The sequence below is a fragment of the Stegostoma tigrinum genome, chromosome 4, assembly GCF_030684315.1.
Source record: "Stegostoma tigrinum isolate sSteTig4 chromosome 4, sSteTig4.hap1, whole genome shotgun sequence".
Taxonomy (NCBI): Eukaryota; Metazoa; Chordata; class Chondrichthyes; order Orectolobiformes; family Stegostomatidae; genus Stegostoma; species Stegostoma tigrinum.
This window is the reverse complement of record NC_081357.1, coordinates 82,304,361-82,375,831: the sequence shown is the minus strand read 5'-3', so window position 1 is coordinate 82,375,831 and position 71,471 is coordinate 82,304,361.

The window sequence follows — 71,471 nt, the reverse complement described above, 5'->3', positions numbered from 1 at the left end:
CATTTCAGTGAAACCAGCGTCAAAAGTTGCCTCGTTTGGTGAAGTCGATATTTTTGTCTTCTGATGTGCTAGTCTCATTGAAATAAGCATTTGAGTGAAACGAGCATTAAAAATTGAGCCGTTTGGTGAAGTTGAGATTATGATATTATGAAGTGCTTATCTCACTGAAATAAGCATTTCAGTGAAACCAGCATGAAATGTTGAGTCAGTTGGTGAAGTTGAGATTTTGATATTCTGAGGTGCTTATCTGAGTGAAACAAGCTTTCCAGTGAAACTAGCATGAAATGTTGAGTCAGTTGCTGAAGTTCACATTTTGCTCTTCTGAAGTGCTTATCTCACTGAAGTAAGCTATTCAGTGTAACCAGAATGAAGAGTTGAGTCGTTTGGTGAAGTTGAGATTTTGCTCTTCTGAAGTGCTTATCTCACTGAAATAAGCAGTTCAATGAAACCACCATCAAAAGTTGAGTCGATTGATGAAGTTGAGATTTTGCTCTTCTGAAGTGTGTATCTCACTGAAAGAAGCATTTCAGTGAAACCAACATTAAAAGTTGCCACGTTTTGACAATTTGAGATATCAGTCTTCCGTAGTGCTTATCTCACTGTAATAAGCATTTCAGTGAAACCAGCATGAAATGTTGAGTCAGTTGGTGAAGTTGAGATTTTGCTCTTCTGAAGTGCTTATCTCACTGAAGTAAGCTTTTCAGTGAAAGCAGAATCAAGAGTTGAGTCGTTTGGTGAAGTTGAGATTTTGCTCTTCTGAAGTGTGCATCGCACTGAAATAAGCAGTTCAATGAAACCACCATCAAAAGTTGAGTCGATTGATGAAGTTGAGACTTAGCTCTTCTGAAGTGCTTATCTCACTGAAATAAGCATTTCAGTGAAACCAGAATCAAAAGTTGAGTCGTTTGGTGAAGATGAGATTTTGATACTCTGAAGTGCTTATCTCCTTGAAATAGCATTTCAGTGAATGCAGAATCAAGAGTTCAGTCGTTTGGTGAAGTTGAGATTTTGCTCTTCTGAAGTGTGTATCTCACTGAAAGAAGCATTTCAGTGAAACCAACATAAAAGTTGCCACGCTTTGACAATTTGAGATATCAGTCTTCTGAAGTGCTTATCTCACTCAAATAAGCATTTCAGTGAAACCAGCGTCAAAAGTTGCCTCGTTTGGTGAAGTCGAGATTTTTGTCTTCTGAAGTGCCAGTAGAATTGAAATAACCATTTGAGTGAAACGAGCATTAAAAATTGAGTCGTTTGGTGAAGGTGAGATTATGATATTATGAAGTGCTTATCTCACTGTAATAAGCATTTCAGTGAAACCAGCATGAAATGTTGAGTCAGTTGGTGAAGTTGAGATTTTGATATTCTAAAGTGCTTATCTGAGTGAAACAAGCTTTCCAGTGTTACCAGGAACAAGATTTGAGTCGTTTGGAGAGGTTGAGATTTTGGTCTTCTGAAGTGCTTATCTCACTGTAATAAGCATTTCAGTGAAACCAGCATGAAATGTTGAGTCAGTTGCTGAAATGCAGATTTTGATATTCTGAAGTGCTTATCTCACTGAAATAAGCATTTCAGTGAAACCATGCATGAAATGTTGAGCCAGTTGGTGAAATTGAGATTTTGATATTCTCAAGTGCTTATCTCACTGAAGTAAGCTCTTCAGTGAAAGCAGAATCAAGAGTTGATTCGTTTGGTGAAGTTGAGATTTTGTTCTTCTGAAGTGCTTATCTCACTTAAATAAGCATTTCAGTGAAACCATACATGAAATGTTGAGCCAGTTGGTGAAATTGAGATTTTGATATTCTCAAGTGCTTATCTCACTGAAGTATGCTTTTCAGTGAAAGCAGAATCAAGAGTTGATTCGTTTGGTGAAGTTGAGATTTTGCTCTTCTGAAGTGTGTATCTCACTGAAATAAGCATTTCAGTGAAACCAACATTAAAAGTTGCCACGTTTTGACAATTTGAGATATCAGTCTTCTGTAGTGCTTATTTGAGTGAGCTCAAATAAGCATTTCAGTGAAACCAGCGTCAAAAGTTGCCTCGTTTGGTGAAGTCGATATTTTTGTCTTCTGATGTGCTAGTCTCATTGAAATAAGCATTTGAGTGAAACGAGCATTAAAAATTGAGCCGTTTGGTGAAGTTGAGATTATGATATTATGAAGTGCTTATCTCACTGAAATAAGCATTTCAGTGAAACCAGCATGAAATGTTGAGTCAGTTGGTGAAGTTGAGATTTTGATATTCTGAGGTGCTTATCTGAGTGAAACAAGCTTTCCAGTGAAACTAGCATGAAATGTTGAGTCAGTTGCTGAAGTTCACATTTTGCTCTTCTGAAGTGCTTATCTCACTGAAGTAAGCTATTCAGTGTAACCAGAATGAAGAGTTGAGTCGTTTGGTGAAGTTGAGATTTTGCTCTTCTGAAGTGCTTATCTCACTGAAATAAGCAGTTCAATGAAACCACCATCAAAAGTTGAGTCGATTGATGAAGTTGAGATTTTGCTCTTCTGAAGTGTGTATCTCACTGAAAGAAGCATTTCAGTGAAACCAACATTAAAAGTTGCCACGTTTTGACAATTTGAGATATCAGTCTTCCGTAGTGCTTATCTCACTGTAATAAGCATTTCAGTGAAACCAGCATGAAATGTTGAGTCAGTTGGTGAAGTTGAGATTTTGCTCTTCTGAAGTGCTTATCTCACTGAAGTAAGCTTTTCAGTGAAAGCAGAATCAAGAGTTGAGTCGTTTGGTGAAGTTGAGATTTTGCTCTTCTGAAGTGTGCATCGCACTGAAATAAGCAGTTCAATGAAACCACCATCAAAAGTTGAGTCGATTGATGAAGTTGAGACTTAGCTCTTCTGAAGTGCTTATCTCACTGAAATAAGCATTTCAGTGAAACCAGAATCAAAAGTTGAGTCGTTTGGTGAAGATGAGATTTTGATACTCTGAAGTGCTTATCTCCTTGAAATAGCATTTCAGTGAATGCAGAATCAAGAGTTCAGTCGTTTGGTGAAGTTGAGATTTTGCTCTTCTGAAGTGTGTATCTCACTGAAAGAAGCATTTCAGTGAAACCAACATAAAAGTTGCCACGCTTTGACAATTTGAGATATCAGTCTTCTGAAGTGCTTATCTCACTCAAATAAGCATTTCAGTGAAACCAGCGTCAAAAGTTGCCTCGTTTGGTGAAGTCGAGATTTTTGTCTTCTGAAGTGCCAGTAGAATTGAAATAACCATTTGAGTGAAACGAGCATTAAAAATTGAGTCGTTTGGTGAAGGTGAGATTATGATATTATGAAGTGCTTATCTCACTGTAATAAGCATTTCAGTGAAACCAGCATGAAATGTTGAGTCAGTTGGTGAAGTTGAGATTTTGATATTCTAAAGTGCTTATCTGAGTGAAACAAGCTTTCCAGTGTTACCAGGAACAAGATTTGAGTCGTTTGGAGAGGTTGAGATTTTGGTCTTCTGAAGTGCTTATCTCACTGTAATAAGCATTTCAGTGAAACCAGCATGAAATGTTGAGTCAGTTGCTGAAATGCAGATTTTGATATTCTGAAGTGCTTATCTCACTGAAATAAGCATTTCAGTGAAACCATGCATGAAATGTTGAGCCAGTTGGTGAAATTGAGATTTTGATATTCTCAAGTGCTTATCTCACTGAAGTAAGCTCTTCAGTGAAAGCAGAATCAAGAGTTGATTCGTTTGGTGAAGTTGAGATTTTGTTCTTCTGAAGTGCTTATCTCACTTAAATAAGCATTTCAGTGAAACCATACATGAAATGTTGAGCCAGTTGGTGAAATTGAGATTTTGATATTCTCAAGTGCTTATCTCACTGAAGTATGCTTTTCAGTGAAAGCAGAATCAAGAGTTGATTCGTTTGGTGAAGTTGAGATTTTGCTCTTCTGAAGTGTGTATCTCACTGAAATAAGCATTTCAGTGAAACCAACATTAAAAGTTGCCACGTTTTGACAATTTGAGATATCAGTCTTCTGTAGTGCTTATTTGAGTGAGCTCAAATAAGCATTTCAGTGAAACCAGCGTCAAAAGTTGCCTCGTTTGGTGAAGTCGATATTTTTGTCTTCTGATGTGCTAGTCTCATTGAAATAAGCATTTGAGTGAAACGAGCATTAAAAATTGAGCCGTTTGGTGAAGTTGAGATTATGATATTATGAAGTGCTTATCTCACTGAAATAAGCATTTCAGTGAAACCAGCATGAAATGTTGAGTCAGTTGGTGAAGTTGAGATTTTGATATTCTGAGGTGCTTATCTGAGTGAAACAAGCTTTCCAGTGAAACCAGCATGAAATGTTGAGTCAGTTGCTGAAGTTCACATTTTGCTCTTCTGAAGTGCTTATCTCACTGAAGTAAGCTATTCAGTGTAACCAGAATGAAGAGTTGAGTCGTTTGGTGAAGTTGAGATTTTGCTCTTCTGAAGTGCTTATCTCACTGAAATAAGCAGTTCAATGAAACCACCATCAAAAGTTGAGTCGATTGATGAAGTTGAGATTTAGCTCTTCTGAAGTGCTTATCTCACTGAAATAAGCATTTCAGTGAAACCAGAATCAAAAGTTGAGTCGTTTGGTGAAGATGAGATTTTGATACTCTGAAGTGCTTATCTCACTGAAATAGCATTTCAGTGAATGCAGAATCAAGAGTTGAGTCGTTTGGTGAAGTTGAGATTTTGCTCTTCTGAAGTGTGTATCTCACTGAAAGAAGCATTTCAGTGAAACCAACATTAAAAGTTGCCACGTTTTGACAATTTGAGATATCAGTCTTCCGTAGTGCTTATCTCACTCAAATAAGCATTTCAGTGAAACCAGCAACAAAAAGTTGAGTCGTTTGTTGAAGTTGAGATTATGATATTCTGAAGTGCTTATTGTACTGTAATAAGAATTTCAGTGAAACCAGCATGAAATGTTGAGTCAGTTGGTGAAGTTGAGATTTTGCTCTTCTGAAGTGCTTATCTCACTGAAGTAAGCTTTTCAGTGAAAGCAGAATCAAGAGTTGAGTCGTTTGGTGAAGTTGAGATTTTGCTCTTCTGAAGTGTGCATCGCACTGAAATAAGCAGTTCAATGAAACCACCATCAAAAGTTGAGTCGATTGATGAAGTTGAGACTTAGCTCTTCTGAAGTGCTTATCTCACTGAAATAAGCATTTCAGTGAAACCAGAATCAAAAGTTGAGTCGTTTGGTGAAGATGAGATTTTGATACTCTGAAGTGCTTATCTCCTTGAAATAGCATTTCAGTGAATGCAGAATCAAGAGTTCAGTCGTTTGGTGAATTTGAGATTTTGCTCTTCTGAAGTGTGTATCTCACTGAAAGAAGCATTTCAGTGAAACCAACATAAAAGTTGCCACGCTTTGACAATTTGAGATATCAGTCTTCTGAAGTGCTTATCTCACTCAAATAAGCATTTCAGTGAAACCAGCGTCAAAAGTTGCCTCGTTTGGTGAAGTCGAGATTTTTGTCTTCTGAAGTGCCAGTAGAATTGAAATAACCATTTGAGTGAAACGAGCATTAAAAATTGAGTCGTTTGGTGAAGGTGAGATTATGATATTATGAAGTGCTTATCTCACTGTAATAAGCATTTCAGTGAAACCAGCATGAAATGTTGAGTCAGTTGGTGAAGTTGAGATTTTGATATTCTAAAGTGCTTATCTGAGTGAAACAAGCTTTCCAGTGTTACCAGGAACAAGATTTGAGTCGTTTGGAGAGGTTGAGATTTTGGTCTTCTGAAGTGCTTATCTCACTGTAATAAGCATTTCAGTGAAACCAGCATGAAATGTTGAGTCAGTTGCTGAAATGCAGATTTTGATATTCTGAAGTGCTTATCTCACTGAAATAAGCATTTCAGTGAAACCATGCATGAAATGTTGAGCCAGTTGGTGAAATTGAGATTTTGATATTCTCAAGTGCTTATCTCACTGAAGTAAGCTCTTCAGTGAAAGCAGAATCAAGAGTTGATTCGTTTGGTGAAGTTGAGATTTTGTTCTTCTGAAGTGCTTATCTCACTTAAATAAGCATTTCAGTGAAACCATACATGAAATGTTGAGCCAGTTGGTGAAATTGAGATTTTGATATTCTCAAGTGCTTATCTCACTGAAGTATGCTTTTCAGTGAAAGCAGAATCAAGAGTTGATTCGTTTGGTGAAGTTGAGATTTTGCTCTTCTGAAGTGTGTATCTCACTGAAATAAGCATTTCAGTGAAACCAACATTAAAAGTTGCCACGTTTTGACAATTTGAGATATCAGTCTTCTGTAGTGCTTATTTGAGTGAGCTCAAATAAGCATTTCAGTGAAACCAGCGTCAAAAGTTGCCTCGTTTGGTGAAGTCGATATTTTTGTCTTCTGATGTGCTAGTCTCATTGAAATAAGCATTTGAGTGAAACGAGCATTAAAAATTGAGCCGTTTGGTGAAGTTGAGATTATGATATTATGAAGTGCTTATCTCACTGAAATAAGCATTTCAGTGAAACCAGCATGAAATGTTGAGTCAGTTGGTGAAGTTGAGATTTTGATATTCTGAGGTGCTTATCTGAGTGAAACAAGCTTTCCAGTGAAACTAGCATGAAATGTTGAGTCAGTTGCTGAAGTTCACATTTTGCTCTTCTGAAGTGCTTATCTCACTGAAGTAAGCTATTCAGTGTAACCAGAATGAAGAGTTGAGTCGTTTGGTGAAGTTGAGATTTTGCTCTTCTGAAGTGCTTATCTCACTGAAATAAGCAGTTCAATGAAACCACCATCAAAAGTTGAGTCGATTGATGAAGTTGAGATTTTGCTCTTCTGAAGTGTGTATCTCACTGAAAGAAGCATTTCAGTGAAACCAACATTAAAAGTTGCCACGTTTTGACAATTTGAGATATCAGTCTTCCGTAGTGCTTATCTCACTGTAATAAGCATTTCAGTGAAACCAGCATGAAATGTTGAGTCAGTTGGTGAAGTTGAGATTTTGCTCTTCTGAAGTGCTTATCTCACTGAAGTAAGCTTTTCAGTGAAAGCAGAATCAAGAGTTGAGTCGTTTGGTGAAGTTGAGATTTTGCTCTTCTGAAGTGTGCATCGCACTGAAATAAGCAGTTCAATGAAACCACCATCAAAAGTTGAGTCGATTGATGAAGTTGAGACTGAGCTCTTCTGAAGTGCTTATCTCACTGAAATAAGCATTTCAGTGAAACCAGAATCAAAAGTTGAGTCGTTTGGTGAAGATGAGATTTTGATACTCTGAAGTGCTTATCTCCTTGAAATAGCATTTCAGTGAATGCAGAATCAAGAGTTGAGTCGTTTGGTGAAGTTGAGATTTTGCTCTTCAGAAGTGTGTATCTCACTGAAAGAAGCATTTCAGTGAAACCAACATAAAAGTTGCCACGCTTTGACAATTTGAGATATCAGTCTTCTGAAGTGCTTATCTCACTCAAATAAGCATTTCAGTGAAACCAGCGTCAAAAGTTGCCTCGTTTGGTGAAGTCGAGATTTTTGTCTTCTGAAGTGCCAGTAGAATTGAAATAACCATTTGAGTGAAACGAGCATTAAAAATTGAGTCGTTTGGTGAAGGTGAGATTATGATATTATGAAGTGCTTATCTCACTGTAATAAGCATTTCAGTGAAACCAGCATGAAATGTTGAGTCAGTTGGTGAAGTTGAGATTTTGATATTCTAAAGTGCTTATCTGAGTGAAACAAGCTTTCCAGTGTTACCAGGAACAAGATTTGAGTCGTTTGGAGAGGTTGAGATTTTGGTCTTCTGAAGTGCTTATCTCACTGTAATAAGCATTTCAGTGAAACCAGCATGAAATGTTGAGTCAGTTGCTGAAATGCAGATTTTGATATTCTGAAGTGCTTATCTCACTGAAGTAAGCTTTTCAGTGAAACCAGAATCAAGAGTTGAGTCGATTGATGAAGTTGAGATTTAGCTCTTCTGAAGTGCTTATCTCACTGAAATAAGCATTTCAGTGAAACCAGAATCAAAAGTTGAGTCGTTTGGTGAAGATGAGATTTTGATACTCTGAAGTGCTTATCTCACTGAAATAGCATTTCAGTGAATGCAGAATCAAGAGTTGAGTCGTTTGGTGAAGTTGAGATTTTGCTCTTCTGAAGTGTGTATCTCACTGAAAGAAGCATTTCAGTGAAACCAACATTAAAAGTTGCCACGTTTTGACAATTTGAGATATCAGTCTTCCGTAGTGCTTATCTCACTCAAATAAGCATTTCAGTGAAACCAGCAACAAAAAGTTGAGTCGTTTGTTGAAGTTGAGATTATGATATTCTGAAGTGCTTATTGTACTGTAATAAGCATTTCAGTGAAACCAGCATGAAATGTTGAGTCAGTTGGTGAAGTTGAGATTTTGCTCTTCTGAAGTGCTTATCTCACTGAAGTAAGCTTTTCAGTGAAAGCAGAATCAAGAGTTGAGTCGTTTGGTGAAGTTGAGATTTTGCTCTTCTGAAGTGTGCATCGCACTGAAATAAGCAGTTCAATGAAACCACCATCAAAAGTTGAGTCGATTGATGAAGTTGAGACTTAGCTCTTCTGAAGTGCTTATCTCACTGAAATAAGCATTTCAGTGAAACCAGAATCAAAAGTTGAGTCGTTTGGTGAAGATGAGATTTTGATACTCTGAAGTGCTTATCTCCTTGAAATAGCATTTCAGTGAATGCAGAATCAAGAGTTCAGTCGTTTGGTGAATTTGAGATTTTGCTCTTCTGAAGTGTGTATCTCACTGAAAGAAGCATTTCAGTGAAACCAACATAAAAGTTGCCACGCTTTGACAATTTGAGATATCAGTCTTCTGAAGTGCTTATCTCACTCAAATAAGCATTTCAGTGAAACCAGCGTCAAAAGTTGCCTCGTTTGGTGAAGTCGAGATTTTTGTCTTCTGAAGTGCCAGTAGAATTGAAATAACCATTTGAGTGAAACGAGCATTAAAAATTGAGTCGTTTGGTGAAGGTGAGATTATGATATTATGAAGTGCTTATCTCACTGTAATAAGCATTTCAGTGAAACCAGCATGAAATGTTGAGTCAGTTGGTGAAGTTGAGATTTTGATATTCTAAAGTGCTTATCTGAGTGAAACAAGCTTTCCAGTGTTACCAGGAACAAGATTTGAGTCGTTTGGAGAGGTTGAGATTTTGGTCTTCTGAAGTGCTTATCTCACTGTAATAAGCATTTCAGTGAAACCAGCATGAAATGTTGAGTCAGTTGCTGAAATGCAGATTTTGATATTCTGAAGTGCTTATCTCACTGAAATAAGCATTTCAGTGAAACCATGCATGAAATGTTGAGCCAGTTGGTGAAATTGAGATTTTGATATTCTCAAGTGCTTATCTCACTGAAGTAAGCTCTTCAGTGAAAGCAGAATCAAGAGTTGATTCGTTTGGTGAAGTTGAGATTTTGTTCTTCTGAAGTGCTTATCTCACTTAAATAAGCATTTCAGTGAAACCATACATGAAATGTTGAGCCAGTTGGTGAAATTGAGATTTTGATATTCTCAAGTGCTTATCTCACTGAAGTATGCTTTTCAGTGAAAGCAGAATCAAGAGTTGATTCGTTTGGTGAAGTTGAGATTTTGCTCTTCTGAAGTGTGTATCTCACTGAAATAAGCATTTCAGTGAAACCAACATTAAAAGTTGCCACGTTTTGACAATTTGAGATATCAGTCTTCTGTAGTGCTTATTTGAGTGAGCTCAAATAAGCATTTCAGTGAAACCAGCGTCAAAAGTTGCCTCGTTTGGTGAAGTCGATATTTTTGTCTTCTGATGTGCTAGTCTCATTGAAATAAGCATTTGAGTGAAACGAGCATTAAAAATTGAGCCGTTTGGTGAAGTTGAGATTATGATATTATGAAGTGCTTATCTCACTGAAATAAGCATTTCAGTGAAACCAGCATGAAATGTTGAGTCAGTTGGTGAAGTTGAGATTTTGATATTCTGAGGTGCTTATCTGAGTGAAACAAGCTTTCCAGTGAAACTAGCATGAAATGTTGAGTCAGTTGCTGAAGTTCACATTTTGCTCTTCTGAAGTGCTTATCTCACTGAAGTAAGCTATTCAGTGTAACCAGAATGAAGAGTTGAGTCGTTTGGTGAAGTTGAGATTTTGCTCTTCTGAAGTGTGTATCTCACTGAAAGAAGCAGTTCAATGAAACCACCATCAAAAGTTGAGTCGATTGATGAAGTTGAGATTTTGCTCTTCTGAAGTGTGTATCTCACTGAAAGAAGCATTTCAGTGAAACCAACATTAAAAGTTGCCACGTTTTGACAATTTGAGATATCAGTCTTCCGTAGTGCTTATCTCACTGTAATAAGCATTTCAGTGAAACCAGCATGAAATGTTGAGTCAGTTGGTGAAGTTGAGATTTTGCTCTTCTGAAGTGCTTATCTCACTGAAGTAAGCTTTTCAGTGAAAGCAGAATCAAGAGTTGAGTCGTTTGGTGAAGTTGAGATTTTGCTCTTCTGAAGTGTGCATCGCACTGAAATAAGCAGTTCAATGAAACCACCATCAAAAGTTGAGTCGATTGATGAAGTTGAGACTGAGCTCTTCTGAAGTGCTTATCTCACTGAAATAAGCATTTCAGTGAAACCAGAATCAAAAGTTGAGTCGTTTGGTGAAGATGAGATTTTGATACTCTGAAGTGCTTATCTCCTTGAAATAGCATTTCAGTGAATGCAGAATCAAGAGTTCAGTCGTTTGGTGAAGTTGAGATTTTGCTCTTCTGAAGTGTGTATCTCACTGAAAGAAGCATTTCAGTGAAACCAACATAAAAGTTGCCACGCTTTGACAATTTGAGATATCAGTCTTCTGAAGTGCTTATCTCACTCAAATAAGCATTTCAGTGAAACCAGCGTCAAAAGTTGCCTCGTTTGGTGAAGTCGAGATTTTTGTCTTCTGAAGTGCCAGTAGAATTGAAATAACCATTTGAGTGAAACGAGCATTAAAAATTGAGTCGTTTGGTGAAGGTGAGATTATGATATTATGAAGTGCTTATCTCACTGTAATAAGCATTTCAGTGAAACCAGCATGAAATGTTGAGTCAGTTGGTGAAGTTGAGATTTTGATATTCTAAAGTGCTTATCTGAGTGAAACAAGCTTTCCAGTGTTACCAGGAACAAGATTTGAGTCGTTTGGAGAGGTTGAGATTTTGGTCTTCTGAAGTGCTTATCTCACTGTAATAAGCATTTCAGTGAAACCAGCATGAAATGTTGAGTCAGTTGCTGAAATGCAGATTTTGATATTCTGAAGTGCTTATCTCACTGAAGTAAGCTTTTCAGTGAAACCAGAATCAAGAGTTGAGTCGTTTGGTGAAGTTGAGATTTTGCTCAACTGAAGTCCTTATCTCACTGAAATAAGCATTTCAGTGAAACCACCATCAAAAGTTGAGTCGATTGGTGAATTTGAGATTAAGCACTGCTGAAGTGCTTATCTCACTGAAATAAGCATTTCATGAAACCAGAATCAAAAGTTGAGTCGTTTGGTGAAGATGAGAAAATGATACTCTCAAGTGCTTATCTCACTGAAATAAGGATTTCAGTGAAACCAACATTAAAAGTTGCCACGTTTTGAAAATTTGATATATCAGTCTTCCGAAGTGCTTATCTCACTCAAATAAGCATTTCAGTGAAACCAGCATTAAAAAGTTGAGTCGTTTGTTGAAGTTGAGATTATGATATTCTGAAGTGCTTATTGTACTGTAATAAGCATTTCAGTGAAACCATGCATGAAATGTTGAGCCAGTTGGTGAAATTGAGATTTTGATATTCTCAAGTGCTTATCTCACTGAAGTAAGCTCTTCAGTGAAAGCAGAATCAAGAGTTGATTCGTTTGGTGAAGTTGAGATTTTGCTCTTCTGAAGTGTGTATCTCACTGAAATAAGCATTTCAGTGAAACCAACATTAAAAGTTGCCACGTTTTGACAATTTGAGATATCAGTCTTCTATAGTGCTTATCTCACTCAAATAAGCATTTCAGTGAAACCAGCGTCAAAAGTTGCCTCGTTTGGTGAAGTCGATATTTTTGTCTTCTGAAGTGCTAGTCTCATTGAAATAAGCATTTGAGTGAAACGAGCATTAAAAATTGAGCCGTTTGGTGAAGTTGAGATTATGATATTATGAAGTGCTTATCTCACTGAAATAAGCATTTCAGTGAAACCAGCATGAAATGTTGAGTCAGTTGGTGAAGTTGAGATTTTGATATTCTGAGGTGCTTATCTGAGTGAAACAAGCTTTCCAGTGAAACCAGCATGAAATGTTGAGTCAGTTGCTGAAGTTCACATTTTGCTCTTCTGAAGTGCTTATCTCACTGAAGTAAGCTATTCAGTGTAACCAGAATCAAAAGTTGAGTCGATTGATGAAGTTGAGATTTAGCTCTTCTGAAGTGCTTATCTCACTGAAATAAGCATTTCAGTGAAACCAGAATCAAAAGTTGAGTCGTTTGGTGAAGATGAGATTTTGATACTCTGAAGTGCTTATCTCCTTGAAATAGCATTTCAGTGAATGCAGAATCAAGAGTTCAGTCGTTTGCTGAAGTTGAGATTTTGCTCTTCTGAAGTGTGTATCTCACTGAAAGAAGCATTTCAGTGAAACCAACATTAAAAGTTGCCACGTTTTGACAATTTGAGATATCAGTCTTCCGTAGTGCTTATCTCACTCAAATAAGCATTTCAGTGAAACCAGCAACAAAAAGTTGAGTCGTTTGTTGAAGTTGAGATTATGATATTCTGAAGTGCTTATTGTACTGTAATAAGCATTTCAGTGAAACCAGCATGAAATGTTGAGTCAGTTGGTGAAGTTGAGATTTTGCTCTTCTGAAGTGCTTATTTCACTGAAATAAGCATTTCAGTGAAACCATGCATGAAATGTTGAGTCAGTTGGTGAAATTGAGATTTTGATATTCTGAAGTGCTTATCTCACTGAAGTAAGCTTTTCAGTGAAAGCAGAATCAAGAGTTGAGTCGTTTGGAGAAGTTGAGATTTTGCTCTTCTGAAGTGTGCATCGCACTGAAATAAGCATTTCAGTGAAACCAACATTAAAAGTTGCCACGTTTTGACAATTTGAGATATCAGTCTTCTGAAATGCTTATCTCACCTAAATAAGCATTTCAGTGAAACCAGCGTCAAAAGTTGCCTCGTTTGGTGAAGTCGAGATTTTTGTCTTCTGAAGTGCCGGTAGAATTGAAATAACCATTTCAGCGAAACCAGCATTAAAAATTGAGTCGTTTGGTGAAGGTGAGATTGTGATATTATGAAGTGCTTATCTCACTGCAATAAGCATTTCAGTGAAACCAGCATGAAATGTTGAGTCAGTTGGTGAAGTTGAGATTTTGATATGCTGAAGTGCTTATCTGAGTGAAACAAGCTTTCCAGTGAAACCAGGAACAAGATTTGAGTCGTTTGGAGAGGTTGAGATTTTGGTCTTCTGAAGTGCTTATCTCACTGAAATAAGCATTTCAGTGTAACCAGCATGAAATGTTGAGTCAGTTGGTGACATTGAGATTTTGATATTCTGAAGTGCTTATCTCACTGAAATAAGCATTTCAGTGAAACCAGGAACAAGAATTGAGTCGTTTGGAGAAGTTGAGATTTTTGTCTTCTGAAGTGCTTATCTCACTGAAATAAGCAGTTCAGTCAAAGCAAAATCAAAAGTTTAGTCGATTGGTGAAGTTGAGATTTTTATATTCTGAAGTGCTTATCTGAGTGAAACAAGCTTTCCAGTGAAACCAGGACCAAGATTTGAGTCGTTTGGAGAGGGTGAGATTTTGGTCTTCTGAAGTGCTTATCTTACTGAAATAAGCTTTTCAGTGAAAGCAGAATCAAGATTTGAGTCGTTTGGAGAAGTTGAGATTTTGGTCTTCTGAATTGCTTATCTCACTGAAATAAGCATTTCAGTGAAACCAACATTAAAAGTTGCCACGTTTTGACAATTTGAGATGTCAGTCTTCTGAAGTACTTATCTCACTCAAATAAGCATTTCCGTGAAACCAGCGTCAAAAGTTGCCTCGTTTGGTGAAGTCGAGATTTTTGTCTTCTGAAGTTCTAGTCTCATTGAAATAAGCTTTTCAGTGAAACCAGCATGAAATGTTGAGTCAGTTGGTGAAATTGAGATTTTGATATTCTGAAGTGCTTATCTCACTGAAGTAAGCTTTTCAGTGAAAGCAGAATCAAGAGTTGAGTCGTTTGGTGAAGTTGAGATTTTGCTCTTCTGAAGTGCTTATCTCAAAGAAGTAAGCAGATCAGTGAAACCACCATCAAAAGTTGAGTCGATTGGTGAAGATGAGATTTAGCACTGCTGAAGTGCTTATCTCACTGAAATAAGCATTTCATGAAACCAGAATCAAAAGTTGAGTCGTTTGGTGAAGATGAGAATATGATACTCTCAAGTGCTTATCTCACTGAAATAAGGATTTCAGTGAAACCAACATTAAAAGTTGCCACGTTTTGAAAATTTGATATATCAGTCTTCTGAAGTGCTTATCTCACTCAAATAAGCATTTCAGTGAAACCAGCATCAAAAAGTTGAGTCGTTTGTTGAAGTTGAGATTATGATATTCTAAAGTGCTTATTGTACTGTAATAAGCATTTCAGTGAAACCATGCATGAAATGTTGAGCCAGTTGGTGAAATTGAGATTTTGATATTCTCAAGTGCTTATCTCACTGAAGTATGCTTTTCAGTGAAAGCAGAATCAAGAGTTGATTCGTTTGGTGAAGTTGAGATTTTGCTCTTCTGAAGTGTGTATCTCACTGAAATAAGCATTTCAGTGAAACCAACATTAAAAGTTGCCACGTTTTGACAATTTGAGATATCAGTCTTCTGTAGTGCTTATTTGAGTGAGCTCAAATAAGCATTTCAGTGAAACCAGCGTCAAAAGTTGCCTCGTTTGGTGAAGTCGATATTTTTGTCTTCTGATGTGCTAGTCTCATTGAAATAAGCATTTGAGTGAAACGAGCATTAAAAATTGAGCCGTTTGGTGAAGTTGAGATTATGATATTATGAAGTGCTTATCTCACTGAAATAAGCATTTCAGTGAAACCAGCATGAAATGTTGAGTCAGTTGGTGAAGTTGAGATTTTGATATTCTGAGGTGCTTATCTGAGTGAAACAAGCTTTCCAGTGAAACCAGCATGAAATGTTGAGTCAGTTGCTGAAGTTCACATTTTGCTCTTCTGAAGTGCTCATCTCACTGAAGTAAGCTATTCAGTGTAACCAGAATGAAGAGTTGAGTCGTTTGGTGAAGTTGAGATTTTGCTCTTCTGAAGTGCTTATCTCACTGAAATAAGCAGTTCAATGAAACCACCATCAAAAGTTGAGTCGATTGATGAAGTTGAGATTTAGCTCTTCTGAAGTGCTTATCTCACTGAAATAAGCATTTCAGTGAAACCAGAATCAAAAGTTGAGTCGTTTGGTGAAGATGAGATTTTGATACTCTGAAGTGCTTATCTCCTTGAAATAGCATTTCAGTGAATGCAGAATCAAGAGTTCAGTCGTTTGCTGAAGTTGAGATTTTGCTCTTCTGAAGTGTGTATCTCACTGAAAGAAGCATTTCAGTGAAACCAACATTAAAAGTTGCCACGTTTTGACAATTTGAGATATCAGTCTTCCGTAGTGCTTATCTCACTCAAATAAGCATTTCAGTGAAACCAGCAACAAAAAGTTGAGTCGTTTGTTGAAGTTGAGATTATGATATTCTGAAGTGCTTATTGTACTGTAATAAGCATTTCAGTGAAACCAGCATGAAATGTTGAGTCAGTTGGTGAAGTTGAGATTTTGCTCTTCTGAAGTGCTTATCTCACTGAAGTAAGCTTTTCAGTGAAAGCAGAATCAAGAGTTGAGTCGTTTGGTGAAGTTGAGATTTTGCTCTTCTGAAGTGTGCATCGCACTGAAATAAGCAGTTCAATGAAACCACCATCAAAAGTTGAGTCGATTGATGAAGTTGAGACTTAGCTCTTCTGAAGTGCTTATCTCACTGAAATAAGCATTTCAGTGAAACCAGAATCAAAAGTTGAGTCGTTTGGTGAAGATGAGATTTTGATACTCTGAAGTGCTTATCTCCTTGAAATAGCATTTCAGTGAATGCAGAATCAAGAGTTCAGTCGTTTGGTGAAGTTGAGATTTTGCTCTTCTGAAGTGTGTATCTCACTGAAAGAAGCATTTCAGTGAAACCAACATAAAAGTTGCCACGCTTTGACAATTTGAGATATCAGTCTTCTGAAGTGCTTATCTCACTCAAATAAGCATTTCAGTGAAACCAGCGTCAAAAGTTGCCTCGTTTGGTGAAGTCGAGATTTTTGTCTTCTGAAGTGCCAGTAGAATTGAAATAACCATTTGAGTGAAACGAGCATTAAAAATTGAGTCGTTTGGTGAAGGTGAGATTATGATATTATGAAGTGCTTATCTCACTGTAATAAGCATTTCAGTGAAACCAGCATGAAATGTTGAGTCAGTTGGTGAAGTTGAGATTTTGATATTCTAAAGTGCTTATCTGAGTGAAACAAGCTTTCCAGTGATACCAGGAACAAGATTTGAGTCGTTTGGAGAGGTTGAGATTTTGGTCTTCTGAAGTGCTTATCTCACTGTAATAAGCATTTCAGTGAAACCAGCATGAAATGTTGAGTCAGTTGCTGAAATGCAGATTTTGATATTCTGAAGTGCTTATCTCACTGAAGTAAGCTTTTCAGTGAAAGCAGAATCAAGAGTTGAGTCGTTTGGTGAAGTTGAGATTTTGCTCAACTGAAGTCCTTATCTCACTGAAATAAGCATTTCAGTGAAACCACCATCAAAAGTTGAGTCGATTGGTGAAGATGAGATTAAGCACTGCTGAAGTGCTTATCTCACTGAAATAAGCATTTCATGAAACCAGAATCAAAAGTTGAGTCGTTTGGTGAAGATGAGAATATGATACTCTCAAGCGCTTATCTCACTGAAATAAGGATTTCAGTGAAACCAACATTAAAAGTTGCCACGTTTTGAAAATTTGATATATCAGTCTTCCGAAGTGCTTATCTCACTCAAATAAGCATTTCAGTGAAACCAGCATCAAAAAGTTGAGTCGTTTGTTGAAGTTGAGATTATGATATTCTGAAGTGCTTATTGTACTGTAATAAGCATTTCAGTGAAACCATGCATGAAATGTTGAGCCAGTTGGTGAAATTGAGATTTTGATATTCTCAAGTGCTTATCTCACTGAAGTAAGCTCTTCAGTGAAAGCAGAATCAAGAGTTGATTCGTTTGGTGAAGTTGAGATTTTGCTCTTCTGAAGTGTGTATCTCACTGAAATAAGCATTTCAGTGAAACCAACATTAAAAGTTGCCACGTTTTGACAATTTGAGATATCAGTCTTCTATAGTGCTTATCTCACTCAAATAAGCATTTCAGTGAAACCAGCGTCAAAAGTTGCCTCGTTTGGTGAAGTCGATATTTTTGTCTTCTGATGTGCTAGTCTCATTGAAATAAGCATTTGAGTGAAACGAGCATTAAAAATTTAGTCGTTTGGTGAAGTTGAGATTATGATATTATGAAGTGCTTATCTCACTGAAATAAGCATTTCAGTGAAACCAGCATGAAATGTTGAGTCAGTTGGTGAAGTTGAGATTTTGATATTCTGAGGTGCTTATCTGAGTGAAACAAGCTTTCCAGTGAAACCAGCATGAAATGTTGAGTCAGTTGCTGAAGTTCACATTTTGCTCTTCTGAAGTGCTTATCTCACTGAAGTAAGCTATTCAGTGTAACCAGAATGAAGAGTTGAGTCGTTTGGTGAAGTTGTGATTTTGCTCTTCTGAAGTGCTTATCTCACTGAAATAAGCAGTTCAATGAAACCACCATCAAAAGTTGAGTCGATTGATGAAGTTGAGATTTAGCTCTTCTGAAGTGCTTATCTCACTGAAATAAGCATTTCAGTGAAACCAGAATCAAAAGTTGAGTCGTTTGGTGAAGATGAGATTTTGATACTCTGAAGTGCTTATCTCCTTGAAATAGCATTTCAGTGAATGCAGAATCAAGAGTTCAGTCGTTTGCTGAAGTTCAGATTTTGCTCTTCTGAAGTGTGTATCTCACTGAAAGAAGCATTTCAGTGAAACCAACATTAAAAGTTGCCACGTTTTGACAATTTGAGATATCAGTCTTCCGTAGTGCTTATCTCACTCAAATAAGCATTTCAGTGAAACCAGCAACAAAAAGTTGAGTCGTTTGTTGAAGTTGAGATTATGATATTCTGAAGTGCTTATTGTACTGTAATAAGCATTTCAGTGAAACCAGCATGAAATGTTGAGTCAGTTGGTGAAGTTGAGATTTTGCTCTTCTGAAGTGCTTATCTCACTGAAATAAGCATTTCAGTGAAACCATGCATGAAATGTTGAGTCAGTTGGTGAAATTGAGATTTTGATATTCTGAAGTGCTTATCTCACTGAAGTAAGCTTTTCAGTGAAAGCAGAATCAAGAGTTGAGTCGTTTGGTGAAGTTGAGATTTTGCTCTTCTGAAGTGTGCATCGCACTGAAATAAGCATTTCAGTGAAACCAACATTAAAAGTTGCCACGTTTTGACAATTTGAGATATCAGTCTACTGAAATGCTTATCTCACCTAAATAAGCATTTCAGTGAAACCAGCGTCAAAAGTTGCCTCGTTTGGTGAAGTCGAGATTTTTGTCTTCTGAAGTGCCGGTAGAATTGAAATAACCATTTCAGCGAAACCAGCATTAAAAATTGAGTCGTTTGGTGACGGTGAGATTGTGATATTATGAAGTGCTTATCTCACTGCAATAAGCATTTCAGTGAAACCAGCATGAAATGTTGAGTCAGTTGGTGAAGTTGAGATTTTGATATGCTGAAGTGCTTATCTGAGTGAAACATGTTTTCCAGTGAAACCAGGAACAAGATTTGAGTCGTTTGGAGAGGTTGAGATTTTGGTCTTCTGAAGTGCTTATCTCACTGAAATAAGCATTTCAGTGTAACCAGCATGAAATGTTGAGTCAGTTGGTGACATTGAGATTTTGATATTCTGAAGTGCTTATCTCACTGAAATAAGCATTTCAGTGAAACCAGGAACAAGAATTGAGTCGTTTGGAGAAGTTGAGATTTTTGTCTTCTGAAGTGCTTATCTCACTGAAATAAGCAGTTCAGTCAAAGCAAAATCAAAAGTTTAGTCGATTGGTGAAGTTGAGATTTTTATATTCTGAAGTGCTTATCTGAGTGAAACAAGCTTTCCAGTGAAACCAGGACCAAGATTTGAGTCGTTTGGAGAGGGTGAGATTTTGGTCTTCTGAAGTGCTTATCTTACTGAAATAAGCTTTTCAGTGAAAGCAGAATCAAGATTTGAGTCGTTTGGAGAAGTTGAGATTTTGGTCTTCTGAATTGCTTATCTCACTGAAATAAGCATTTCAGTGAAACCAACATTAAAAGTTGCCACGTTTTGACAATTTGAGATGTCAGTCTTCTGAAGTACTTATCTCACTCAAATAAGCATTTCCGTGAAACCAGCGTCAAAAGTTGCCTCGTTTGGTGAAGTCGAGATTTTTGTCTTCTGAAGTTCTAGTCTCATTGAAATAAGCTTTTCAGTGAAACCAGCATGAAATGTTGAGTCAGTTGGTGAAATTGAGATTTTGATATTCTGAAGTGCTTATCTCACTGAAGTAAGCTTTTCAGTGAAAGCAGAATCAAGAGTTGAGTCGTTTGGTGAAGTTGAGATTTTGCTCTTCTGAAGTGCTTATCTCAAAGAAGTAAGCAGATCAGTGAAACCACCATCAAAAGTTGAGTCGATTGGTGAAGATGAGATTTAGCACTGCTGAAGTGCTTATCTCACTGAAATAAGCATTTCATGAAACCAGAATCAAAAGTTGAGTCGTTTGGTGAAGATGAGAATATGATACTCTCAAGTGCTTATCTCACTGAAATAAGGATTTCAGTGAAACCAACATTAAAAGTTGCCACGTTTTGAAAATTTGATATATCAGTCTTCTGAAGTGCTTATCTCACTCAAATAAGCATTTCAGTGAAACCAGCATCAAAAAGTTGAGTCGTTTGTTGAAGTTGAGATTATGATATTCTAAAGTGCTTATTGTACTGTAATAAGCATTTCAGTGAAACCATGCATGAAATGTTGAGCCAGTTGGTGAAATTGAGATTTTGATATTCTCAAGTGCTTATCTCACTGAAGTATGCTTTTCAGTGAAAGCAGAATCAAGAGTTGATTCGTTTGGTGAAGTTGAGATTTTGCTCTTCTGAAGTGTGTATCTCACTGAAATAAGCATTTCAGTGAAACCAACATTAAAAGTTGCCACGTTTTGACAATTTGAGATATCAGTCTTCTGTAGTGCTTATTTGAGTGAGCTCAAATAAGCATTTCAGTGAAACCAGCGTCAAAAGTTGCCTCGTTTGGTGAAGTCGATATTTTTGTCTTCTGATGTGCTAGTCTCATTGAAATAAGCATTTGAGTGAAACGAGCATTAAAAATTGAGCCGTTTGGTGAAGTTGAGATTATGATATTATGAAGTGCTTATCTCACTGAAATAAGCATTTCAGTGAAACCAGCATGAAATGTTGAGTCAGTTGGTGAAGTTGAGATTTTGATATTCTGAGGTGCTTATCTGAGTGAAACAAGCTTTCCAGTGAAACCAGCATGAAATGTTGAGTCAGTTGCTGAAGTTCACATTTTGCTCTTCTGAAGTGCTTATCTCACTGAAGTAAGCTATTCAGTGTAACCAGAATGAAGAGTTGAGTCGTTTGGTGAAGTTGAGATTTTGCTCTTCTGAAGTGCTTATCTCACTGAAATAAGCAGTTCAATGAAACCACCATCAAAAGTTGAGTCGATTGATGAAGTTGAGATTTAGCTCTTCTGAAGTGCTTATCTCACTGAAATAAGCATTTCAGTGAAACCAGAATCAAAAGTTGAGTCGTTTGGTGAAGATGAGATTTTGATACTCTGAAGTGCTTATCTCCTTGAAATAGCATTTCAGTGAATGCAGAATCAAGAGTTGAGTCGTTTGGTGAAGTTGAGATTTTGCTCTTCTGAAGTGTGTATCTCACTGAAAGAAGCATTTCAGTGAAACCAACATTAAAAAGTTGCCACGTTTTGACAATTTGAGATATCAGTCTTCCGTAGTGCTTATCTCACTCAAATAAGCATTTCAGTGAAACCAGCAACAAAAAGTTGAGTCGTTTGTTGAAGTTGAGATTATGATATTCTGAAGTGCTTATTGTACTGTAATAAGCATTTCAGTGAAACCAGCATGAAATGTTGAGTCAGTTGGTGAAGTTGAGATTTTGCTCTTCTGAAGTGCTTATCTCACTGAAGTAAGCTTTTCAGTGAAAGCAGAATCAAGAGTTGAGTCGTTTGGTGAAGTTGAGATTTTGCTCTTCTGAAGTGTGCATCGCACTGAAATAAGCAGTTCAATGAAACCACCATCAAAAGTTGAGTCGATTGATGAAGTTGAGACTTAGCTCTTCTGAAGTGCTTATCTCACTGAAATAAGCATTTCAGTGAAACCAGAATCAAAAGTTGAGTCGTTTGGTGAAGATGAGATTTTGATACTCTGAAGTGCTTATCTCCTTGAAATAGCATTTCAGTGAATGCAGAATCAAGAGTTCAGTCGTTTGGTGAAGTTGAGATTTTGCTCTTCTGAAGTGTGTATCTCACTGAAAGAAGCATTTCAGTGAAACCAACATAAAAGTTGCCACGCTTTGACAATTTGAGATATCAGTCTTCTGAAGTGCTTATCTCACTCAAATAAGCATTTCAGTGAAACCAGCGTCAAAAGTTGCCTCGTTTGGTGAAGTCGAGATTTTTGTCTTCTGAAGTGCCAGTAGAATTAAAATAACCATTTGAGTGAAACGAGCATTAAAAATTGAGTCGTTTGGTGAAGGTGAGATTATGATATTATGAAGTGCTTATCTCACTGTAATAAGCATTTCAGTGAAACCAGCATGAAATGTTGAGTCAGTTGGTGAAGTTGAGATTTTGATATTCTAAAGTGCTTATCTGAGTGAAACAAGCTTTCCAGTGATACCAGGAACAAGATTTGAGTCGTTTGGAGAGGTTGAGATTTTGGTCTTCTGAAGTGCTTATCTCACTGTAATAAGCATTTCAGTGAAACCAGCATGAAATGTTGAGTCAGTTGCTGAAATGCAGATTTTGATATTCTGAAGTGCTTATCTCACTGAAGTAAGCTTTTCAGTGAAAGCAGAATCAAGAGTTGAGTCGTTTGGTGAAGTTGAGATTTTGCTCAACTGAAGTCCTTATCTCACTGAAATAAGCATTTCTGTGAAACCACCATCAAAAGTTGAGTCGATTGGTGAAGATGAGATTAAGCACTGCTGAAGTGCTTATCTCACTGAAATAAGCATTTCATGAAACCAGAATCAAAAGTTGAGTCGTTTGGTGAAGATGAGAATATGATACTCTCAAGTGCTTATCTCACTGAAATAAGGATTTCAGTGAAACCAACATTAAAAGTTGCCACGTTTTGAAAATTTGATATATCAGTCTTCCGAAGTGCTTATCTCACTCAAATAAGCATTTCAGTGAAACCAGCATCAAAAAGTTGAGTCGTTTGTTGAAGTTGAGATTATGATATTCTGAAGTGCTTATTGTACTGTAATAAGCATTTCAGTGAAACCATGCATGAAATGTTGAGCCAGTTGGTGAAATTGAGATTTTGATATTCTCAAGTGCTTATCTCACTGAAGTAAGCTCTTCAGTGAAAGCAGAATCAAGAGTTGATTCGTTTGGTGAAGTTGAGATTTTGCTCTTCTGAAGTGTGTATCTCACTGAAATAAGCATTTCAGTGAAACCAACATTAAAAGTTGCCACGTTTTGACAATTTGAGATATCAGTCTTCTATAGTGCTTATCTCACTCAAATAAGCATTTCAGTGAAACCAGCGTCAAAAGTTGCCTCGTTTGGTGAAGTCGATATTTTTGTCTTCTGATGTGCTAGTCTCATTGAAATAAGCATTTGAGTGAAACGAGCATTAAAAATTGAGTCGTTTGGTGAAGTTGAGATTATGATATTATGAAGTGCTTATCTCACTGAAATAAGCATTTCAGTGAAACCAGCATGAAATGTTGAGTCAGTTGGTGAAGTTGAGATTTTGATATTCTGAGGTGCTTATCTGAGTGAAACAAGCTTTCCAGTGAAACCAGCATGAAATGTTGAGTCAGTTGCTGAAGTTCACATTTTGCTCTTCTGAAGTGCTTATCTCACTGAAGTAAGCTATTCAGTGTAACCAGAATGAAGAGTTGAGTCGTTTGGTGAAGTTGAGATTTTGCTCTTCTGAAGTGCTTATCTCACTGAAATAAGCAGTTCAATGAAACCACCATCAAAAGTTGAGTCGATTGATGAAGTTGAGATTTAGCTCTTCTGAAGTGCTTATCTCACTGAAATAAGCATTTCAGTGAACCCAGAATCAAAAGTTGAGTCGTTTGGTGAAGATGAGATTTTGATACTCTGAAGTGCTTATCTCCTTGAAATAGCATTTCAGTGAATGCAGAATCAAGAGTTGAGTCGTTTGGTGAAGTTGAGATTTTGCTCTTCTGAAGTGTGTATCTCACTGAAAGAAGCATTTCAGTGAAACCAACATTAAAAGTTGCCACGTTTTGACAATTTGAGATATCAGTCTTCCGTAGTGCTTATCTCACTCAAATAAGCATTTCAGTGAAACCAGCAACAAAAAGTTGAGTCGTTTGTTGAAGTTGAGATTATGATATTCTGAAGTGCTTATTGTACTGTAATAAGCATTTCAGTGAAACCAGCATGAAATGTTGAGTCAGTTGGTGAAGTTGAGATTTTGCTCTTCTGAAGTGCTTATCTCACTGAAATAAGCATTTCAGTGAAACCATGCATGAAATGTTGAGTCAGTTGGTGAAATTGAGATTTTGATATTCTGAAGTGCTTATCTCACTGAAGTAAGCTTTTCAGTGAAAGCAGAATCAAGAGTTGAGTCGTTTGGTGAAGTTGAGATTTTGCTCTTCTGAAGTGTGCATCGCACTGAAATAAGCATTTCAGTGAAACCAACATTAAAAGTTGCCACGTTTTGACAATTTGAGATATCAGTCTTCTGAAATGCTTATCTCACCTAAATAAGCATTTCAGTGAAACCAGCGTCAAAAGTTGCCTCGTTTGGTGAAGTCGAGATTTTTGTCTTCTGAAGTGCCGGTAGAATTGAAATAACCATTTCAGCGAAACCAGCATTAAAAATTGAGTCGTTTGGTGACGGTGAGATTGTGATATTATGAAGTGCTTATCTCACTGCAATAAGCATTTCAGTGAAACCAGCATGAAATGTTGAGTCAGTTGGTGAAGTTGAGATTTTGAGATGCTGAAGTGCTTATCTGAGTGAAACAAGTTTTCCAGTGAAACCAGGAACAAGATTTGAGTCGTTTGGAGAGGTTGAGATTTTGGTCTTCTGAAGTGCTTATCTCACTGAAATAAGCATTTCAGTGTAACCAGCATGAAATGTTGAGTCAGTTGGTGACATTGAGGTTTTGATATTCTGAAGTGCTTATCTCACTGAAATAAGCATTTCAGTGAAACCAGGAACAAGAATTGAGTCGTTTGGAGAAGTTGAGATTTTTGTCTTCTGACGTGCTTATCTGAGTGAAACAAGCTTTCCAGTGAAACCAGGAACAAGATTTGAGTCGTTTGGAGAGGGTGAGATTTTGGTCTTCTGAAGTGCTTATCTCACTGAAATAAGCTTTTCAGTGAAAGCAGAATCAAGATTTGGGTCGTTTGGTGAAGTTGAGATTTTGCTCTTCTGAAGTGTGTATCTCACTGAAATAAGCATTTCAGTGAAACCAACATTAAAAGTTGCCACGTTTTGACAATTTGAGATATCAGTCTTCTGTAGTGCTTATTTGAGTGAGCTCAAATAAGCATTTCAGTGAAGCCAGCGTCAAAAGTTGCCTCGTTTGGTGAAGTCGATATTTTTGTCTTCTGATGTGCTAGTCTCATTGAAATAAGCATTTGAGTGAAACGAGCATTAAAAATTGAGCCGTTTGGTGAAGTTGAGATTATGATAATATGAAGTGCTTATCTCACTGAAATAAGCATTTCAGTGAAACCAGCATGAAATGTTGAGTCAGTTGGTGAAGTTGAGATTTTGATATTCTGAGGTGCTTATCTGAGTGAAACAAGCTTTCCAGTGAAACCAGCATGAAATGTTGAGTCAGTTGCTGAAGTTCATATTTTGCTCTTCTGAAGTGCTTATCTCACGGAAGTAAGCTATTCAGTGTAACCAGAATGAAGAGTTGAGTCGTTTGGTGAAGTTGAGATTTTGATACTCTGAAGTGCTTATCTCCTTGAAATAGCATTTCAGTGAATGCAGAATCAAGAGTTGAGTCGTTTGGTGAAGTTGAGATTTTGCTCTTCTGAAGTGTGTATCTCACTGAAAGAAGCATTTCAGTGAAACCAACATTAAAAGTTGCCACGTTTTGACAATTTGAGATATCAGTCTTCCGTAGTGCTTATCTCACTCAAATAAGCATTTCAGTGAAACCAGCAACAAAAAGTTGAGTCGTTTGTTGAAGTTGAGATTATGATATTCTGAAGTGCTTATTGTACTGTAATAAGCATTTCAGTGAAACCAGCATGAAATGTTGAGTCAGTTGGTGAAGTTGAGATTTTGCTCTTCTGAAGTGCTTATCTCACTGAAGTAAGCTTTTCAGTGAAAGCAGAATCAAGAGTTGAGTCGTTTGGTGAAGTTGAGATTTTGCTCTTCTGAAGTGTGCATCGCACTGAAATAAGAAGTTCAATGAAACCACCATCAAAAGTTGAGTCGATTGATGAAGTTGAGACTTAGCTCTTCTGAAGTGCTTATCTCACTGAAATAAGCATTTCAGTGAAATCAGAATCAAAAGTTGAGTCGTTTGGTGAAGATGAGATTTTGATACTCTGAAGTGCTTATCTCCTTGAAATAGCATTTCAGTGAATGCAGAATCAAGAGTTCAGTCGTTTGCTGAAGTTGAGATTTTGCTCTTCTGAAGTGCTTATCTCACTGAAATAAGCATTTCAGTGAAACCATGCATGAAATGTTGAGTCAGTTGGTGTAATTGAGATTTTGATATTCTGAAGTGCTTATCTCACTGAAGTAAGCTTTTCAGTGAAAGCAGAATCAAGAGTTGAGTCGTTTGGTGAAGTTGAGATTTTGCTCTTCTGAAGTGTGCATCGCACTGAAATAAGCATTTCAGTGAAACCAACATTAAAAGTTGCCACGTTTTGACAATTTGAGATATCAGTCTTCTGAAATGCTTATCTCACCTAAATAAGCATTTCAGTGAAACCAGCGTCAAAAGTTGCCTCGTTTGGTGAAGTCGAGATTTTTGTCTTCTGAAGTTAGAGTCTCATTGAAATAAGCATTTCAGTGAAAGCAGAATCAAGAGTTGAGTCGTTTGGCGAAGCTGAACAAATGGTACTCTGAAGTGCTTATCTCACTGAAATAAGCATTTCAGTGACAGCAGAATCAAGAGTTGAGTCGTTTTGTGAAGTTGAGATTTTGCTCTTCTGAAGTGCTTATCTCACTGAAATAAGCAGATCATTCAAACCACCATCAAAAGTTGAGTCGATTGGTGAAGTTGAGATTTTGATATTCTGAAGTGCTTATCTGAGTGAAACAAGCTTTCCAGTGAAACCAGGAACAAGATTTGAGTCGTTTGGAGAGTTTGAGATTTTGGTCTTCTGAAGTGCTTATCTCACTGAAATAAGCATTTCAGTGAAACCAGCATGAAATGTTGAGTCAGTTGCTGAAGTTCAGATTTTGCTCTTCTGAAGTGCATATCTCACTGAAGTAAGATTTTCAGTGAAACCAGCATCAAAAGTTGAGTCGTTTGGTGAAGATGAGACAATGATACTCTGAAGTGCTTATCTCACTGAAATAAGCATTTCAGTGAAAGCAGAATCAAGAGTTGAGTCGTTTTGTGAAGTTGAGATTTTGCTCTTCTGAAGTGTGTATCTCACTCAAATAAGCATTTCAGTGAAACCAGCGTCAAAAGTTGCCTCGTTTGGTGAAGTCGAGATTTTTGTCTTCTGAAGTGCTCGTCTCATTGAAATAAGCATTTGAGTGAAACCTGCATCAAAAGTTGAGTCGTTTGGTGAAGTTGAGATTTTGATATTATGAAGTGCTTATCTCACTGTAAAATAAGCATTTCAGTGAAACCAGCATGAAATGTTGAGTCAGTTGGTGAAGTTGAGATTCTGATATTCTGAAGTGCTTATTTGAGTGAAACAAGCTTTCCAGTGAAACCAGGAACAAGATTTGAGTCGTTTGGAGAGTTTGAGATTTTGGTCATCTGAAGTGCTTATCTCACTGAAATAAGCATTTCAGTGAAACCAGCATGAAATGTTGAGTCAGTTGCTGAAGTTCAGATTTTGCTCTTCTGAAGTGCTTATCTCACTGAAGTAAGATTTTCAGTGAAACCAGCATCAAAAGTTGAGTCGTTTGGTGAAGATGAGACAATGATACTCGGAAGTGCTTATCTCACTGAAATAAGCATTTCAGTGAAAGCAGAATCAAGAGTTGAGTCGTTTGGTGAAGTTGAGATTTTCTCTTTTGAAGTGCTTATCTCACTGAAATAAGCAGTTCAGTGAAACCACCATCAAAAGTTGAGTCGATTGGTGAATTTGAGATTTTGGTTTTCTGAAGTGCTTATCTCACTGAAATGTTTATTTCAGCATGAAACCAGCATGAAATGTTGAGTCAGTTGGTGAATTTGAGATTTTGATATTCTGAAGTGCTTATCTGAGTGAAACAAGCTTTCCAGTGAAACCAGGAACTAGATTTGAGTCGTTTGGAGGGTTTGAGATTTTGGTCTGCTGAAGTGCTTATCTCACTGAAATAAGCATTTCAGTGTAACCAGCATGAAATGTTGAGTCAGTTGCTAAAGTTCAGATTTTGCGCTTCTGAAGTGCTTATCTCACTGAAATAAGCATTTCAGTGTAACCAGCATGAAATGTTGAGTCAGTTGGTGAAAAGGAGATTTTGCTCTTCTGAAGTGCTTATCTCACTGAACTAAGCTTTTCAGTGAAACCCATATCAAGAGTTGAGACGTTTGGTGAAGTTGAAATTTTGCTCTTCTGAAGTGCTTATCTCACTGAACTAAGCAGTTCAGTCAAACCACCGTAAAAAATTGAGTCGATTGGTGAAGTTGAGATTTTGGTTTTCTGAAGTGCTTCTCTCACTCAAATAAGCACTTCAGTGAAACCAGCATGAAATGTTGAGTCAGTTGCTGAAGTTCAGATATTGCTCTTCTGAAGTGCTTATCTCACTGAAGTGAGCTTTTCAGTGAAACCAGAATCAAGAGTTGAGTCGTTTGGTGAAGTTGAGATTTTCTCTTCTGAAGTGCTTATCTCACTGAAATAAGCAGTTCAGTGAAACCACCATCAAAAGTTGAGTCGATTGGTGAATTTGAGATATTGGTTTTCTGAAGTGCTTATCTCACTGAAATAAACATTTCAGTGAAACCAGCATGAAATGTTGAGTCAGTTGGTGAAGTTGAGATTTAGATATTCTGAAGTGCTTATCTGAGTGAAACAAGCTTTCCAGTGAAACCAGGAACAAGATTTGAGTCGTTTGGAGAGGTTGAGATTTTGGTCTTCTGAAGTGCTTATCTCACTGAAATAAGCATTTCAGTGAAACCAGCATGAAATGTTGAGTCAGTTGCTGAAGTTCAGATTTTGCTCTTCTGAAGTGCTTATCTCACTGAAGTAAGATTTTCAGTGAAACCAGCATCAAAAGTTGAGTCGTTTGGTGAAGATGAGACAATGATACTCTGAAGTGCTTATCTCACTGAAATAAGCATTTCAGTGAAAGCAGAATCAAGAGTTGAGTCGTTTTGTGAAGTTGAGATTTTGCTCTTCTGAAGTGCTTATCTCACTGAAATAAGCAGATCATTCAAACCACCATCAAAAGTTGAGTCGATTGGTGAAGTTGAGATTTTGATATTCTGAAGTGCTTATCTGAGTGAAACAAGCTTTCCAGTGAAACCAGGAACAAGATTTGAGTCGTTTGGAGAGGTTGAGATTTTGGTCTGCTGAAGTGCTTATCTCACTGAAATAAGCATTTCAGTGAAACCAGCATCAAAAGTTGAGTCGTTTGGCGAAGATGAAAAAATGATACTCTGAAGTGCTTATCTCACTGAAGTAAGCTTTTCAGTGAAACCAGAATCAAGAGTTGAGTCGTTTGGTGAAGTTGAGATTTTCTCTTCTGAAGTGCTTATCTCACTGAAATAAGCAGTTCAGTGAAACCACCATCAAAAGTTGAGTCGATTGGTGAATTTGAGATTTTGGTTTTCTGAAGTGCTTATCTCACTGAAATGTTTATTTCAGCATGAAACCAGCATGAAATGTTGAGTCAGTTGGTGAATTTGAGATTTTGATATTCTGAAGTGCTTATCTGAGTGAAACAAGCTTTCCAGTGAAACCAGGAACTAGATGTGAGTCGTTTGGAGGGTTTGAGATTTTGGTCTTCTGAAGTGCTTATCTCACTGAAATAAGCATTTCAGTGTAACCAGCATGAAATGTTGAGTCAGTTGCTGAAGTTCAGATTTTGCTCTTCTGAAGTGCTTATCTCACTGAAATAAGCATTTCAGTGTAACCAGCATGAAATGTTGAGTCAGTTGGTGAAAAGGAGATTTTGCTCTTCTGAAGTGCTTATCTCACTGAAGTAAGCTTTTCAGTGAAACCCATATCAAGAGTTGAGACGTTTGGTGAAGTTGAAATTTTGCTCTTCTGAAGTGCTTATCTCACTGAACTAAGCAGTTCAGTCAAACCACCGTAAAAAATTGAGTCGATTGGTGAAGTTGAGATTTTGGTTTTCTGAAGTGCTTATCTCACTCAAATAAGCACTTCAGTGAAACCAGCATGAAATGTTGAGTCAGTTGCTGAAGTTCAGATTTTGCTCTTCTGAAGTGCTTATCTCACTGAAGTAAGCTTTTCAGTGAAACCAGCGTCAAAAGTTGAGTCGTTTGGAGAAGATGAGACAATGATACTCTGAAGTGCTTATCTCACTGAAATAAGCATTTCAGTGAAAGCAGAATCAAGAGTTGAGTCGTTTGGTGAAGTTGAGGTTTTGCTCTTCTGAAGTGTGTATATCTCACTGAAATAAGTATTTCAGTGAAACCAACATTAAAAGTTGCCACGTTTTGACAATTTGCGATATCAGTCTTCTGAAGTGCTTATCTCACTCAAATAAGCGTTTCAGTGAAACCAGCGTCAAAAGTTGCCTCGTTTGGTGAAGTCGAGATTTTTGTCTTCTGAAGTGCTCGTCTCATTGAAATAAGCATTTGAGTGAAACCTGCATCAAAAGTTGAGTCTTTTGGTGAAGTTGAGATTTTGATATTATGAAGTGCTTATCTCACTGTAAAATAAGCATTTCAGTGAAACCAGCATGAAATGTTGAGTCAGTTGGTGAAGTTGAGATTCTGATATTCTGAAGTGCTTATTTGAGTGAAACAAGCTTTCCAGTGAAACCAGGAACAAGATTTGAGTCGTTTGGAGAGTTTGAGATTTTGGTCTTCTGAAGTGCTTATCTCACTGAAATAAGCATTTCAGTGAAACCAACATTAAAAGTTGCCACGTTTTGACAATTTGAGATATCAGTCTTCTGAAGTACTTATCTCACTCAAATAAGCATTTCAGTGAAACCAGCGTCAAAAGTTGCCTCGTTTGGTGAAGTCGAGATTTTTGTCTTCTGAAGTTCGAGCCTCATTGCAACAAGCATTTCAGTGAAAGCAGAATCAAGAGTTGAGTCGTTTGGCGAAGATGAAAAAATGATACTCTGAAGTGCTTTCTCTCTGAAATAAGCAGATCATTCAAACCACCATCAAAAGTTGAGTCGATTGGTGAAGTTGAGATTTTGATATTCTGAAGTGCTTATCTGAGTGAAACAAGTTTTCCAGTGAAACCAGGAACAAGATTTGAGTCGTTTGGAGAGGTTGAGATTTTGATCTGCTGAAGTGCTTATCTCACTGAAATAAGCATTTCAGTGAAACCAGCATGAAATGTTGAGTCAGTTGCTGAAGTTCAGATATTGCTCTTCTGAAGTGCTTATCTCACTGAAGTAAGCTTTTCAGTGAAACCAGAATCAAGAGTTGAGTCGTTTGGTGAAGTTGAGATTTTCTCTTCTGAAGTGCTTATCTCACTGAAATAAGCAGTTCAGTGAAACCACCATCAAAAGTTGAGTCGATTGGTGAATTTGAGATTTTGGTTTTCTGAAGTGCTTGTCTCACTGAAATGTTTATTTCAGCATGAAACCAGCATGAAATGTTGAGTCAGTTGGTGAATTTGAGATTTTGATATTCTGAAGTGCTTATCTGAGTGAAACAAGCTTTCCAGTGAAACCAGGAACTAGATTTGAGTCGTTTGGAGGGTTTGAGATTTTGGTCTTCTGAAGTGCTTATCTCACTGAAATAAGCATTTCAGTGTAACCAGCATGAAATGTTGAGTCAGTTGGTGAAAAGGAGATTTTGCTCTTCTGAAAGTGCTTATCTCACTGAAGTAAGCTTTTCAGTGAAACCCATATCAAGAGTTGAGACGTTTGGTGAAGTTGAAATTTTGCTCTTCTGAAGTGCTTATCTCACTGAACTAAGCAGTTCAGTCAAACCACCGTAAAAAATTGAGTTGATTGGTGAAGTTGAGATTTTGGTTTTCTGAAGTGCTTATCTCACTCAAATAAGCACTTCAGTGAAACCAGCATGAAATGTTGAGTCAGTTGCTGAAGTTCAGGTTTTGCTCTTCGGAAGTGCTTATCTCACTGAAGTAAGCTTTTCAGTGAAACCAGCGTCAAAAGTTGAGTCGTTTGGAGAAGATGAGACAATGATACTCTGAAGTGCTTATCTCACTGAAATAAGCATTTCAGTGAAAGCAGAATCAAGAGTTGAGTCGTTTGGTGAAGTTGAGGTTTTGCTCTTCTGAAGTGTGTATATCTCACTGAAATAAGTATTTCAGTGAAACCAACATTAAAAGTTGCCACGTTTTGACAATTTGCGATATCAGTCTTCTGAAGTGCTTATCACACTCAAATAAGCGTTTCAGTGAAACCAGCGTCAAAAGTTGCCTCGTTTGGTGAAGTCGAGATTTTTGTCTTCTGAAGTGCTCGTCTCATTGAAATAAGCATTTGAGTGAAACCTGCATCAAAAGTTGAGTCGTTTGGTGAAGTTGAGATTTTGATATTATGAAGTGCTTATTTGAGTGAAACAAGCTTTCCAGTGAAACCAGGAAAAAGATTTGAGTCGTTTGGAGAGTTTGAGATTTTGGTCTTCTGAAGTGCTTATCTCACTCAAATAAGCATTTCAGTGAAACCAGCGTCAAAAGTTGCCTCGTTTGGTGAAGTCGAGATTTTTGTCTTCTGAAGTTCGAGTCTCATTGCAACAAGCATTTCAATGAAAGCAGAATCAAGAGTTGAGTCGTTTGGCGAAGATGAAAAAATGATACTCTGAAGTGCTTTCTCACTGAAATAAGCATTTCAGTGAAAGCAGAATCAAGAGTTGAGTCGTTTTGTGAAGTTGAGATTTTGCTCTTCTGAAGTGCTTATCTCACTGAAATAAGCAGATCATTCAAACCACCATCAAAAGTTGAGTCGATTGGTGAAGTTGAGATTTTGATATTCTGAAGTGCTTATCTCACTGAAATAAACATTTCAGTGAAACCAGCATGAAATGTTGAGTCAGTTGGTGAAGTTGAGATTTTGATATTCTGAAGTGCTTATCTGAGTGAAACAAGCTTTCCAGTGAAACCAGGAACAAGATTTGAGTCGTTTGGAGAGTTTGAGATTTTGGTCTTCTGAAGTGCTTATCTCACTGAAATAAGCATTTCAGTGAAACCAGCATGAAATGTTGAGTCAGTTGCTGAAGTTCAGATTTTGCTCTTCTGAAGTGCTTATCTCACTGAAGTAAGATTTTCAGTGAAACCAGCATCAAAAGTTGAGTCGTTTGGTGAAGATGAGACAATGATACTCTGAAGTGCTTATCTCACTGAAATAAGCATTTCAGTGAAAGCAGAATCAAGAGTTGAGTCGTTTTGTGAAGTTGAGGTTTTGCTCTTCTGAAGTGCTTATCTCACTGAAATAAGCAGATCATTCAAACCACCATCAAAAGTTGAGTCGATTGGTGAAGTTGAGATTTTGATATTCTGAAGTGCTTATCTGAGTGAAACAAGCTTTCCAGTGAAACCAGGAACAAGATTTGAGTCGTTTGGAGAAGTTGAGATTTTGGTCTGCTGAAGTGCTTATCTCACTGAAATAAGCATTTCAGTGAAACCAGCATGAAATGTTGAGTCAGTTGCTGAAGTTCAGATATTGCTCTTCTGAAGTGCCTATCTCACTGAAGTAAGCTTTTCAGTGAAACCAGCATCAAAAGTTGAGTCGTTTGGCGAAGATGAGACAATGATACTCTGAAGTGCTTATCTCACTGAAATAAGCATTTCAGTGAAAGCAGAATCAAGAGTTGAGTCGTTTGGTGAAGTTGAGATTTTCTCTTCTGAAGTGCTTATCTCACTGAAATAAGCAGTTCAGTGAAACCACCATCAAAAGTTGAGTCGATTGGTGAATTTGAGATTTTGGTTTTCTGAAGTGCTTATCTCACTGAAATAAACATTTCAGTGAAACCTGCATCAAAAGTTGAGTCGTTTGGTGAAGTTGAGATTTTGCTCTTCTGAAGTGCATATCTCACTGAAATAAGCATTTCAGTGAAACCAGCATCAAAAGTTGAGTCGTTTGGCGAAGATGAGACAATGATACTCTGAAGTGCTTATCTCACTGAAATAAGCATTTCAGTGAAAGCAGAATCAAGAGTTGAGTCGTTTGGTGAAGTTGAGATTTTGCTTTTCTGAAGTGTGTGTCTCACTGAAATAAGCATTTCAGTGAAACCAACATTAAAAGTTGCCACGTTTTGACAATTTGAGATATCAGTCTTCTGAAGTACTTATCTCACTCAAATAAGCATTTCAGTGAAACCAGCGTCAAAAGTTGCCTCGTTTGGTGAAGTCGAGATTTTTGTCTTCTGAAGTTTGAGTCTCATTGAAATAAGCATTTCAGTGAAAGCAGAATCAAGAGTTGAGTCGTTTGGCGAAGATGAAAAAATGTTACTCTGAAGTGCTTATCTCACTGAAATAAGCATTTCAGTGAAAGCAGAATCAAGAGTTGAGTCGTTTTGTGAAGTTGAGATTTTGCTCTTCTGAAGTGCTTATCTCACTGAAATAAGCAGATCATTCAAACCACCATCAAAAGTTGAGTCGATTGGTGAAGTTGAGATTTTGATATTCTGAAGTGCTTATCTGAGTGAAACAAGCTTTCCAGTGAAACCAGGAACAAGATTTGAGTCGTTTGGAGCGGTTGAGATTTTGGTCTGCTGAAGTGCTTATCTCACTGAAATAAGCATTTCAGTGAAACCAGCATCAAAAGTTGAGTCGTTTGGCGAAGATGAAAAAATGATACTCTGAAGTGCTTATCTCACTGAAGTAAGCTTTTCAGTGAAACCAGAATCAAGAGTTGAGTCGTTTGGTGAAGTTGAGATTTTCTCTTCTGAAGTGCTTATCTCACTGAAATAAGCAGTTCAGTGAAACCACCATCAAAAGTTGAGTCGATTGGTGAATTTGAGATTTTGGTTTTCTGAAGTGCTTGTCTCACTGAAATGTTTATTTCAGCATGAAACCAGCATGAAATGTTGAGTCAGTTGGTGAATTTGAGATTTTGATATTCTGAAGTGCTTATCTGAGTGAAACAAGCTTTCCAGTGAAACCAGGAACTAGATTTGAGTCGTTTGGAGGGTTTGAGATTTTGGTCTTCTGAAGTGCTTATCTCACTGAAATAAGCATTTCAGTGTAACCAGCAAAAAATGTTGAGTCAGTTGCTGAAGTTCAGATTTTGCTCTTCTGAAGTGCTTTTCTCACTGAAATAAGCATTTCAGTGTAACCAGCATGAAATGTTGAGTCAGTTGGTGAAAAGGAGATTTTGCTCTTCTGAAAGTGCTTATCTCACTGAAGTAAGCTTTTCAGTGAAACCCATATCAAGAGTTGAGACGTTTGGTGAAGTTGAAATTTTGCTCTTCTGAAGTGCTTATCTCACTGAACTAAGCAGTTCAGTCAAACCACCGTAAAAAATTGAGTTGATTGGTGAAGTTGAGATTTTGGTTTTCTGAAGTGCTTATCTCACTCAAATAAGCACTTCAGTGAAACCAGCATGAAATGTTGAGTCAGTTGCTGAAGTTCAGGTTTTGCTCTTCGGAAGTGCTTATCTCACTGAAGTAAGCTTTTCAGTGAAACCAGCGTCAAAAGTTGAGTCGTTTGGAGAAGATGAGACAATGATACTCTGAAGTGCTTATCTCACTGAAATAAGCATTTCAGTGAAAGCAGAATCAAGAGTTGAGTCGTTTGGTGAAGTTGAGGTTTTGCTCTTCTGAAGTGTGTATATCTCACTGAAATAAGTATTTCAGTGAAACCAACATTAAAAGTTGCCACGTTTTGACAATTTGCGATATCAGTCTTCTGAAGTGCTTATCACACTCAAATAAGCGTTTCAGTGAAACCAGCGTCAAAAGTTGCCTCGTTTGGTGAAGTCGAGATTTTTGTCTTCTGAAGTGCTCGTCTCATTGAAATAAGCATTTGAGTGAAACCTGCATCAAAAGTTGAGTCGTTTGGTGAAGTTGAGATTTTGATATTATGAAGTGCTTATTTGAGTGAAACAAGCTTTCCAGTGAAACCAGGAAAAAGATTTGAGTCGTTTGGAGAGTTTGAGATTTTGGTCTTCTGAAGTGCTTATCTCACTCAAATAAGCATTTCAGTGAAACCAGCGTCAAAAGTTGCCTCGTTTGGTGAAGTCGAGATTTTTGTCTTCTGAAGTTCGAGTCTCATTGCAACAAGCATTTCAATGAAAGCAGAATCAAGAGTTGAGTCGTTTGGCGAAGATGAAAAAATGATACTCTGAAGTGCTTTCTCACTGAAATAAGCATTTCAGTGAAAGCAGAATCAAGAGTTGAGTCGTTTTGTGAAGTTGAGATTTTGCTCTTCTGAAGTGCTTATCTCACTGAAATAAGCAGATCATTCAAACCACCATCAAAAGTTGAGTCGATTGGTGAAGTTGAGATTTTGATATTCTGAAGTGCTTATCTCACTGAAATAAACATTTCAGTGAAACCAGCATGAAATGTTGAGTCAGTTGGTGAAGTTGAGATTTTGATATTCTGAAGTGCTTATCTGAGTGAAACAAGCTTTCCAGTGAAACCAGGAACAAGATTTGAGTCGTTTGGAGAGTTTGAGATTTTGGTCTTCTGAAGTGCTTATCTCACTGAAATAAGCATTTCAGTGAAACCAGCATGAAATGTTGAGTCAGTTGCTGAAGTTCAGATTTTGCTCTTCTGAAGTGCTTATCTCACTGAAGTAAGATTTTCAGTGAAACCAGCATCAAAAGTTGAGTCGTTTGGTGAAGATGAGACAATGATACTCTGAAGTGCTTATCTCACTGAAATAAGCATTTCAGTGAAAGCAGAATCAAGAGTTGAGTCGTTTTGTGAAGTTGAGGTTTTGCTCTTCTGAAGTGCTTATCTCACTGAAATAAGCAGATCATTCAAACCACCATCAAAAGTTGAGTCGATTGGTGAAGTTGAGATTTTGATATTCTGAAGTGCTTATCTGAGTGAAACAAGCTTTCCAGTGAAACCAGGAACAAGATTTGAGTCGTTTGGAGAAGTTGAGATTTTGGTCTGCTGAAGTGCTTATCTCACTGAAATAAGCATTTCAGTGAAACCAGCATGAAATGTTGAGTCAGTTGCTGAAGTTCAGATATTGCTCTTCTGAAGTGCCTATCTCACTGAAGTAAGCTTTTCAGTGAAACCAGCATCAAAAGTTGAGTCGTTTGGCGAAGATGAGACAATGATACTCTGAAGTGCTTATCTCACTGAAATAAGCATTTCAGTGAAAGCAGAATCAAGAGTTGAGTCGTTTGGTGAAGTTGAGATTTTCTCTTCTGAAGTGCTTATCTCACTGAAATAAGCAGTTCAGTGAAACCACCATCAAAAGTTGAGTCGATTGGTGAATTTGAGATTTTGGTTTTCTGAAGTGCTTATCTCACTGAAATAAACATTTCAGTGAAACCTGCATCAAAAGTTGAGTCGTTTGGTGAAGTTGAGATTTTGCTCTTCTGAAGTGCATATCTCACTGAAATAAGCATTTCAGTGAAACCAGCATCAAAAGTTGAGTCGTTTGGCGAAGATGAGACAATGATACTCTGAAGTGCTTATCTCACTGAAATAAGCATTTCAGTGAAAGCAGAATCAAGAGTTGAGTCGTTTGGTGAAGTTGAGATTTTGCTTTTCTGAAGTGTGTGTCTCACTGAAATAAGCATTTCAGTGAAACCAACATTAAAAGTTGCCACGTTTTGACAATTTGAGATATCAGTCTTCTGAAGTACTTATCTCACTCAAATAAGCATTTCAGTGAAACCAGCGTCAAAAGTTGCCTCGTTTGGTGAAGTCGAGATTTTTGTCTTCTGAAGTTTGAGTCTCATTGAAATAAGCATTTCAGTGAAAGCAGAATCAAGAGTTGAGTCGTTTGGCGAAGATGAAAAAATGTTACTCTGAAGTGCTTATCTCACTGAAATAAGCATTTCAGTGAAAGCAGAATCAAGAGTTGAGTCGTTTTGTGAAGTTGAGATTTTGCTCTTCTGAAGTGCTTATCTCACTGAAATAAGCAGATCATTCAAACCACCATCAAAAGTTGAGTCGATTGGTGAAGTTGAGATTTTGATATTCTGAAGTGCTTATCTGAGTGAAACAAGCTTTCCAGTGAAACCAGGAACAAGATTTGAGTCGTTTGGAGCGGTTGAGATTTTGGTCTGCTGAAGTGCTTATCTCACTGAAATAAGCATTTCAGTGAAACCAGCATCAAAAGTTGAGTCGTTTGGCGAAGATGAAAAAATGATACTCTGAAGTGCTTATCTCACTGAAGTAAGCTTTTCAGTGAAACCAGAATCAAGAGTTGAGTCGTTTGGTGAAGTTGAGATTTTCTCTTCTGAAGTGCTTATCTCACTGAAATAAGCAGTTCAGTGAAACCACCATCAAAAGTTGAGTCGATTGGTGAATTTGAGATTTTGGTTTTCTGAAGTGCTTGTCTCACTGAAATGTTTATTTCAGCATGAAACCAGCATGAAATGTTGAGTCAGTTGGTGAATTTGAGATTTTGATATTCTGAAGTGCTTATCTGAGTGAAACAAGCTTTCCAGTGAAACCAGGAACTAGATTTGAGTCGTTTGGAGGGTTTGAGATTTTGGTCTTCTGAAGTGCTTATCTCACTGAAATAAGCATTTCAGTGTAACCAGCAAAAAATGTTGAGTCAGTTGCTGAAGTTCAGATTTTGCTCTTCTGAAGTGCTTTTCTCACTGAAATAAGCATTTCAGTGTAACCAGCATGAAATGTTGAGTCAGTTGGTGAAAAGGAGATTTTGCTCTTCTGAAAGTGCTTATCTCACTGAAGTAAGCTTTTCAGTGAAACCCATATCAAGAGTTGAGACGTTTGGTGAAGTTGAAATTTTGCTCTTCTGAAGTGCTTATCTCACTGAACTAAGCAGTTCAGTCAAACCACCGTAAAAAATTGAGTCGATTGGTGAAGTTGAGATTTTGGTTTTCTGAAGTGCTTATCTCACTCAAATAAGCACTTCAGTGAAACCAGCATGAAATGTTGAGTCAGTTGGTGAATTTGAGATTTTGATATTCTGAAGTGCTTATCTGAGTGAAACAAGCTTTCCAGTGAAACCAGGAACTAGATTTGAGTCGTTTGGAGGGTTTGAGATTTTGGTCTGCTGAAGTGCTTATCTCACTGAAATAAGCATTTCAGTGTAACCAGCATGAAATGTTGAGTCAGTTGCTAAAGTTCAGATTTTGCGCTTCTGAAGTGCTTATCTCACTGAAATAAGCATTTCAGTGTAACCAGCATGAAATGTTGAGTCAGTTGGTGAAAAGGAGATTTTGCTCTTCTGAAGTGCTTATCTCACTGAAGTAAGCTTTTCAGTGAAACCCATATCAAGAGTTGAGACGTTTGGTGAAGTTGAAATTTTGCTCTTCTGAAGTGCTTATCTCACTGAACTAAGCAGTTCAGTCAAACCACCGTAAAAAATTGAGTCGATTGGTGAAGTTGAGATTTTGGTTTTCTGAAGTGCTTATCTCACTCAAATAAGCACTTCAGTGAAACCAGCATGAAATGTTGAGTCAGTTGCTGAAGTTCAGGTTTTGCTCTTCGGAAGTGCTTATCTCACTGAAGTAAGCTTTTCAGTGAAACCAGCGTCAAAAGTTGAGTCGTTTGGAGAAGATGAGACAATGATACTCTGAAGTGCTTATCTCACTGAAATAAGCATTTCAGTGAAAGCAGAATCAAGAGTTGAGTCGTTTGGTGAAGTCGAGATTTTTGTCTTCTGAAGTTCGAGTCTCATTGCAACAAGCATTTCAATGAAAGCAGAATCAAGAGTTGAGTCGTTTGGCGAAGATGAAAAAATGATACTCTGAAGTGCTTTCTCACTGAAATAAGCATTTCAGTGAAAGCAGAATCAAGAGTTGAGTCGTTTTGTGAAGTTGAGATTTTGCTCTTCTGAAGTGCTTATCTCACTGAAATAAGCAGATCATTCAAACCACCATCAAAAGTTGAGTCGATTGGTGAAGTTGAGATTTTGATATTCTGAAGTGCTTATCTCACTGAAATAAACATTTCAGTGAAACCAGCATGAAATGTTGAGTCAGTTGGTGAAGTTGAGATTTTGATATTCTGAAGTGCTTATCTGAGTGAAACAAGCTTTCCAGTGAAACCAGGAACAAGATTTGAGTCGTTTGGAGAGTTTGAGATTTTGGTCTTCTGAAGTGCTTATCTCACTGAAATAAGCATTTCAGTGAAACCAGCATGAAATGTTGAGTCAGTTGCTGAAGTTCAGATTTTGCTCTTCTGAAGTGCTTATCTCACTGAAGTAAGATTTTCAGTGAAACCAGCATCAAAAGTTGAGTCGTTTGGTGAAGATGAGACAATGATACTCTGAAGTGCTTATCTCACTGAAATAAGCATTTCAGTGAAAGCAGAATCAAGAGTTGAGTCGTTTTGTGAAGTTGAGGTTTTGCTCTTCTGAAGTGCTTATCTCACTGAAATAAGCAGATCATTCAAACCACCATCAAAAGTTGAGTCGATTGGTGAAGTTGAGATTTTGATATTCTGAAGTGCTTATCTGAGTGAAACAAGCTTTCCAGTGAAACCAGGAACAAGATTTGAGTCGTTTGGAGAAGTTGAGATTTTGGTCTGCTGAAGTGCTTATCTCACTGAAATAAGCATTTCAGTGAAACCAGCATGAAATGTTGAGTCAGTTGCTGAAGTTCAGATATTGCTCTTCTGAAGTGCCTATCTCACTGAAGTAAGCTTTTCAGTGAAACCAGCATCAAAAGTTGAGTCGTTTGGCGAAGATGAGACAATGATACTCTGAAGTGCTTATCTCACTGAAATAAGCATTTCAGTGAAAGCAGAATCAAGAGTTGAGTCGTTTGGTGAAGTTGAGATTTTCTCTTCTGAAGTGCTTATCTCACTGAAATAAGCAGTTCAGTGAAACCACCATCAAAAGTTGAGTCGATTGGTGAATTTGAGATTTTGGTTTTCTGAAGTGCTTATCTCACTGAAATAAACATTTCAGTGAAACCTGCATCAAAAGTTGAGTCGTTTGGTGAAGTTGAGATTTTGCTCTTCTGAAGTGCATATCTCACTGAAATAAGCATTTCAGTGAAACCAGCATCAAAAGTTGAGTCGTTTGGTGAAGATGAGACAATGATACTCTGAAGTGCTTATCTCACTGAAATAAGCATTTCAGTGAAAGCAGAATCAAGAGTTGAGTCGTTTGGTGAAGTTGAGATTTTGCTTTTCTGAAGTGTGTGTCTCACTGAAATAAGCATTTCAGTGAAACCAACATTAAAAGTTGCCACGTTTTAACAATTTGAGATATCAGTCTTCTGAAGTACTTATCTCACTCAAATAAGCATTTCAGTGAAACCAGCGTCAAAAGTTGCCTCGTTTGGTGAAGTCGAGATTTTTGTCTTCTGAAGTTTGAGTCTCATTGAAATAAGCATTTCAGTGAAAGCAGAATCAAGAGTTGAGTCGTTTGGCGAAGATGAAAAAATGTTACTCTGAAGTGCTTATCTCACTGAAATAAGCATTTCAGTGAAAGCAGAATCAAGAGTTGAGTCGTTTTGTGAAGTTGAGATTTTGCTCTTCTGAAGTGCTTATCTCACTGAAATAAGCAGATCATTCAAACCACCATCAAAAGTTGAGTCGATTGGTGAAGTTGAGATTTTGATATTCTGAAGTGCTTATCTGAGTGAAACAAGCTTTCCAGTGAAACCAGGAACAAGATTTGAGTCGTTTGGAGCGGTTGAGATTTTGGTCTGCTGAAGTGCTTATCTCACTGAAATAAGCATTTCAGTGAAACCAGCATCAAAAGTTGAGTCGTTTGGCGAAGATGAAAAAATGATACTCTGAAGTGCTTATCTCACTGAAGTAAGCTTTTCAGTGAAACCAGAATCAAGAGTTGAGTCGTTTGGTGAAGTTGAGATTTTCTCTTCTGAAGTGCTTATCTCACTGAAATAAGCAGTTCAGTGAAACCACCATCAAAAGTTGAGTCGATTGGTGAATTTGAGATTTTGGTTTTCTGAAGTGCTTGTCTCACTGAAATGTTTATTTCAGCATGAAACCAGCATGAAATGTTGAGTCAGTTGGTGAATTTGAGATTTTGATATTCTGAAGTGCTTATCTGAGTGAAACAAGCTTTCCAGTGAAACCAGGAACTAGATTTGAGTCGTTTGGAGGGTTTGAGATTTTGGTCTTCTGAAGTGCTTATCTCACTGAAATAAGCATTTCAGTGTAACCAGCAAAAAATGTTGAGTCAGTTGCTGAAGTTCAGATTTTGCTCTTCTGAAGTGCTTTTCTCACTGAAATAAGCATTTCAGTGTAACCAGCATGAAATGTTGAGTCAGTTGGTGAAAAGGAGATTTTGCTCTTCTGAAAGTGCTTATCTCACTGAAGTAAGCTTTTCAGTGAAACCCATATCAAGAGTTGAGACGTTTGGTGAAGTTGAAATTTTGCTCTTCTGAAGTGCTTATCTCACTGAACTAAGCAGTTCAGTCAAACCACCGTAAAAAATTGAGTCGATTGGTGAAGTTGAGATTTTGGTTTTCTGAAGTGCTTATCTCACTCAAATAAGCACTTCAGTGAAACCAGCATGAAATGTTGAGTCAGTTGGTGAATTTGAGATTTTGATATTCTGAAGTGCTTATCTGAGTGAAACAAGCTTTCCAGTGAAACCAGGAACTAGATTTGAGTCGTTTGGAGGGTTTGAGATTTTGGTCTGCTGAAGTGCTTATCTCACTGAAATAAGCATTTCAGTGTAACCAGCATGAAATGTTGAGTCAGTTGCTAAAGTTCAGATTTTGCGCTTCTGAAGTGCTTATCTCACTGAAATAAGCATTTCAGTGTAACCAGCATGAAATGTTGAGTCAGTTGGTGAAAAGGAGATTTTGCTCTTCTGAAGTGCTTATCTCACTGAAGTAAGCTTTTCAGTGAAACCCATATCAAGAGTTGAGACGTTTGGTGAAGTTGAAATTTTGCTCTTCTGAAGTGCTTATCTCACTGAACTAAGCAGTTCAGTCAAACCACCGTAAAAAATTGAGTCGATTGGTGAAGTTGAGATTTTGGTTTTCTGAAGTGCTTATCTCACTCAAATAAGCACTTCAGTGAAACCAGCATGAAATGTTGAGTCAGTTGCTGAAGTTCAGGTTTTGCTCTTCGGAAGTGCTTATCTCACTGAAGTAAGCTTTTCAGTGAAACCAGCGTCAAAAGTTGAGTCGTTTGGAGAAGATGAGACAATGATACTCTGAAGTGCTTATCTCACTGAAATAAGCATTTCAGTGAAAGCAGAATCAAGAGTTGAGTCGTTTGGTGAAGTCGAGATTTTTGTCTTCTGAAGTTCGAGTCTCATTGCAACAAGCATTTCAATGAAAGCAGAATCAAGAGTTGAGTCGTTTGGCGAAGATGAAAAAATGATACTCTGAAGTGCTTTCTCACTGAAATAAGCATTTCAGTGAAAGCAGAATCAAGAGTTGAGTCGTTTTGTGAAGTTGAGATTTTGCTCTTCTGAAGTGCTTATCTCACTGAAATAAGCAGATCATTCAAACCACCATCAAAAGTTGAGTCGATTGGTGAAGTTGAGATTTTGATATTCTGAAGTGCTTATCTCACTGAAATAAACATTTCAGTGAAACCAGCATGAAATGTTGAGTCAGTTGGTGAAGTTGAGATTTTGATATTCTGAAGTGCTTATCTGAGTGAAACAAGCTTTCCAGTGAAACCAGGAACAAGATTTGAGTCGTTTGGAGAGTTTGAGATTTTGGTCTTCTGAAGTGCTTATCTCACTGAAATAAGCATTTCAGTGAAACCAGCATGAAATGTTGAGTCAGTTGCTGAAGTTCAGATTTTGCTCTTCTGAAGTGCTTATCTCACTGAAGTAAGATTTTCAGTGAAACCAGCATCAAAAGTTGAGTCGTTTGGTGAAGATGAGACAATGATACTCTGAAGTGCTTATCTCACTGAAATAAGCATTTCAGTGAAAGCAGAATCAAGAGTTGAGTCGTTTTGTGAAGTTGAGGTTTTGCTCTTCTGAAGTGCTTATCTCACTGAAATAAGCAGATCATTCAAACCACCATCAAAAGTTGAGTCGATTGGTGAAGTTGAGATTTTGATATTCTGAAGTGCTTATCTGAGTGAAACAAGCTTTCCAGTGAAACCAGGAACAAGATTTGAGTCGTTTGGAGAAGTTGAGATTTTGGTCTGCTGAAGTGCTTATCTCACTGAAATAAGCATTTCAGTGAAACCAGCATGAAATGTTGAGTCAGTTGCTGAAGTTCAGATATTGCTCTTCTGAAGTGCCTATCTCACTGAAGTAAGCTTTTCAGTGAAACCAGCATCAAAAGTTGAGTCGTTTGGCGAAGATGAGACAATGATACTCTGAAGTGCTTATCTCACTGAAATAAGCATTTCAGTGAAAGCAGAATCAAGAGTTGAGTCGTTTGGTGAAGTTGAGATTTTCTCTTCTGAAGTGCTTATCTCACTGAAATAAGCAGTTCAGTGAAACCACCATCAAAAGTTGAGTCGATTGGTGAATTTGAGATTTTGGTTTTCTGAAGTGCTTATCTCACTGAAATAAACATTTCAGTGAAACCTGCATCAAAAGTTGAGTCGTTTGGTGAAGTTGAGATTTTGCTCTTCTGAAGTGCATATCTCACTGAAATAAGCATTTCAGTGAAACCAGCATCAAAAGTTGAGTCGTTTGGTGAAGATGAGACAATGATACTCTGAAGTGCTTATCTCACTGAAATAAGCATTTCAGTGAAAGCAGAATCAAGAGTTGAGTCGTTTGGTGAAGTTGAGATTTTGCTTTTCTGAAGTGTGTGTCTCACTGAAATAAGCATTTCAGTGAAACCAACATTAAAAGTTGCCACGTTTTAACAATTTGAGATATCAGTCTTCTGAAGTACTTATCTCACTCAAATAAGCATTTCAGTGAAACCAGCGTCAAAAGTTGCCTCGTTTGGTGAAGTCGAGATTTTTGTCTTCTGAAGTTTGAGTCTCATTGAAATAAGCATTTCAGTGAAAGCAGAATCAAGAGTTGAGTCGTTTGGCGAAGATGAAAAAATGTTACTCTGAAGTGCTTATCTCACTGAAATAAGCATTTCAGTGAAAGCAGAATCAAGAGTTGAGTCGTTTTGTGAAGTTGAGATTTTGCTCTTCTGAAGTGCTTATCTCACTGAAATAAGCAGATCATTCAAACCACCATCAAAAGTTGAGTCGATTGGTGAAGTTGAGATTTTGATATTCTGAAGTGCTTATCTGAGTGAAACAAGCTTTCCAGTGAAACCAGGAACAAGATTTGAGTCGTTTGGAGCGGTTGAGATTTTGGTCTGCTGAAGTGCTTATCTCACTGAAATAAGCATTTCAGTGAAACCAGCATCAAAAGTTGAGTCGTTTGGCGAAGATGAAAAAATGATACTCTGAAGTGCTTATCTCACTGAAGTAAGCTTTTCAGTGAAACCAGAATCAAGAGTTGAGTCGTTTGGTGAAGTTGAGATTTTCTCTTCTGAAGTGCTTATCTCACTGAAATAAGCAGTTCAGTGAAACCACCATCAAAAGTTGAGTCGATTGGTGAATTTGAGATTTTGGTTTTCTGAAGTGCTTGTCTCACTGAAATGTTTATTTCAGCATGAAACCAGCATGAAATGTTGAGTCAGTTGGTGAATTTGAGATTTTGATATTCTGAAGTGCTTATCTGAGTGAAACAAGCTTTCCAGTGAAACCAGGAACTAGATTTGAGTCGTTTGGAGGGTTTGAGATTTTGGTCTTCTGAAGTGCTTATCTCACTGAAATAAGCATTTCAGTGTAACCAGCAAAAAATGTTGAGTCAGTTGCTGAAGTTCAGATTTTGCTCTTCTGAAGTGCTTTTCTCACTGAAATAAGCATTTCAGTGTAACCAGCATGAAATGTTGAGTCAGTTGGTGAAAAGGAGATTTTGCTCTTCTGAAAGTGCTTATCTCACTGAAGTAAGCTTTTCAGTGAAACCCATATCAAGAGTTGAGACGTTTGGTGAAGTTGAAATTTTGCTCTTCTGAAGTGCTTATCTCACTGAACTAAGCAGTTCAGTCAAACCACCGTAAAAAATTGAGTCGATTGGTGAAGTTGAGATTTTGGTTTTCTGAAGTGCTTATCTCACTCAAATAAGCACTTCAGTGAAACCAGCATGAAATGTTGAGTCAGTTGCTGAAGTTCAGGTTTTGCTCTTCGGAAGTGCTTATCTCACTGAAGTAAGCTTTTCAGTGAAACCAGCGTCAAAAGTTGAGTCGTTTGGAGAAGATGAGACAATGATACTCTGAAGTGCTTATCTCACTGAAATAAGCATTTCAGTGAAAGCAGAATCAAGAGTTGAGTCGTTTGGTGAAGTTGAGGTTTTGCTCTTCTGAAGTGTGTATATCTCACTGAAATAAGTATTTCAGTGAAACCAACATTAAAAATTGCCACGTTTTGACAATTTGCGATATCAGTCTTCTGAAGTACTTATCTCACTCAAATAAGCATTTCAGTGAAACCAGCGTCAAAAGTTGCCTCGTTTGGTGAAGTCGAGATTTTTGTCTTCTGAAGTGCTCGTCTCATTGAAATAAGCATTTGAGTGAAACCTGCATCAAAAGTTGAGTCGTTTGGTGAAGTTGAGATTTTGATATTATGAAGTGCTTATTTGAGTGAAACAAGCTTTCCAGTGAAACCAGGAACAAGATTTGAGTCGTTTGGAGAGTTTGAGATTTTGGTCTTCTGAAGTGCTTATCTCACTGAAATAAGCATTTCAGTGAAACCAACATTAAAAGTTGCCACGTTTTAACAATTTGAGATATCAGTCTTCTGAAGTACTTTTCTCACTCAAATTAGCATTTCAGTGAAACCAGCGTCAAAAGTTGCCTCGTTTGGTGAAGTCGAGATTTTTGTCTTCTGAAGTTCGAGTCTCATTGCAACAAGCATTTCAGTGAAAGCAGAATCAAGAGTTGAGTCGTTTGGCGAAGATGAAAAAATGATACTCTGAAGTGCTATCTCACTGAAATAAGCATTTCAGTGAAAGCAGAATCAAGAGTTGAGTCGTTTTGTGAAGTTGAGATTTTGCTCTTCTGAAGTGCTTATCTCACTGAAATAAGCAGATCATTCAAACCACCATCAAAAGTTGAGTCGATTGGTGAAGTTGAGATTTTGATATTCTGAAGTGCTTATCTGAGTGAAACAAGTTTTCCAGTGAAACCAGGAACAAGATTTGAGTCGTTTGGAGAGGTTGAGATTTTGGTCTGCTGAAGTGCTTATCTCACTGAAATAAGCATTTCAGTTTAACCAGCATGAAATGTTGAGTCAGTTGCTGAAGTTCAGATATTGCTCTTCTGAAGTGCTTATCTCACTGAAGTAAGCTTTTCAGTGAAACCAGAATCAAGAGTTGAGTCGTTTGGTGAAGTTGAGATTTTCTCTTCTGAAGTGCTTATCTCACTGAAATAAGCAGTTCAGTGAAACCACCATCAAAAGTTGAGTCGATTGGTGAATTTGAGATTTTGGTTTTCTGAAGTGCTTGTCTCACTGAAATGTTTATTTCAGCATGAAACCAGCATGAAATGTTGAGTCAGTTGGTGAATTTGAGATTTTGATATTCTGAAGTGCTTATCTGAGTGAAACAAGCTTTCCAGTGAAACCAGGAACTAGATTTGAGTCGTTTGGAGGGTTTGAGATTTTGGTCTTCTGAAGTGCTTATCTCACTGAAATAAGCATTTCAGTGTAACCAGCAAAAAATGTTGAGTCAGTTGCTGAAGTTCAGATTTTGCTCTTCTGAAGTGCTTTTCTCACTGAAATAAGCATTTCAGTGTAACCAGCATGAAATGTTGAGTCAGTTGGTGAAAAGGAGATTTTGCTCTTCTGAAAGTGCTTATCTCACTGAAGTAAGCTTTTCAGTGAAACCCATATCAAGAGTTGAGACGTTTGGTGAAGTTGAAATTTTGCTCTTCTGAAGTGCTTATCTCACTGAACTAAGCAGTTCAGTCAAACCACCGTAAAAAATTGAGTCGATTGGTGAAGTTGAGATTTTGGTTTTCTGAAGTGCTTATCTCACTCAAATAAGCACTTCAGTGAAACCAGCATGAAATGTTGAGTCAGTTGCTGAAGTTCAGGTTTTGCTCTTCGGAAGTGCTTATCTCACTGAAGTAAGCTTTTCAGTGAAACCAGCGTCAAAAGTTGAGTCGTTTGGAGAAGATGAGACAATGATACTCTGAAGTGCTTATCTCACTGAAATAAGCATTTCAGTGAAAGCAGAATCAAGAGTTGAGTCGTTTGGTGAAGTTGAGGTTTTGCTCTTCTGAAGTGTGTATATCTCACTGAAATAAGTATTTCAGTGAAACCAACATTAAAAGTTGCCACGTTTTGACAATTTGCGATATCAGTCTTCTGAAGTACTTATCTCACTCAAATAAGCATTTCAGTGAAACCAGCGTCAAAAGTTGCCTCGTTTGGTGAAGTCGAGATTTTTGTCTTCTGAAGTGCTCGTCTCATTGAAATAAGCATTTGAGTGAAACCTGCATCAAAAGTTGAGTCGTTTGGTGAAGTTGAGATTTTGATATTATGAAGTGCTTATTTGAGTGAAACAAGCTTTCCAGTGAAACCAGGAACAAGATTTGAGTCGTTTGGAGAGTTTGAGATTTTGGTCTTCTGAAGTGCTTATCTCACTGAAATAAGCATTTCAGTGAAACCAACATTAAAAGTTGCCACGTTTTAACAATTTGAGATATCAGTCTTCTGAAGTACTTTTCTCACTCAAATTAGCATTTCAGTGAAACCAGCGTCAAAAGTTGCCTCGTTTGGTGAAGTCGAGATTTTTGTCTTCTGAAGTTCGAGTCTCATTGCAACAAGCATTTCAGTGAAAGCAGAATCAAGAGTTGAGTCGTTTGGCGAAGATGAAAAAATGATACTCTGAAGTGCTATCTCACTGAAATAAGCATTTCAGTGAAAGCAGAATCAAGAGTTGAGTCGTTTTGTGAAGTTGAGATTTTGCTCTTCTGAAGTGCTTATCTCACTGAAATAAGCAGATCATTCAAACCACCATCAAAAGTTGAGTCGATTGGTGAAGTTGAGATTTTGATATTCTGAAGTGCTTATCTGAGTGAAACAAGTTTTCCAGTGAAACCAGGAACAAGATTTGAGTCGTTTGGAGAGGTTGAGATTTTGGTCTGCTGAAGTGCTTATCTCACTGAAATAAGCATTTCAGTGAAACCAGCATGAAATGTTGAGTCAGTTGCTGAAGTTCAGATATTGCTCTTCTGAAGTGCTTATCTCACTGAAGTAAGCTTTTCAGTGAAACCAGAATCAAGAGTTGAGTCGTTTGGTGAAGTTGAGATTTTCTCTTCTGAAGTGCTTATCTCACTGAAATAAGCAGTTCAGTGAAACCACCATCAAAAGTTGAGTCGATTGGTGAATTTGAGATATTGGTTTTCTGAAGTGCTTATCTCACTGAAATAAACATTTCAGTGAAACCAGCATGAAATGTTGAGTCAGTTGGTGAAGTTGAGATTTTGATATTCTGAAGTGCTTATCTGAGTGAAACAAGCTTTCCAGTGAAACCTGGAACAAGATTTGAGTCATTTGGAGAGTTTGAGATTTTGGTCTGCTGAAGTGCTTATCTCACTGAAATAAGCATTTCAGTGAAACCAGCATGAAATGTTGAGTCAGTTGCTGAAGTTCAGATATTGCTCTTCTGAAGTGCTTATCTCACTGAAGTAAGCTTTTCAGTGAAACCAGAATCAAGAGTTGAGTCGTTTGGTGAAGTTGAGATTTTCTCTTCTGAAGTGCTTATCTCACTGAAATAAGCAGTTCAGTGAAACCACCATCAAAAGTTGAGTCGATTGGTGAATTTGAGATTTTGGTTTTCTGAAGTGCTTGTCTCACTGAAATGTTTACTTCAGCATGAAACCAGCATGAAATGTTGAGTCAGTTGGTGAATTTGAGATTTTGATATTCTGAAGTGCTTATCTGAGTGAAACAAGCTTTCCAGTGAAACCAGGAACTAGATTTGAGTCGTTTGGAGGGTTTGAGATTTTGGTCTTCTGAAGTGCTTATCTCACTGAAATAAGCATTTCAGTGTAACCAGCATGAAATGTTGAGTCAGTTGCTGAAGTTCAGATTTTGCTCTTCTGAAGTGCTTTTCTCACTGAAATAAGCATTTCAGTGTAACCAGCATGAAATGTTGAGTCAGTTGGTGAAATGGAGATTTTGCTCTTCTGAAAGTGCTTATCTCACTGAAGTAAGCTTTTCAGTGAAACCCATATCAAGAGTTGAGACGTTTGGTGAAGTTGAAATTTTGCTCTTCTGAAGTGCTTATCTCACTGAACTAAGCAGTTCAGTCAAACCACCGTAAAAAATTGAGTTGATTGGTGAAGTTGAGATTTTGGTTTTCTGAAGTGCTTATCTCACTCAAATAAGCACTTCAGTGAAACCAGCATGAAATGTTGAGTCAGTTGCTGAAGTTCAGGTTTTGCTCTTCGGAAGTGCTTATCTCACTGAAGTAAGCTTTTCAGTGAAACCAGCGTCAAAAGTTGAGTCGTTTGGAGAAGATGAGACAATGATACTCTGAAGTGCTTATCTCACTGAAATAAGCATTTCAGTGAAAGCAGAATCAAGAGTTGAGTCGTTTGGTGAAGTTGAGGTTTTGCTCTTCTGAAGTGTGTATATCTCACTGAAATAAGTATTTCAGTGAAACCAACATTAAAAGTTGCCACGTTTTGACAATTTGCGATATCAGTCTTCTGAAGTGCTTATCTCACTCAAATAAGCGTTTCAGTGAAACCAGCGTCAAAAGTTGCCTCGTTTGGTGAAGTCGAGATTTTTGTCTTCTGAAGTGCTCGTCTCATTGAAATAAGCATTTGAGTGAAACCTGCATCAAAAATTGAGTCGTTTGGTGAAGTTGAGATTTTGGTCTTCTGAAGTGCTTATCTCACTGAAATAAGCATTTCAGTGTAACCAGCATGAAATGTTGAGTCAGTTGCTGAAGTTCAGATTTTGCTCTTCTGAAGTGCTTATCTCACTGAAGTAAGCTTTTCAGTGAAACCCATATCAAGAGTTGAGAAGTTTGGTGAAGTTGAAATTTTGCTCTTCTGAAGTGCTTATCTCACTGAACTAAGCAGTTCAGTCAAACCACCGTAAAAAATTGAGTCGATTGGTGAAGTTGAGATTTTGGTTTTCTGAAGTGCTTATCTCACTCAAATAAGCACTTCAGTGAAACCAGCATGAAATGTTGAGTCAGTTGCTGAAGTTCAGGTTTTGCTCTTCGGAAGTGCTTATCTCACTGAAGTAAGCTTTTCAGTGAAACCAGCGTCAAAAGTTGAGTCGTTTGGAGAAGATGAGACAATGATACTCTGAAGTGCTTATCTCACTGAATTAAGCATTTCAGTCAAACCAGCATTAAAAGTTGAGTCATTTGGAGAAGTTGAGGTTTTGCTCTTCTGAAGTGCTTGTCTCACTGAAATAAGCATTTCAGTGAAACCAGCATGAAATGTTGAGTCAGTTGGTGAAGTTCTGATTTTGTTCTTCTGAAGTGCTTATCTTCGTGAAATAAGGTTTCCAGTGAAACCAGGAACACGAGTTGAGTCGTTTGGAGAAGTTCAGATTTTGCTGTTCTGAAGTGCTTATCTCACTGAAGTAAGCTTTTCAGTGAAACCAGAATCAAGAGATGAGTCGTTTGGTGATGTTGTGATTTTGCTCTTCTGAAGTCCTTATCTCACTGAAATACGCATTTCAGTGAAACAAGAATGAAAAGTTGAGTCGTTTGGAGAAGTTGAGATTTTATCTTCTGCAGTGATGATGTCACTGAAATATGCATTTCAGTCAAACCAGCATCAAAAGTTGCCTCATTTTGAGAAGCCGAGATTTCTGTCTTCCAAAGTGCTGAGTGTCACTGAAATAAGAATTTCATTGAAACCAGCATCAAAAGTTGCCTCGTTTGGAGAAGTTGAGATCTTTATCTTCTGAAGTGCTGACCTGATTGAAATAAGCATTACAGTGAAACCATCATCAAAAGTTGAGTCGTTTGGAGAAGTTGAGATTTTGCTCTTCTGAAGTGCTTATCTCACTGAATTAAGCATTTCAGTCAAACCAGCATTAAAAGTTGAGTCGTTTGGAGAAGTTGAGGTTTTGCTCTTCTGAAGTGCTTATCTCACTGAAATAAGCATTTCAGTCAAACCAGCATCAAAAGTTGAATCGTTTGGTGATGTTGTGATTTTGCTCTTCTGAAGTCCTTATCTCACTGAAGTAAGCTTTTCAGTTAAACCAGAATCAAGAGATGACTCGTTTTTTTGATGTTGAGATTTTGCTCTTCTGAAGTCCTTATCTCACTGAAATACGCATTTCAGTGAAACAAGAATGAAAAGTTGAGTCGTTTGGAGAAGTTGAGATTTTTGCCTTCTGAAGTGCTTATCTCAATGAAATAAGCATTTCAGTGAAACCAGCATGAAATGTTGAGTCAGTTGCTGAAGTTCTGATTTTGTTCTTCTGAAGTGCATATCTCACTGAAACAAGCAGTTCAGTGAAACCAGCATGAAATGTTGAGTCAGTTGGTGAAGTTGAGATTTTGATATTCTGAAGTGCTTATCACACTGCGGTAAGCTTTTCAGTGAATCCAGAATCAAGAGGTGAGTCGTTTGGTGATGTTGTGATTTTGCTCTTCTGAAGTCCTTATCTCACTGAAATACGCATTTCAGTGAAACAAGAATGAAAAGTTGAGTCGTTTGGAGAAGTTGAGATTTTATCTTCTGAAGTGATGATGTCACTGAAATATGCATTTCAGTGAAACCAGCATCAAAAGTTGCCTCGTTTTGAGAAGCCGAGATTTCGGTCTTCCAAAGTCCTGAGTGTCACTGAAATAAGAATTTCATGGAAACCAACATCAAAAGTTGCCTCGTTTGGAGAAGTTGAGATCTTTATCTTCAGAAGTGCTTATCTGATTGAAATAAGCATTACAGTGAAACCAACATCAAAAGTTGAGTCGTTTGGAGAAGTTGAGATTTTGCTCTTCTGAAGTGCTTATCTCACTGAATTAAGCATTTCAGTGAAACCAGCATCAAAAGTTGATTCGTTTGGTGTAGGTGAGATTTTGGTCTTCTGAAGTGCTTATCTCAATGAAATAAGCATTTCAGTGAAACCAGCATGAAATGTTGAGTCAGTCGCTGAAGTTCTGATTTTGCTCCTCTGATGTGCTTATCTCACTGAAATAAGCAGTTCAGTCAAACCACCATCAAAAGTTGAGTCGATTACTGAAGTTGAGATTTTGCTCTTCTGAAGTGCATATCTCACTGAAATAAGCATTTCAGTGAAACCAACATTAAAAGTTGCCACAGTTGGACAATTTGAGATGTCAGTCTTCCGAAGTGCTTATCTCACTCAAATAAACATTTCAGTGAAAGGAGCGTAAAAAGTTGAGTCGTTTGGTGAAGTTGAGATTATGATATTCTGAAGTGCTTAACTCACTGTAATAAGCATTTCAGTGAAACCAGCATGAAATGTTGAGTCAGTTGGTGAAGTTGAGATTTTGATATTTTGAAGTGCTTATCTTCGTGAAATAAGCTTTCCAGTGAAACCAGGAACAAGTGTTGAGTCGTTTGGAGAAGTTCAGATTTTGCTGTTCTGAAGTGCTTATCTCACTGAAGTAAGCTTTTCAGTGAAACCAGAATCAAGAGATGAGTCGTTTGGTGATGTTGTGATTTTGCTCTTCTGAAGTCCTTATCTCACTGAAATACGCATTTCAGTGAAACAAGAATGAAAAGTTGAGTCGTTTGGAGAAGTTGAGATTTTATCTTCTGAAGTGATGATGTCACTAAAATATGCATTTCAGTGAAACCAGCATCAAAAGTTGCCTCGTTTGGAGAAGTTGAGATCTTTATCTTCAGAAGTGCTTACCTGATTGAAATAAGCATGACAGTGAAACCAACATCAAAAGTTGAGTCGTTTGGAGAAGTTGAGATTTTGCTCTTCAGAAGTGCTTATCTCAATTAAATAAGCATTTCAGTGAAACCAGCATGAAATGTTGAGTCAGTCGCTGAAGTTCTGATTTTGCTCTTCTGAAGTGCTTATCTCACTGAAATAAGCAGTTCAGTCAAACCACCATCAAAAGTTGAGTCGATTGGTGAAGTTGAGATTTAGCTCTTCTGAAGTGCTTATCTCACTGAAATAAGCATTTCAGTGAAACCAACATGAAATGTTGAGTCAGTAGGTGAAGTTGAGATTTTGCTCTTCAGAAGTGCTTATCTCACTGAAGTAAGCTTTTCAGTGAAACCAGAATCAAGAGTTGAGTCGTTTGGTGAAGTTGAGATTTTGCTCTTCTGAAGTGCTCATCTCACTGAAATAAGCAGTTCAGTCAAACCACCATCAAAAGTTGAGTCGATTGGTGAAGTTGAGATTTAGCTCTTCTGAATTGCTTATCTCACTGAAATAAGCAGTTCAGTGAAACCAGCATGAAATGTTGAGTCAGTTGGTGAAGTTGAGATTTTGATATTCTGAAGTGCTTATCTGAGTGAAACAAGCTTTCCAGTGAAACCAGGAACAAGATTTGAGTCTTTTGGAGAAGTTGAGATTTTGGTCTTCTGAAGTCCTTATCTCACTGAAATAAGGATTTCAGTGAAACCAGCATGAAATGTTGAGTCAGTTGGTGAAGTTGAGATTTTGCTCTTCTGAAGTCCTTATCTCACTGAAATACGCATTTCAGTGAAACAAGAATGAAAAGTTGAGTCGTTTGGAGAAGTTGAGATTTTTGTCTTCTGAAGTGCTTATCTCAATGAAATAAGCATTTCAGTGAAACCAGCATGAAATGTTGAGTCAGTTGCTGAAGTTCTGATTTTGTTCTTCTGAAGTGCATATCTCACTGAAACAAGCAGTTCAGTGAAACCAGCATGAAATGTTGAGTCAGTTGGTGAAGTTGAGATTTTGATATTCTGAAGTGCTTATCACACTGCGGTAAGCTTTTCAGTGAATCCAGAATCAAGACGTGAGTCGTTTGGTGATGTTGTGATTTTGCTCTTCTGAAGTCCTTATCTCACTGAAATACGCATTTCAGTGAAACAAGAATGAAAAGTTGAGTCGTTTGGAGAAGTTGAGATTTTATCTTCTGAAGTGATGATGTCACTGAAATATGCATTTCAGTCAAACCAGCATCAAAAGTTGCCTCGTTTTGAGAAGCCGAGATTTCGGTCTTCCAAAGTGCTGAGTGTCACTGAAATAAGAATTTCATGGAAACCAGCATCAAAAGTTGCCTCGTTTGGAGAAGTTGAGCTCTTTATCTTCAGAAGTGCTTATCTGATTGAAATAAGCATTACAGTGAAACCAACATCAAAAGTTGAGTCGTTTGGAGAAGTTGAGATTTTGCTCTTCTGAAGTGCTTATCTCACTGAATTAAGCATTTCAGTGAAACCAGCATCAAAAGTTGAGTCGTTTGGTGTGGGTGAGATTTTGGTCTTCTGAAGTGCATATCTCACTGAAATAAGCAGTTCAGTGAAACCAGCATGAAATGTTGAGTCAGTTGGTGAAGTTCTGATTTTGCTCCTCTGATGTGCTTATCTCACTGAAATAAGCAGTTCAGTCAAACCACCATCAAAAGTTGAGTCGATTACTGAAGTTGAGATTTTGCTCTTCTGAAGTGCTCATCTCACTGAAATAAGCAGTTCAGTCAAACCACCATCAAAAGTTGAGTCGATTACTGAAGTTGAGATTTAGCTCTTCTGAAGTGCTCATCTCACTGAAATAAGCAGTTCAGTCAAACCACCATCAAAAGTTGAGTCGATTGGTGAAGTTGAGATTCAGCTCTTCTGAAGTGCTTATCTCACTGAAATAAGCAGTTCAGTGAAACCAGCATGAAATGTTGAGTCAGTTGGTGAAGTTGAGATTTTGATATTCTGTAGTGCTTATCTGAGTGAAACAAGCTTTCCAGTGAAACCAGGAACAAGATTTGAGTCGTTTGGAGAAGTTGAGATTTTGGTCTTCTGAAGTGCTTATCTCACTGAAATAAGCATTTCAGTGAAACCAGCATGAAATGTTGAGTCAGTTGGTGAAGTTGAGATTTTGCTCTTCTGAAGTGCTCATCTCACTGAAATAAGCAGTTCATTCAAAGCACCATCAAAAGTTGAGTCGATTGGTGAAGTTGAGATTTTGGTTTTCTCATGTGCTTATCTCACTGAAATACGCATTTCAGTGAAACCAGCATGAAATGTTGAGTCAGTTGGTGAAGTTGAGATTTTGATATTCTGAAGTGCTTATCTGAGTGAAACAAGCTTTCCAGTGAAACCAGGAACAAGATTTGAGTCGTTTGGAGAAGTTGAGATTTTGGTCTTCTGAAGTCCTTATCTCACTGAAATACGCATTTCAGTGAAACAAGAATGAAAAGTTGAGTCGTTTGGAGAAGTTGAGATTTTATCTTCTGAAGTGATGATGTCACTGAAATATGCATTTCAGTGAAACCAGCATCAAAAGTTGCCTCGTTTTGAGAGGCCGAGATTTCGGTCTTCCAAAGTGCTGAGTGTCACTGAAATAAGAATTTCATTGAAACCAACATCAAAAGTTGCCTCGTTTGGAGAAGTTGAGATCTTTATCTTCTGAAGTGCTTACCTGATTGAAATAAGCATTATAGTGAAACCAACATCAAAAGATGAGTCGTTTGGAGAAGTTGAGATTTTGCTCTTCTGAAGTGCTTATCTCACTGAATTAAGCATTTCAGTCAAACCAGCATTAAAAGTTGAGTCGTTTGGAGAAGTTGAGGTTTTGCTCTTCTGAAGTGCTTATCTCACTGAAATAAGCACTTCAGTCAAACCAGCATCAAAAGTTGAATCGTTTGGTGAAGTTGTGATTTTGCTCTTCTGAAGTCCTTATCTCACTGAAGTAAGCTTTTCAGTTAAACCAGAATCAAGAGATGAGTCGTTTTTTTGATGTTGAGATTTTGCTCTTCTGAAGTCCTTATCTCACTGAAATACGCATTTCAGTGAAACAAGAATGAAAAGTTGAGTCGTTTGGAGAAGTTGAGATTTTTCTCTTCTGAAGTGCATATCTCACTGAAATAAGCAGTTCAGTGAAACCAGCATGAAATGTTGAGTCAGTTGGTGAAGTTGAGATTTTGATATTCTGTAGTGCTTATCTGAGTGAAACAAGCTTTCCAGTGAAACCAGGAACAAGATTTGAGTCGTTTGGAGAAGTTGAGATTTTGGTCTTCTGAAGTCCTTATCTCACTGAAATAAGCATTTCAGTGAAACCAGCATGAAATGTTGAGTCAGTTGGTGAAGTTGAGATTTTGCTCTTCTGAAGTGCTCATCTCACTGAAATAAGCAGTTCATTCAAAGCACCATCAAAAGTTGAGTCGATTGGTGAAGTTGAGATTTTGGTTTTCTCATGTGCTTATCTCACTGAAATACGCATTTCAGTGAAACCAGCATGAAATGTTGAGTCAGTTGGTGAAGTTGAGATTTTGATATTCTGAAGTGCTTATCTGAGTGAAACAAGCTTTCCAGTGAAACCAGGAACAAGATTTGAGTCGTTTGGAGAAGTTGAGATTTTGGTCTTCTGAAGTGCTTATCTCACTGAATTAAGCATTTCAGTGAAACCAGCATCAAAAGTTGAGTCGTTTGGTGTGGGTGAGATTTTGTCTTCTGAAGTGCTTATCTCAATGAAATAAGCATTTCAGTGAAACCAGCATGAAATGTTGAGTCAGTCGCTGAAGTTCTGATTTTGCTCCTCTGATGTGCTTATCTCACTGAAATAAGCAGTTCAGTCAAACCACCATCAAAAGTTGAGTCGATTACTGAAGTTGAGATTTTGCTCTTCTGAAGTGCTCATCTCACTGAAATAAGCAGTTCAGTCAAACCACCATCAAAAGTTGCGTCGATTACTGAAGTTGAGATTTAGCTCTTCTGAAGTGCTCATCTCACTGAAATAAGCAGTTCAGTCAAACCACCATCAAAAGTTGAGTCGATTGGTGAAGTTGAGATTCAGCTCTTCTGAAGTGCTTATCTCACTGAAATAAGCAGTTCAGTGAAACCAGCATGAAATGTTGAGTCAGTTGGTGAAGTTGAGATTTTGATATTCTGTAGTGCTTATCTGAGTGAAACAAGCTTTCCAGTGAAACCAGGAACAAGATTTGAGTCGTTTGGAGAAGTTGAGATTTTGGTCTTCTGAAGTGCTTATCTCACTGAAATAAGCATTTCAGTGAAACCAGCATGAAATGTTGAGTCAGTTGGTGAAGTTGAGATTTTGCTCTTCTGAAGTGCTCATCTCACTGAAATAAGCAGTTCATTCAAAGCACCATCAAAAGTTGAGTCGATTGGTGAAGTTGAGATTTTGGTTTTCTCGTGCTTATCTCACTGAAATACGCATTTCAGTGAAACCAGCATGAAATGTTGAGTCAGTTGGTGAAGTTGAGATTTTGATATTCTGAAGTGCTTATCTGAGTGAAACAAGCTTTCCAGTGAAACCAGGAACAAGATTTGAGTCGTTTGGAGAAGTTGAGGTTTTGCTCTTCTGAAGTGCTTATCTCACTGAAATAAGCACTTCAGTCAAACCAGCATCAAAAGTTGAATCGTTTGGTGAAGTTGTGATTTTGCTCTTCTGAAGTCCTTATCTCACTGAAGTAAGCTTTTCAGTTAAACCAGAATCAAGAGATGAGTCGTTTTTTTGATGTTGAGATTTTGCTCTTCTGAAGTCCTTATCTCACTGAAATACGCATTTCAGTGAAACAAGAATGAAAAGTTGAGTCGTTTGGAGAAGTTGAGATTTTTCTCTTCTGAAGTGCATATCTCACTGAAACAAGCAGTTCAGTGAAGCCAGCATGAAATGTTGAGTCAGTTGGTGAAGTTGAGATTTTGATATTCTGAAGTGCTTATCACACTGCGGTAAGCTTTTCAGTGAATCCAGAATCAAGAGGTGAGTCGTTTGGTGATGTTGTGATTTTGCTCTTCTGAAGTCCTTATCTCACTGAAATACGCATTTCAGTGAAACAAGAATGAAAAGTTGAGTCGTTTGGAGAAGTTGAGATTTTATCTTCTGAAGTGATGATGTCACTGAAATATGCATTTCAGTGAAACCAGCATCAAAAGTTGCCTCGTTTTGAGAAGCCGAGATTTCGGTCTTCCAAAGTGCCGAGTGTCACTGAAATAAGAATTTCATGGAAACCAGCATCAAAAGTTGCCTCGTTTGGAGAAGTTGAGATCTTTATCTTCAGAAGTGCTTAACTGATTGAAATAAGCATTACAGTGAAACCAACATCAAAAGTTGAGTCGTTTGGAGAAGTTGAGATTTTGCTCTTCTGAAGTGCTTATCTCACTGAAATAAGCATTTCAGTCAAACCAGCATCAAAAGTTGAGTCGTTTGGAGAAGTTGAGATTTAGCTCTTCTGAAGTCCTTATCTCACTGAAATAAGCATTTCAGTGAAACCAGCATGAAATGTTGAGTCAGTTCGTGAAGTTGAGATTTTTCTCTTCTGAAGTGCTTATCTCACTGCAGTTAGCTTTTCAGTGAAACCAGAATCAAAAGTTGAGTCGATTGGTGAAGTTGAGATTTTGGTTTTCTCATGTGCTTATCTCACTGAAATACGCATTTCAGTGAAACCAGCATGAAATGTTGAGTCAGTTGATGAAGTTGAGATTTAGATATTCTGAACTGCTTATCTGAGTGAAACAAGCTTTCCAGTGAAACCAGGAACAAGATTTGAGTCGTTTGGAGAAGTTGAGATTTTGGTCTTCTGAAGTGCTTATCTCACTGAAATAAGCATTTCAGTGAAACCAGCATGAAATGTTGAGTCAGTTGCTGAAGTTCAGATTTTGCTCTTCTGAAGTGCTTATCTGGCTGAAGTAAGCTTTTCAGTGAAACCAGAATCAAGAGTTGAGTCGTTTGGTGAAGTTGAGATTTTGCTCTTCTGAAGTGCTTATCTCACTCAAATAAATTTTTCAGTGAAACCAACATCAAAAGTTGAGTCGTTTGGTGAAGTTGAGATTATGATATTCTGAAGTGCTTATCTCACTGTAATCAGCATTTCAGTGAAACCAGCATGAAATGTTGAGTCAGTTGCTGAAGTTCAGATTTTGCTCTTCTGAAGTGCTTATCTGGCTGAAGTAAGCTTTTCAGTGAAACCAGAATCAAGAGTTGAGTCGTTTGGTGAAGTTGAGATTTTGCTCTTCTGAAGTGCTTATCTCACTCAAATAAATTTTTCAGTGAAACCAGCGTCAAAAGTTGAGTCATTTGGTGAAGTTGAGATTATGATATTCTGAAGTGCTTATCTCACTGTAATAAGCATTTCAGTGAAACCAGCATGCAATGTTGAGTCAGTTGGTGAAGTTGAGATTTTGATATTTTGAAGTGCTTATCTTCGTGAAATAAGCTTTCCAGTGAAACCAGGAACAAGTGTTGAGTCGTTTGGAGAAGTTCAGATTTTGCTGTTCTGAAGTGCTTATCTCACTGAAGTAAGCTTTTCAGTGAAACCAGAATCAAGAGATGAGTCGTTTGGTGATGTTGTGATTTTGCTCTTCTGAAGTCCTTATCTCACTGAAATACGCATTTCAGTGAAACAAGAATGAAAAGTTGAGTCGTTTGGAGAAGTTAAGATTTTATCTTCTGAAGTGATGATGTCACTGAAATATGCATTTCAGTCAAACCAGCATCAAAAGTTGCCTCGTTTTGAGAAGCCGAGATTTCAGTCTTCCAAACTGCTGAGTGTTCACTGAAATAAGAATTTCATGGAAACCAGCATCACAAGTTGCCTCGTTTGGAGAAGTTGAGATGTTTATCTTCAGAAGTGCTTATCTGATTGAAATAAGCATTACAGTGAAACCAGCGTGAAATGTTGAGTCGTTTGGTGAAGTTGAGATTTTGATATACTGAAGTGCTTATCTGATTAAAATCAGCATTTCAGTGAAACCAGCATCAAACGTTGAGTCGTTTGGTGTGGGTGAGATTTTGGTCTTCTGAAGTGCTTATCTCAATGAAATAAGCATTTCAGTGAAACCAGCATGAAATGTTGAGTCAGTCGCTGAAGTTCTGATTTTGCTCCTCTGATGTGCTTATCTCACTGAAATAAGCAGTTCAGTCAAACCACCATCAAAAGTTGAGTCGATTACTGAAGTTGAGATTTTGCTCTTCTGAAGTGCTCATCTCACTGAAATAAGCAGTTCAGTCAAACCACCATCAAAAGTTGAGTCGATTACTGAAGTTGAGATTTAGCTCTTCTGAAGTGCTCATCTCACTGAAATAAGCAGTTCAGTCAAACCACCATCAAAAGTTGAGTCGATTGGTGAAGTTGAGATTCAGCTCTTCTGAAGTGCTTATCTCACTGAAATAAGCAGTTCAGTGAAACCAGCATGAAATGTTGAGTCAGTTGGTGAAGTTGAGATTTTGATATTCTGTAGTGCTTATCTGAGTGAAACAAGCTTTCCAGTGAAACCAGGAACAAGATTTGAGTCGTTTGGAGAAGTTGAGATTTTGGTCTTCTGAAGTGCTTATCTCACTGAAATAAGCATTTCAGTGAAACCAGCATGAAATGTTGAGTCAGTTGGTGAAGTTGAGATTTTGCTCTTCTGAAGTGCTCATCTCACTGAAATAAGCAGTTCATTCAAAGCACCATCAAAAGTTGAGTCGATTGGTGAAGTTGAGATTTTGGTTTTCTCATGTGCTTATCTCACTGAAATACGCATTTCAGTGAAACCAGCATGAAATGTTGAGTCAGTTGGTGAAGTTGAGATTTTGATATTCTGAAGTGCTTATCTGAGTGAAACAAGCTTTCCAGTGAAACCAGGAACAAGATTTGAGTCGTTTGGAGAAGTTGAGATTTTGGTCTTCTGAAGTCCTTATCTCACTGAAATACGCATTTCAGTGAAACAAGAATGAAAAGTTGAGTCGTTTGGAGAAGTTGAGATTTTATCTTCTGAAGTGATGATGTCACTGAAATATGCATTTCAGTGAAACCAGCATCAAAAGTTGCCTCGTTTTGAGAGGCCGAGATTTCGGTCTTCCAAAGTGCTGAGTGTCACTGAAATAAGAATTTCATTGAAACCAACATCAAAAGTTGCCTCGTTTGGAGAAGTTGAGATCTTTATCTTCTGAAGTGCTTACCTGATTGAAATAAGCATTATAGTGAAACCAACATCAAAAGATGAGTCGTTTGGAGAAGTTGAGGTTTTGCTCTTCTGAAGTGCTTATCTCACTGAAATAAGCATTTCAGTCAAACCAGCATCAAAAGTTGAATCGTTTGGTGAAGTTGTGATTTTGCTCTTCTGAAGTCCTTATCTCACTGAAGTAAGCTTTTCAGTTAAACCAGAATCAAGAGATGAGTCGTTTTTTTGATGTTGAGATTTTGCTCTTCTGAAGTCCTTATCTCACTGAAATACGCATTTCAGTGAAACAAGAATGAAAAGATGAGTCGTTTGGAGAAGTTGAGATTTTTGTCTTCTGAAGTGCATATCTCACTGAAACAAGCAGTTCAGTGAAACCAGCATGAAATGTTGAGTCAGTTGGTGAAGTTGAGATTTTGATATTCTGAAGTGCTTATCACACTGCGGTAAGCTTTTCAGTGAATCCAGAATCAAGAGGTGAGTCGTTTGGTGATGTTGTGATTTTGCTCTTCTGAAGTCCTTATCTCACTGAAATACGCATTTCAGTGAAACAAGAATGAAAAGTTGAGTCGTTTGGAGAAGTTGAGATTTTATCTTCTGAAGTGATGATGTCACTGAAATATGCATTTCAGTGAAACTAGCATCAAAAGTTGCCTCGTTTTGAGAAGCCGAGATTTCGGTCTTCCAAAGTGCTGAGTGTCACTGAAATAAGAATTTCATGGAAACCAGCATCAAAAGTTGCCTCGTTTGGAGAAGTTGAGATCTTTATCTTCAGAAGTGCTTATCTGATTGAAATAAGCATTACAGTGAAACCAACATCAAAAGTTGAGTCGTTTGGAGAAGTTGAGATTTTGCTCTTCTGAAGTGCTTATCTCACTGAATTAAGCATTTCAGTGAAACCAGCATCAAAAGTTGATTCGTTTGGTGTAGGTGAGATTTTGCTCTTCTGAAGTGCTTATCTCACTGAAATAAGCATTTCAGTCAAACCAGCATCAAAAGTTGAGTCGTTTGGAGAAGTTGAGATTTAGCTCTTCTGAAGTGCTTATCTCACTGAAATAAGCATTTCAGTGAAACCAGCATGAAATGTTGAGTCAGTTCGTGAAGTTGAGATTTTTCTCTTCTGAAGTGCTTATCTCACTGAAGTTAGCTTTTCAGTGAAACCAGAATCAAAAGTTGAGTCGATTGGTGAAGTTGAGATTTTGGTTTTCTCATGTGCTTATCTCACTGAAATACGCATTTCAGTGAAACCAGCATGAAATGTTGAGTCAGTTGATGAAGTTGAGATTTAGATATTCTGAAGTGCTTATCTGAGTGAAACAAGCTTTCCAGTGAAACCAGGAACAAGATTTTAGTCGTTTGGAGAAGTTGAGATTTTGGTCTTCTGAAGTGCTTATCTCACTGAAATAAGCATTTCAGTGAAACCAGCATGAAATGTTGAGTCAGTTGCTGAAGTTCAGATTTTGCTCTTCTGAAGTGCTTATCTGGCTGAAGTAAGCTTTTCAGTGAAACCAGAATCAAGAGTTGAGTCGTTTGGTGAAGTTGAGATTTTGCTCTTCTGAAGTGCTTATCTCACTCAAATAAATTTTTCAGTGAAACCAGCGTCAAAAGTTGAGTCGTTTGGTGAAGTTGAGATTATGATATTCTGAAGTGCTTATCTCACTGTAATAAGCATTTCAGTGAAACCAGCATGAAATGTTGAGTCAGTTGCTGAAGTTCAGATTTTGCTCTTCTGAAGTGCTTACCTGGCTGAAGTAAGCTTTTCAGTGAAACCAGAATCAAGAGTTGAGTCGTTTGGTGAAGTTGAGATTTTGCTCTTCTGAAGTGCTTATCTCACTCAAATAAACATTTCAGTGAAAGGAGCGTAAAAAGTTGAGTCGTTTGGTGAAGTTGAGATTATGATATTCTGAAGTGCTTATCTCACTGTAATAAGCATTTCAGTGAAACCAGCATGCAATGTTGAGTCAGTTGGTGAAGTTGAGATTTTGATATTTTGAAGTGCTTATCTTCGTGAAATAAGCTTTCCAGTGAAACCAGGAACAAGTGTTGAGTCGTTTGGAGAAGTTCAGATTTGCTGTTCGGAAGTGCTTATCTCACTGAAGTAAGCTTTTCAGTGAAACCAGAATCAAGAGATGAGTCGTTTGGTGATGTTGTGATTTTGCTCTTCTGAAGTCCTTATCTCACTGAAATACGCATTTCAGTGAAACAAGAATGAAAAGTTGAGTCGTTTGGAGAAGTTAAGATTTTATCTTCTGAAGTGATGATGTCACTGAAATATGCATTTCAGTCAAACCAGCATCAAAAGTTGCCTCGTTTTGAGAAGCCGAGATTTCAGTCTTCCAAACTGCTGAGTGTTCACTGAAATAAGAATTTCATGGAAACCAGCATCACAAGTTGCCTCGTTTGGAGAAGTTGAGATGTTTATCTTCAGAAGTGCTTATCTGATTGAAATAAGCATTACAGTGAAACCAGCGTGAAATGTTGAGTCGTTTGGTGAAGTTGAGATTTTGATATACTGAAGTGCTTATCTGATTAAAATCAGCATTTCAGTGAAACCAGCATCAAACGTTGAGTCGATTTGTGAAGTTCAGATTTTGGTCTTCTGACGTGCTTATCTCACTGATATAAGCATTTCAGTGAAACCAGCATGAATAGTTGAGTCAATTGGAGAAGTTGAGATTTTGGTCTTCTGAAGTGCTGATCTCACTGAAATAAGCATTTCAGTGAAACCAGTATCAATAGTTGAGTCATTTCTGGAAGGTGAGATTTTGTCCTTCTGTTGTGCATATCTCTCTGAAATGATCATTTCAGTGAAACCAGCATCAAAAGTTGAGCCGATTAGTGAAGTTCAGATTTTGGTCTTCTGACGTGCTTATCTCACTGAAATATGCATTTCAGTGGAACCAGCATGAATATTTGAGTCAATTGGAGAAGTTGAGATTTTGTTCTTCTGAAGTGCTTATCTCTCTGAAATAAGCATTTGAGTGAAACCAGCATCAAATGTTGAGTTGCCAGGTGATGTTGTGATTTTGCTCTTCTGAAGTTCTTATCACACTGAAATAAGCATTTCAGTGAAACAGGCATCAAAAGTTCAGTCGTTAATTTATGTTGAGCTTTTGCTCTTCGGAAGTGCTTATATCACTGACATAAGCATTTCACGAGACCAGCATCAAAAGTTGAGTCAATGGTGAAGTTGTGATTTTGGTCTTCTGAAGTGCTTGTCTCAGTGAAATAAGCATTTCAGTGAAACCAGCATCAAGAGTTGAGTCGTTTGGTGAAGTTGGGATTCAGGTCTTCTGAAGAGCATTTCTCACTGAAATAAGCATTTCAGTGAAACCAGCACGAAAGGATGAGACAAGTGTTGAAGTTGAGATCTTGCTCTTCTGAAGTGCTTATCTCACTGAAATAAGCATTTCAGTGAAATCATCGTCAATAGTTGAGTCATTTGTTGAAGTTGAGAATTTTGTTTTCTGAAGTTCATATCTCACTGAAATAAGGGTTTCAGTGAAACCAGCATCAAAAGTTGATTCGTTAGGGGATGGTAAGGTTTTGCTCTTCTGAAGTGCTTATCTCACTGAAATAAGCATTTCAGTGAAACCAACATCAAACGTTTAGTCAATTGTTGAAGTTGTGATTTTGGCCTTGTGACGTGCTTATCTCACTTAAATAAGCATTTCAGTGAAACCAGCATGAAAGGTTGAGTTGTTTGCTGAAGTCCATATTTTGACTTTCTGACGTACTTATCTGAGTGAAATCAGCATTTCAGTGAAACCAGCATCAAAAGTTGAGTCGTTTGGAGAAGTTGAGATTATGGTCTTCTGAAGTGCTTATCTCACTGAAATAAGCATTTCAGTGAAATTATCATCAATAGTTGAGTCATTTGTTGAAGTTGAGAATTTTGTTTTCTGAAGTGCTTATCTCACTGAAATAAGCATTTCAGTGAAACCAGCATCAAACGTTGAGTCATTAGGGGATGGTAAGATTTTGCTCTTCCGATGTGCTTATCTCACTTAAGTGAACATTTCAGTGAAACCATCATCAAAAGTTGAGTCAATTGTTGAAGTTGAGAATTTTGTTTTCTGAAGTTCATATCTCACTGAAATAAGGGTTTCAGTGAAACCAGCATCAAAAGTTGATTCGTTTAGGGGATGGTAAGGTTTTGCTCTTCTGAAGTGCTTATCTCACTGAAATAAGCATTTCAGTGAAACCAACATCAAACGTTTAGTCAATTGTTGAAGTTGTGATTTTGGCCTTGTGACGTGCTTATCTCACTTAAATAAGCATTTCAGTGAAACCAGCATGAAAGGTTGAGTTGTTTGCTGAAGTCCATATTTTGACTTTCTGACGTACTTATCTGAGTGAAATCAGCATTTCAGTGAAACCAGCATCAAAAGTTGAGTCGTTTGGAGAAGTTGAGATTATGGTCTTCTGAAGTGCTTATCTCACTGAAATAAGCATTTCAGTGAAATTATCATCAATAGTTGAGTCATTTGTTGAAGTTGAGAATTTTGTTTTCTGAAGTGCTTATCTCACTGAAATAAGCATTTCAGTGAAACCAGCATCAAACGTTGAGTCATTAGGGGATGGTAAGATTTTGCTCTTCCGATGTGCTTATCTCACTTAAGTGAACATTTCAGTGAAACCATCATCAAAAGTTGAGTCAATTGTTGAAGTTGAGATTTTGGTCTTGTGTAGTGCTTATCTGAGTGAAATACGAATTTCAGTGAAAACAGTATGAGAAGTTGAGTGGTTTGGTGAAGTTGAGATTTTGGTATTCTGAAGTGCTTATGTCACTGAAATAAGCATTTCAGTGAAACAAGCATCAAAAGTTCAGTCGTTCGGTGATGTTGAGATTTTTGTCTTCAGGAGTGGTTGTATCACTGAAATAAGCATTTCAGTGAAACAAACAACAGAAGTTGTGTCAAGTGTTGAAGTTGAGATTGTAGTCTTCTTAAGTGCTTATCTCACTGAACTAAGCATTTCAGTGAAACCAGCATCAAAAGTTGAGTCATTTGGTGAAGTTGCGATTTTCGTCCAGTGAAGTGCTTATCTCACTGAAATAAGCATTTCAGTGAAACCAGCATGAAATGTTGAGTCATTTGGTGAAATTGATATTTTTGACTGGAAATGTGCTTTTTGCAATGAAAAACGCACTTCAGTGAAACAAGCATCAAAACTCGAGTCATTTGCTGAAGTTACGTTTTTTGGTCTTTTCACGTGCTTATCTCACTGAAATTAGCATTTCTATGAAACCAGCAGCAGGCGTTCAGTGAATTTTGTGAAGTTCAGATTTTGGTCTTCTCAAGTGCTTATCTCACTGAAATAAACATCTCAGTGAAACCAGCATCAAAAGCTGAGTCATTTGTTGAAGTTGAGATTTTGGTCTTCTCACGTGCTTATCTCACAGAAATAAGCATTTCAGTGAAAGCAGCATCAAAAGTTGAGTCATATGGTGAAGTTGCGATTTTCGTCCAGTGAAGTGCTTGTCTCACTGAAATAAGCATTTTAGTGAAACTAGCATCAAAAGTTGAGTCATATGGTGAAGTTGCGATTTTCGTCCAGTGAAGTGCCTATCTCACTGAAATAAGCATTTCAGTGAAACCAGCATGAAATGTTGAGTCATTTTGGTGAAGTTGAGATTTTTGACTGGAAATGTGCTTTTTGCAATGAAAAACGCATTTCAGTGAAACAAGCATCAAAACTTGAGTCATTTGCCGAAGTTAAGTTTTTGGTCTTTTCAAGTGCTTATCTCACTGAAATAAGCATTTCAATGAAACTAGCAGCAGACGTTCAGTGAATTTTGTGAAGTTCAGATTTTGGTCTTCTCACGTGCTTATCTCACAGAAATACGCATTTTTGTGCAACAGGCATTGAAACTTGAGTCATTTGCCAAAGTTTAGTTTTTGGTCTTTTCACGTGCTCATCTCACTGAAATAAGCCTTCCAATGAAACCAGCATCAAAACTTGAGTCATGTGTTCAAGTTGCGATTCTGACGTGGAAATGTGCTTGTCTCAATGAAGTAAGCATTTCTGTGAATTCAGCAGCAGAACTTCAGTGAAATTTGTGAAGTTCAGATTTTGCTCTTCTCAACTCCTTATCACACTGAAATAAGCACTTCAATGAAACAAGCATCCAAACTTGAGTCATCTGATGAAGATGAGATTCTGACCTGGAAATGTGCTTATTTCACTGAGCTTCATTCCTGTGGAACCAGCAGCAGAAGTTCAGTGAATTTTATGAATTTGAGATTTTGTTCGTCTGAAGTGCTTGTCTCACTGAAATAAGCATCTCAGTGAAACCAGCATCAGAAGTTTAGTCATTTGGTGAAGTTGAGTTTTTGTGCTAGAAATGTGCTTATTTTGTCAAAATAAGCGTCTCTTTGAAACCACCATAGCAAGTTGAGTCATTTGGTGAAGTTGAGATTTTGGTCTCCTCATGTGCTTATCTCACGGAAATAAGCATTTCAGTGAAAGCAGTATCAAAACTTGAGTCATTTGCTGAAGTTAGGCTTTTGGGCTTTCCTCATGCTTATCTCACTGAAATAAGACTTCCAGTGAAACCAGCATCAAGACTTTAGTCATTGAATCAAGTTGAGATTCTGACCTGGAAATGTGCTTATCTCGATGAAATAAGCGTTACAGTGAAACCAGCATCACAACTTTGGTGCAGCTGAGTTTTGAGCCTGTAAATGTTTGTATCTCACGGAAATAAGCATTTCAGTGAAACCAGCATGGGAAGTTGTGTCATTTGGTGAAGTTGAGAGTTTGGTCTACTTAAGTGCTTATCTCACTGAAATAAGCATTTCAGTGAAACAAGCATCAAAACTTGAGTCATTTGTTTTTGGTCTTTCCACATGTTTATCTCACTGAAATAAGCCTTCCAGTGAATACCAGCATCAAAACTTTTGTCATCTGATGAGGTTGAGATTCTGACCTGGAAATGTGCTTATCTCAATGAAACGAACATTTCAGTGAAAGCAGCATTGAAAGTTGTGACATTTGGTGAAGTTGAGATTTTGTGCTGTAAATGTGCTTATCTCAACGGAATAAGCATTTCAGTGAAACCAACATCACAACTTTGGTGCAGCCGAGCTTTGAGCCTGTAAATGTTCGTATCACGGAAATAAGCATTTCAGTGAAACCAGCACTGAAAGTTGTGTCATTTGGTGAAGTTGAGAATTTGGTCTTTTAAAGTGCTTATCTCACTGAAATAAGCATTTCAGTGAAACAAGCATCAAAACTTGAGTTATTTGCTGAAGTTAGGTTTTTGGTCTTTTCACGTGCTAATCTCACTGAAATAAGCATTTCTATGAAACCAGGAGCAGAAGCTCAGAATATTTTGTGAAGTTCATATTTTGGTCTTCACAATAGCTTATCTCACTGAAATAAGCATCTCAGTGAAACCAGCATCAGAAGTTGAGTCATCTGATGAAGTTGAAATTCTGACCTGGAAATGTGCTTATCTCACTGATATAAGCATTCCTGTGAAACCAGCAGCAGATGTTCAGTGAATTTTATGAAGTTGAGATTTTGTTCGTCTGAAGTGCTTATCTCACTGAAATAAACATCTCAGTGAAACCAGCAGAGGAAGTTGAGTCATTTGGTGAAGTCGAGATTTTGGTCTTCTCACGTGCTTATCTCACAGAAATAGGTATTTCAGTGAAACCAGCACTGAAAGTTGTGTCATTTGGTAAAGTTGAGATTTTGGTTTTTTGATGTGCTTAACGAACTGAAATAAGTATTTCAGTGAAACCAGCATCAACAGTTTAGTCAATTTTGTGTAGTTCAGATTTTGGTCTTCTGATTTGCTTGTCTCAATGACAGAAGCATTTCAGAGAAACCAACATCAACTTTTGAACAATTTGCTGACGTTGAGATTTTGGTATTTTGAAGTGCTTATCTCACTGAAATAAACATTTCAGTGAAACCGGTATAAAACGTTTAAACATTTGATGAAGTTGAAATTTTTGCCTGAAATGTGCTTATCTCACAGAAATAAGCTATTCAGTGAAGCGAGCATCAAATATTGAATCATTTGGTGAAGTTGAGATTTCGGCCGGGAAATTTGCTTATCTCACTGAAATCAGCATTTCAGTGATACCAGCATCAAAAGTTGAGTCATCTGGCAAAGTTGAGACTTTAGTCTTCTGAAGTTCTTATCTCACTGAAATAAGCATTTCCGTGAAACCAGCATCAAAAGTTGAGTCAATCTTGTGAAGTAGAGATTTTGGTCTTCTGAAGTGCGTGTCTCAATGAAATAAACATTTCAGTGAAATCAGCAACAAAAGTTGCTTCATTTGCTGAAGTTGAGATTTTGGATGGCCCAAGTACTTATCTCACTGAAATAAGAATTTTTTTAAACCAGCAGCAAATGTTGTGTCATTTGGCGAAGTTGAGATTTTTGCCTTCTGAAGTGATTATCTCACTGAAATAAGTATTTTAGTGAAATCTGCATCAAAAGATGTGTCTTTTGGTGAAGTTGAGATTTTGGCCTTCTGTAGTGCTTATCTCACTGAAATTAGCAATTTAGTGAAACCAGCATCAAAAGATGTGTCATTTCGTGAAGTTAATCTTTTGGACTTCTGAAGTGCTTATCTTGCTGAAATAATCATTTTAGAAAAACCAGCACCAAAAGTTGAGTTATGTTTTGAAGTTGAGTTTTTGGTCTTTTGAAGTGCTTATCTAACTCTTATAAGCTTTTAGTAAAACCTGTAACAAAAATTGAGTCATTTGGTGAAGTTGAGATTTTGGATGGCGCAAGTACTTATCTCACTGAAATAAGCATTTTAGTGAAACCTGCATCAAAAGTTGTGTCATTTGGTGAAGGTGATATATTGGTCTTCTGAAATGCTTATCTCACTGAAATAAGAATTTTCGTGAATCCAGCAGCTAATGTTGTGTCATTTGGTTCAGTTGAGAGTTTGGTTTTCTGAAGTGCTCATCTCACTGAAATAAGCATTTTGTGAAACCAGCATCAAAAGTTGAGTCATTTATTGGAGTTGGGATTTTGGCCTTCTGAAGAGCTTATCTCACTGAAATACGCATTTTAGTGAAATTGGCTTCAAAAGATGTGTCATTTGGTGATTTTGCGAGTTTGGTCTAGTGAAGTGCTAATCTCACTGAAATAAGAATATTCTTTAAACCAGCAGCAAATGTTGTGTCAGAGATAATCGGAACTCGCAGATGCTGGAGAATCCAAGATAACAAAGTGTGGAGCTGGATGAACACAGCTGGCCAATCAGCATCTTCGGAGCACAAAAGTTGACGTTTTGGGCCTGGACCCATCATCAGAAAAGGGGGATGGGGAGAGGATTCTGAAATAAATAGGGAGAGAGGGGGAGGCGGACTGATGATGGATAGAGGAGAAGATAAGTGGAGAGAACAGTATGGGTGGGGAGGTAGGGAGGGGATGGTCAGTCTGGGATGGACAGATCAAGGGGGCGGGATGTGGTTAGTAAGTAGGAAATGGAGGTGCGGCTTGTAGTGGGAGGAGGGGATAGGTGAGAGAAAGAACAGTTTAGGGACGTGGGAACGAGCTGGGCTGGTTTTGGGATGCTGTATGGGAAGGGGAGATTTTGAAGCTTGTGAAGTCCACATTGATACCATTGGGCTGCAGGGTTCCAAGCGGAATATGAGTTGCTGTTCCTGCAACCTTCGGGTGGCATCATTATGAGGAGGCCCAGGATGGACATGTCATCTCAGGAATGGGAGGGGGAGTTGAAATGCTTTGCGACTGGGAGGTGCAGTTGTTTACTGTGAACTGAGCGTAGGTGTTCTGGAAAGTGGTCCCCAAGCCTCTGCTTAGTTTCCTGATGTAGAGGTAGCCATGTGTGCAGCA